The sequence below is a fragment of the Rhinolophus hipposideros genome (assembly GCF_964194185.1).
Source record: "Rhinolophus hipposideros genome assembly, chromosome: 4".
Lineage (NCBI taxonomy): Eukaryota > Metazoa > Chordata > Mammalia > Chiroptera > Rhinolophidae > Rhinolophus > Rhinolophus hipposideros.
In genome coordinates this window covers 33,152,493-33,224,581 of record NC_138050.1, presented here as the reverse complement: position 1 = coordinate 33,224,581, position 72,089 = coordinate 33,152,493, and the positions used below count along the sequence as shown (strand labels likewise).

General features: G+C 34.2%; 2 pseudogenes across 2 annotated transcripts; one reads left to right on the top strand and one right to left on the bottom strand.

The window, feature by feature from the left end:
• The first annotated feature begins 55,318 nt into the window (after positions 1 to 55,318).
• On the top strand, positions 55,319 to 55,905 carry LOC308496872 (large ribosomal subunit protein eL19-like; annotated as a pseudogene). The gene has a single exon. The product of its transcript is annotated as a large ribosomal subunit protein eL19-like (transcript).
• Positions 55,906 to 64,376: 8,471 nt separating this feature from the next.
• On the bottom strand, positions 64,377 to 64,880 carry LOC308496493 (translationally-controlled tumor protein-like; annotated as a pseudogene). The gene has a single exon. The product of its transcript is annotated as a translationally-controlled tumor protein-like (transcript).
• Positions 64,881 to 72,089: the final 7,209 nt, after the last annotated feature.

Below are 72,089 nucleotides of genomic sequence, written 5' to 3'. Positions count from 1 at the left end.
TCTGTGTGTGCACATTCCTGGTGTCTCTTTTTGGGTCTACATTCCTTCTGCTTATAAGGTCACCAGCTAGATTGGATTAGGGCCCATCTAAACAGACTCATTTTAACTTAATCACCTTTTAAAAGGCTCTTCAAGCACAATCACATTCTTAGGTATTAGGAGTCAGGACTTCAACATTCAAGTTTAGGGAATGCATACTTTGGCCCATAACAGAGGCCATAAGTCTGACTAGAAATCAGACATCACAGTGGATGCCAGCATGGGAAACAGAGCCTCCGCCTGTCTGTCTAGACTATGTCTTGTAAGCTCCATGGAGTAGAGCTACCATGAGAATGAAAGCATTTTGAGATGCTAAATTCACTGGAAAAAAAAAAACTGAAATGACTATGATCGCCCTGAATTAAGTAAGATTGATTTCTACCATCTGAAAAACATAGTTATTATGTGCAGCTCTAAGAAAACAAAACCAAAAAAGTAGCTTTTCCCTGGCTTGTGTCTGTGACTTGGATTATACCTGATACATCCATACCTCTTACAGTGCTTTGCCATATCATGATACTGGGCTAAAATAACTGAAAGAGACTTAGGCTAATTTAAGAAGAAGCAATGCATTAAAAAGTTTTAGGGAGCTCATAGAATTAATAGATGGCTGCCAGAGAAGAGATAGGAATACCAAGAACCAAGGAGCTCCAGAAAGGCAAGAAGCAGAGAGACAGGAGGCTAAGAACAATGGTTTAGTCTGGGTGAATGACTTCTAGCCATTCTCCTAGTCCTCGCATCACTTGCTCCCAATACAAAAGTGTGTGCTTATTTCCTGTGAGGTACTGAAATTAGGAGAGAAACATCTGGCCCTTTGGCTTTGTACTGGAAGACAATCTCTTGCAATTTTCTTCAGTTCAAAGCTAGATCCAATAGGCCAAGTTTATTGCTCAATAAGAAATAGGGATGCTATTTTAGAGGAAGAGCAGGAGCTAAGAAACCAAAATATGACATCACCCACCATGCTGGCACATTAAAATCACCAAATATAACAGTTGTTGCTTTTTCTCTAATAAATATTATTGAGTACTATCAATTCCAAAAATTCCCCAGGGAAGTAGGGAAAGGGAAGGTCAGTGTAGTCCAAGCTACTATGATTGGATAGAGTTTAATGAAGGATGTTACAGGTGAGCAGATCCTGAAGTCACAGAATTTGATTAACTAGAAAATGAGATACAGCCTATTCTAGGGAGGAATAGTATGATCACAGGTAGGTGGAGGGAAGGGAGCATGACTGGTGCTGAGTGAATATGGTTGCCTGAACTGACTGAGGGCCCCTTCTGGAAGGTTGTGACAGACCAGCTTGGATACTTCTCGAGGGTGCTGCATATAGAAACTTTTTTGTTTTCAAAAGGAAAGGTTGATTTATCAGGTAAAAGGAAGCCATTGCAGGTTCTTGAGCAGAGATTTCCCAGTGGTCCCACATCTCCTTTGCTTGAAGTTTAGGGCAGAACAGCAGAAGTTGTTCAGGGACCTGGGAACTTTGTCATCAATTTTCCTTTTAGCTACTGTTAAGTGGTTCTCCTATACCTAATATTTCCTTTCCTTTGGAAATTTTGTTAGTGCTCTTCTTTCTTCATATTTTTTCCTTCCAAGTTAAAGAAAAAAAAATCACATCTGCTGTTTATTTCTGTTTTTAAAACAATTTGAAAAAAGTTTTATTCCATCATAGCATAGAAAATAAACTTTTGAAAAATTTTTCCTGATGCAAGCTAGTTTTGATTCAGAGCTGGCAAGTGTTTTTGATACCAAACAGAAACAGTACAAACATGAGCAAGGTAGCTGGGATAACTTTTGGTACTCTAAGGTTTGCACAAAACATCGATTTGTGAAATCCATGTTGATGTAAGTGTATTTCTGTGCAAATTTCTTATCTTAGCTTACATCAAGCATTTATTTTCCTACATGCCTTACTTTATGGAATGTTTTGCAGAATTTATTTTTCTCTAAAGTCTTGGATGCATTTGGCTGATTCTTTTTCTATGTGAAGGTCAACAAAGATCCATGAACTTTTTTTTTTTTTCTTGAGAGAGATTTGAATTGAAAATAACAGCAACAAAAGTAGCTTCAATTATTGCCATAACTCCTGCCCTTTGCCTTTCATTTCCCCTTCATAGTATCTTACATGCATCTTAGTAAGGTATTGAACTGGAGTACTGAGCAGGCAGGAAACTACTGAGCAGGCAGGGAACTACTGGAGCAGAAAGCATGGAATGGGTTGGGAATGAACGATGCCTCCAATGAAGAAAGTAGCACTACATCCATACCCTTTTGCAATGTGAGGCTGATGCTTCTACCATTAGGAGCTGGGGGTTATTGCTGAACTCCTTGATATGAGGCTGGCCTTCTGATTGATTTTGATCAGTAGAATGTGGTGGAAGAGCTATGTGGAGGAGACTGAGGTTCCTTCCCCAAACAACCAACACCACATATTGCCAGACAAGTGAAGGGAGCCATAATGGATTCCTCAGCTTCTCAAGGCCCCAGATGACCACAGCTGCATGACTGAACCCTAGTTAGACCAGCAGCATGGCTGCCCAGATTGCCAGTGCATAGAATTATGGGAAATCATAAATTGTCACTGTTATGTGTAACAATTGGAGAGGAATTTTGTAGCAGGAGCAATAAATAACTGACACACATGCTTTTATTTAACAAAAAGTTTTCTATTATCTTAATTCTTACTTCAGGATATAAATATATTTATATCCTATATATATATATCCTGAACTAAGAATTAAGATAATGTATATATATTATCTTTATATATAGACATATTATTTTAATATATATATGTATTAAGATAATATATATAAGAATTACGATTATATACATATGTTCCTTTTAATTGTCTCCTATGTACTATGTATCATAGTTAATAGCATGTCAGAGATAAAGCCACTGTCTCTATAGACAGTAGTGTTCGCTCAGGTCATTGTACCTATACAGGGTGATCAAGATTCAATGTTTTAGCCTGGATTTTGTATATCACACTTACAGAACCGATTCACATTATTCAATCTATCTGACAAAAATTGACTATTCAGAATGCTAATTTCTTAAAATAAAATTAATACTACAAAGAGGTTAACATTAATCATCCCTTTTAAGCAGAAAATTCTGATCTCTGAATGGTAATCTGAATGAAAACCCAAAGTAATTCAAGAAGTATAGATGATCATTTTCGATGGTATTCTAGTATTACAGCATCCTGATGCCTCTTCTCCATGATAAACCATAGAATCCGATAGTTCACCCCAGCAGATAGGACCCTCCCAGTCTGGGTAGTGCTGGAAACAGTACAAAACCCTAGCTCTTGAATTGTGCTTTTTAAGACTCCACCTGAGCTAAGACCCCAGATCACATCACCTTGACACTGCTGCAGTGTGATCTCATTTTTTTCCTGGCTGTGCCCTATTAAGAGAGATTTGAAAAAAAAAAAATTGCTAGTAGCACATTTATCAACACATGTTTTTGCTTAAGTTACCCCAATCTTTTCCCCAAATTTTGTAGCATGTCACTATATTCCTCTAATGTTCCAAGTAAATTTCCCACAAATCTCTGAGCCACTTTTATATCTTTGACGCATCTTTAAATTTGATTTAATTATTTACATTCTTTCTGAATACTTGCAAACCAAGACCTTATTTATTAGGAGCTCAAGGTCATTAATAGTAATACTTTAACACATTGTTGTTATATAATAAGCTAAGTTACCATTTTAAAAGAGATATGGCTGTAAACGATTCCTCTGTACTGATTTCATAGCTCTCTTGTGCAATACAGAATTACTGGATATATTTACCTCCTTGGAGAACTGATATTTAAGATACCAAATTAAGCTTTGTTCCTCAAAATTAATGCCTTTGCTTATTTTTGCACATTCTCAATTTTTTACAATTCTTATAGTCCTATCAATAAAACCATCCCACCAACTCTCCTCTCACTCCCCACCAAAACAAAAATAAATAAATGAAGTAACCAGTTGAAATGAGGAAGGCATGATGGCAGTTTAGCAAAATTTTTATCAAGCAGTGTACTAGTAAATTTCTTACTTAAATAATGTGCCAGATTTCTTAAAAACTTCAAATGTAATTTATACAAGTAGTATGAAAAATAAAGGTTCTTGATCACCCTTTCACCTTCATAATTTTATTTACATTTTATTTTATTTTTTATTAGTTTCAGGTGTACAAAACAATGTAATAGTTAGACATTTATCATTTATACCCCTCATAAAGTGATACCCCTCTGACATCTCATTAAGCCCCGTTACATTTCCACTGTCTCTATTCCTTATGCTTGTAATCCTTTTCATATATATATATATATGTATATATATATATATATATATATATATATATATATGAAAATATATGTATATTCTACCCCTGGTGTTGAGAAATACGTCTAATATCCATCATGGAAGCTGAAATAGGCCACCCCATATTTTCTTTCTCTTTGATCTTTTTGTGAACAGGAATATCATGGTATTTTTTTTTAAGAAATGGGTATATAGAAATGACATTTTTAGCATGTCTTACCTGGCCTTCATTTATAGCTATTATGTATAATGTCTGTTATGATTAGTTTTTTTAACGTGCCGGCCTATTTTAATATACTGACTTGTCTATGAGCTACTTGGGTATTGAGTCTTATTAACTATGTCATTATAACTCCAATAATAACACTAACATGGCTAATAATAGCAATATATAAGTAGATCCTATTCATTCCATTTTTACTTTGTTCTAGGTATGATGCTAGATATTTCTTATGCATATTTCATTTAACCCTTATAACCATTATGCGAAGCAGCTATTATCCATATTTTACAGATGATAGAAAAGAGTTTCATACAATTAACTTGTTCAAAGTCATGTTTGCTAAAGAAATGTTCTGTCAGTGAATATGCATTCTGTGGTTTTTATAAGTAACAGTAGCAGTGGGAGTGGCAGCACCATGCTCTCTCCTTTCCCTGCTCTCCATTACATTGTTTGCATCGTAAGGTCCTCTTGCTCATATTCTATCTGAGCACTCATGAAGTGGTCATTCATTATTAATACAATGCTAAGGAATAAACACAGAGGGTTAGTATGATCCATGACTTTAGCCCCTTTCTTAGAAGATAACATCTGTAAGTCAGGGGCTTTCTACATATGGGAAACCATCAAGTGCAGAAGTATTATACAGAGGTTTTACTGTACTTTGTAATAATTTACAACATTTGCTCGAGTGCATATCCTACATGGAAGAGCAATTGCACAGGTAATAAACTACATATCTGAGAACACAGAATACATAACATCCAGCCTTTTCATGCACACTTGGTTTCTCTTGATTTATTAATAACTTTCTTATATTTGAGTGATTTTTCTTAGTATGCATTGCTTTATATATGTGTGTGTGTGTGTGTGTGTGTGTGTGTGTGTATCACTATGGCATGACCTAAGCCAAACAGTTGCTATATTAAAATTGTCTCATGATACTTCTTAATCTTACATTTGCTAGCATATAAGAGGTTCTGTGTTATAGCCTACAATATATTTAAGCAATAGAGAAGAAAGATGAAAGCAGAAACATACAAAAAGGACATTGAAAATCTGATTAAGAAGTGAAAATGTAGGGACACAGGTACCAATTTATTCTCCTCTCTTGTGACTAGTTATAAGCACACCATGTAATTTTTTAAGCAGAAAATAACACTTCTACAAAGCTGTTCTCAACATTATATCAAATACCATACAAATCTGAATACAATAGTTCTTCAAATGACAGGTGATAAATTATAACACAACATGTAAAACATTTTTTAAAGTTATGTAAAATACAACTGGCTGAGGGACCAAATTCACTAGCATTCTCAGTTTATAAGCTAACTTGTTTATCTTTGTAGTTTAATTACATGAAGTTGTTTTCACCAATCAATGTGAATAAATTCTCATCTCAGTTTGACATTAAATCTGTTTTTAATTGTGTTTGTTCTTAGAAGCTTCTTCACTGGGTGAAAGTAAGAAATGGTGAAGGCTCTACGTAACTGAGACCACGTTAACATATGATTTTGAATAAATTATAAGTGCTGATTCACTTTCACTGCTTAACAATTTGATTTGTTACAGTTAGTCCTATAGGTGAGATAGCCAGGTATGTTTTTAATAATTCATGTGAATGGAAAAACTAGTATTTCACATTTATAAGCATCAAATACATACAATTTGTTGACTCTTTTTAACTTACATATAGTGCTCTTAATTCTCAAAATGACATGCTGAGGAATAAATATGGTTACTCTCCTTTTACAGATGTGGAAAAAAATGGCCAGAATAGTTCAGTGAATTGCCAAAAATATCAGTGAATAAACATTGTAACTGGGATTTCAACCCAAGTCTGGGTTTGAAGTCCATTCCCTTTCTAATATATCATTCTACTTCCTGATTTATAGTAAATTGGAACAACCAAGTCTTTTTATTTAAAATGTTATCTAATATATGATTTTGGTCCTTAATAAATTATGAAACAATTAATCACTATCCGTTAATAGTCATAGTCTGAAGAGAGAGTTAAACCAACAAAAAAAACTCTTTTCTATCATTGCTAGTACCCACATGGATGTAATAGGTCAAAAAACTATGCAACTAATTTCTCAAAACTCGTCAGATATTTCAGAATATCTTATGACTTGTATACAGTTGAGCCCTTCTATTGCAGAGCTAGTAATACCTGCTATAGGAAAGGATTGTTTGGTCATCTGAAAGCTCAAAATGGACAATTTAAGTCTTTCTTATACTAGGATATAATATGTGATTAAAACTCTAGCAAAACAAAGCATAAGTATCGCAGAGTAATGTATGACAAGAGAATTTCCTCCTGGCATTCTTTAGAGGAAATTGAAAGTCAGGAAAAACTAACACTAGACAAGAGAAGTAATATTCCATATGTAATCATATTTCAATGTTCAGCTTTGTACAATGATCTCTCTCTGTGTAATTCAAAAAATACATTTTTTTATGTAATCAAGAATTGTTTTAGTAACACAGTTTTGTAATAGGGTTGTTTTCTTTAAAGATTTCTGTCTGTTTTTGATACATACAAATATGACGGTAAATAACAGAATTATTGCCAAGAATTAGAATTTCTTTAGTGTTCAAATTTTCATCACACTGTGCCCAGTCTTAGAAACGAGAGGCTATTCCTTATGTACAATGGGGACCACCTTCTTCTTTAAGAGGAAATAGGTTTAACAAGTAGATTCTTTAAGGTCTGTCCAAATATACAATTTTATGTTTTTATTCCTCCAGTAGTAAAAGTTGGTTTGTTCATTGGGAGACTGTAGGGACACACCTGTCCAGGTGTTCTTGTAGGGAGAATAGAAGGGCAGTGAGGAGTGGGCCCTTGGAGGTCTGTATTTACTCCTACAATAGCCACTAAAGGAAAAATAGCCTTTGAATAATTTGGACTCTGATTCTCAGTATTTTTTTATAATCTGTGATATGGGAGTTGGAAAACTGACACTGGGGAAGTAAAAAAAAGAGAGAGAAGAATTAGTTGGTATAGGTTTGTGTATATCTGGATAACAGCATCCACTGTTAACAGATAACTGCAGCCAAATCAGAGCATCTGCAACTGTAACGAAGCAGAAGCTGTCTGGTTTAAAGGAATGTACACCTGAGATTCTGTCCCTACTCTGACACTGACCATCCCAAGCAAAGCCATTACCTTCTTTGGAACTAAGGTGCCTCACGTGTAGAAGTGTGTGCAGTAGATAACAGCAAATGCTAGTCTTTTTTATTTTATTTTATTTATTTTATTTTATTTTATTATTTTATTTTATATTTTATTTTATTTTATTTATTTTATTTATTTTATTTTATTTTATATTTTATTTATTTTATTTTATTTTATATTTTATTTTATTTTATTTTATTTTAATTTAATTTTATTTTATTTTATTTTATTTTTGATTCTTAAAAACACTGCACCCCTTGCAAAAGAGTTGGAGTTCAAATTTCAAGGAGATGGAAGCACAGATGACACCAAAAATAATCTGGACTAAAATTATACCAGCCTGATTGAAATCCTCCAGAGAAAAGACGTTTTGTTTTCCATCCTTTTAAAATCTTTTCTCTTATTAAAGCTCTTAGTATAAAGTTAACAGAACTTTCTATTTCAGAGAGAAAAAGGCATAGCCTTTTGTTGGGAATTTTATCAAATGAGCTTTTGTAAACTCTGTAAATTGAGAATGTGGGTGTTCGAATTTATGAGTTAGTACTTGATTTCTTTAGTAAAATTGGTTTAAAAAAATACTTTTACTAAAAAAAAAAAAATGTTTGTAAAACTGGCTTAGAAATGTAGTTGTTTTATATAGAAAGCCAACCTCTATATCCTCTTGAACAGTGAAGGGGGTTTATTGGCTCACAATGAAAAAGTCCAAAGATACATGGACTTTAGTCAAAGTATGAGCAGGGCTGTCTCCATGTTTCTTGATTTCTTGGCATCTCCATGTCTTGCTTGTCATCTTTAAGATGCGGTCCTTTTTTGAATTAATTTTGGGACAGGGTAATTATTATGCTAAGCAAAATAAGTCAGACAGAAAAAGTCAAGAACTATATGACTTCACTGACATGTGGTATATAAAAATGAAAACAACAAAGGAACAAGACAAACAAACAAAGAAACAAAAACTCATAGACATACACAATAGTTGAATGGTTACCAGAGGGTAAGGGGGTAGAGGGATGGTAGATGAGGGTAAAAGGGATCAAATATGTAGTGATGGAAGGAGCACTGACTCTGGGTGGTGAACACACAATGTGATATATAGATGATGTATTACAGAATTGTACACCTGAAACCTATGTAACTTTACTAACCATTATCACCCCAATAAACTTTAATTAAAAAAAAAAATTCCATTTTGTGGTCTTATGATGACTGTCAGCGTTTTCTGCACATCCAATGTGAGAAAATAACCACTGTCCTTGATTAGTGAACAACTGTCCTCAGTTGTTCTCACTGGCCCATCTGAAGGTGCTAAACTTTGAACCAATTTGTGTAGCCACAGTACTGCCTGATCTTTGTTTAGGACTGAGTTAGATAATGAATAACAAAATAATGGTGAACTGATCTTCATGGTCAAAAGTAGAGAGAAACCAGGTTATGCCTTGGACCTGGAGATAAAGTAAATCACACCCAAATTTCCTGACTGCTACAGAAAACAAGCGGAAGTGTGGTAGGGTTGAATGTAGGTTGTAAGATAACCACAGTAACACACTGCAGGATTCCACCATGTTAGGAAACACTATCAAGGGTAGTCAGTTTCCTCATAGGAAACGTGGAAAGCAAACATGAACTCCATGCCTTCACAGAATTAGAGTGATAGAAGGAAATTTAAAGACAGCCTAATCTAATCACACTTTGCAGATGGAGAAACTGAGATTTAAAAAGTTTAGAGAGTTTGACCAAGGGAATATAGCAGAACTGGAGGTAGACTCCACATCACTGACACTAGTCCAACATCCTTTCTAATACCCATTATTCACTTATTTTTTCATTCAATATATAGTGAGCACTGCAGTCTCCAGTGTTGCCTATTGAAAAGTGCCTGGCTTCACAGCTCACTTCTTGTGCCACGTCCACTGTGAAGAACTTGGTAGTCTCCTGTCAAAGATTCCTTCTCCATATTATGCACTCTCATAGCATTTTAAGCCCTTCTCTATCACCGTCCATTTTTTACTAGAATCTTATAATCTTTTTCTTTCCTCATCTCTCCCACTGGGGTGTAATTTCCTTGAGCATAAAGCCATGATATGTCCATTTCTATATGTTTCAGATGTTGTCTATAATTTCAGGCATAGTCTACATATTTACATTTGAACATATGGATGAATGAGAAAATAAATAATTTAGGGCAATGTTTTGGTTCAGGAAATGGTGATTTGAGAATTTCTTAGGAGTAGACAATTTGCAGCCTTCACAATTCATCAGAATCATGTTCATTGCCCCTTAGCACTAGCTGGAATTTAACAAGGCTTGCTTGCTGAACTGACCTTTGGACTCAGGCAAAATGTTCGGGTGATTGAAGTTTGCCTTCTTCCCTTCTGCACAGTTCTTTTCAGCATCACTTTCCTACTGAAGAAGCCCATATGTGCATAGATAGCAGCACCACATGTAGTTTTTCCCAGTCCTGTGAGCTGTAAATTGTTCTTTTCTATTCCAGCAGACTCTTCAAGGAATCATTTGAGATAAATTTATTCTAACTTTATGTTCCTAACACTCTCAGTGGTATTTGATTTTTATAGGCACCCTTGAGGTAGATTTAAGAAATATAAATGAAATGTTGAGTTTGAAATAGCATGATAAAGTAATGGTATGACATTTAAGCACAAGATGGTCTTCTTTTTACTTTCTCTACTTGATTTCCATTTCTACTTGCCCATACATAAGCCAGTCTAGCCTTACCATGTATTGTTCATTTCACAATATACTTTGAGATTATATCAGAATGGGAAAAGAGCAGGGATTGAAATAATGTGGCAAACTTCTTTACAATGGCATGTACTTCATTGGGCCCACTGGGACTCCAGTGTTCCTTGACAAATGCAAAATTGATGATATATTTGTTATAGGAGAAGCTGAAACAACTCCAGCCTAAGTGTCACTGGCTCAAAGTCGTACCAAAAGTACTGCAGACCCTCATATGTGAGATGGAACCTATGTTTATTAAGAGACCACACATTGAAAATTTTAGGGGACTGCATCTGTCCAGAGAGAGATATATTGAGACATATTGAGATGGACCCTCTCTTTCTGTCAATATTATATTATGATTGATTTGAATAGGATAGTAAATCTTGAATTGCAAATGAGATAGCAACAATTTAGCAGTTTATCTTTGCTGTCATGGTACCACATATCACAAAGAGCACCATTTAGATTAAATGAAAATGGTCTCTAAAAGCAATCTTACTGTACCATTAGAATTTATATATGTGGAATAAGAACACATTATTTCATGAATAGACAGTCTACTCTGTAGGAAAAAAGAAATGACTGATTTTTTTTACACCCACCTTTCCTTTAGATTGTTTTTACTTTCCTTTTTTTAATTTTTTTTTATTTAATTTTGCCAGAAAAAAACATGGATTGATTTCCTAATATATGTTTAAACAGCATAGGTTTGGATATAACAATAATACCAGGAATAAAAATGAGGAGTTAAATGAAATGCTTATAGTGGCAAACACAATAAAAATGTGCGGATTCAAGTTGCCTTTAATTCTATGTTTTCAGTCCTTTGGATATTTGTAAACTTTTTGGCTTTAGAATTCAACTTCTCCACATTTAATCTAAATGATAAGGTATTTCTTTTGGAAAGATCTAAAATAATAATAATAATAATAATAATAATAATAATCATCCTTTCAGCTATTTGTGAATTATGAAGCAATAGGTGTCCACTAACTAAAATGACTGAACACAACTATTTCAAATCTGGTATTTGGCTAAGCCTCCAAAGAAATAGCTGCATTTCAAGGAACAAATACAAGGAAGTACACAAAATGTAATAGCTTTTTCTAAGTGCCTCGTTGGCATTTACTGAAGTTTGATTCAAGGTTACAAAAGACATTGTCATTGCTTGTGTGAGTTGTGATTTAATTCTGAACACAAATTTTAAGAATTTATTATTCTTATGGAATGGCGGTTTGGGATTTGAAGAAATGTGGAATCATTGATACATTTTTTACATCATCCAAATTTGTACTGCAGATGACCAAGTATGCTTGAAACAGAATGGAATTCTTTCTTACAACATTCAAGAATCCCCATTTGTTTTCCTCCTTTCTCCTCTTATACTTTGAATATGGGGAGAACCCACTCCACCTTATCATTTTTCTGATGGAAATAAAAATAAGACAACTCATACCATTTTTATTTTTCCCATTTAAACTTTACGTGGAGCAAACTTAACCAACACATAATGATATATTAGCACCTCATTTATCTTTTGCTGTCAGAGGCTGTTTTCAACAAAAACAAAATTTTAAGAAAACTAAAATTTATCCATTTGCGTTGAAACGCTACACTTTTTATTTGAATGTTTTTTTATCCTAAAATACCTTACACATTTATTTCTTATCCTTCTCAAAAAAAGGGATTAGATATCTATAACCCATTAAAATTTTAGTGTCTCAAAATTATTTATTGCTACTCTTAATTAATGTAATCTACTAAAATATAGTAATGTTGTAGATCATATAAATATATAAAGTTGTTTGACCCTACATTAGAAGACTAGATTTTCACTGTTCCATTTCAGTGGCTCTTGAGTAATTTATAATTATTTGCTCTTATAATTAATGGTTTGAGTGTTTGTGTTGTTTTGTTTGTTTTTATCTCTTTTTATGATATTCTCTCTTATCTCTCAGTTTTAAACTGCCATTTTTTGTTGTTGTGGTTGTTGCTTGTTTTTATGTGGTTGTTGTAGTGGTCATTCACTTCGCCTAAAACATTACTTCTGATTTCCTTTGATATGGAAAATGGAATAACTCAGTTTTAAAAAGTTAAGTCCTTTAAAATATGAATCTCATCATGTCACTTTTCTGCTCAAAACCTACAGTGACTTCCCATTTCATACAATGTAATGGTCTGCCAACACCTCCACCACCTGTCCACTCATCCACATTCCCATTTCCTTTTGCTCTAGCCCTTGTTCACCGTACTTAAGCCTACTGTGTGATTTGCCGTCCTGGAAGCCACGAAGTTTGCTCCCACCTTAAGGCTTTGTCATCCATGTTTCCCTCTTCCTGAAATACTCTCCCCTCAAATATCCCCCTGGCTCACTTGCTCACATCTTTAACTCTTTGCTTAAATTTCACTTTCACAATATTTTCTAACCTGACCTGCTTCCCTATTTAAAATTTCAACTCTCTACACTGTCATATACGATTTTTTTAATGTTCCTGCTCTGCCCTATTTTTTCCTATAGTATTTATCACTTTAAAACCTAAAATAGACTTTATTACACACACACACACACACACACACACACACATTTCTTCTTGGTGGAAGCCAAGTTCCAGGAGGCAAAGATATTGGTCTGTTTTATTCACTGATGAAGAAAAGAGAGTAGAACAGCATGTAGCACAGCCACATCAAGTGATATGTTTTAAATTAAATAAGTGCATTTCAAATTGAGTCAAATACTTTAAAAATCAATATCTGAAAGTGCTGATTATCAATGTTTCTAAATTTTAATTAAAAATATTTTATCATTTGTTGTGACTGCTCAAATTCCTTCTGTGCTAACTTAAAGATTCTTTGCTTTGGATCAATGAGATTTAAAGATACTTGCTCTTCAGATAGAAAACATGTTACTATTAAAAGAAAGTCAAGCTCTTTGATCCAAGATAGACTTAATCCTATATGATAAACTCTAAATTTTGGATAAAGCACAATAATAGAAGAATGATTACATTCATTTATTCTTTGTTGTCTTTATGGTTTTACCTAATTATTAAGGTAAAATTGCTTATTTAGAAATAAAATGTAGACTTCTCCAAGGTTACCACCTCATAATCTCCTCATTAAAATGACCCCTTTATAACACCTCAGTAGTTATAGATTCCTTCACATTTATTCTGATATTTTCATTACTCTGTTCTAAATTGGTTTTAAATCCCTAGGAAAACAGAAATTTCCGTTATGAAATACAAACACTTATTTATATTATCTTTATCAAACTTGTTAAAAATAGAGGTGATATAGGTGAGTTGTGTCATTTCTGACAAATATGTGGAAGGAAGATATCCATACAATGTTTTAAAAAAATCTTCAATGTTAGCCCAGGGCAAATGTCTGAGCCTAATTAACGCAAATAAAGAAAACTAATATATACATGATACAAAGAAAAATAAAAGATATAGATATATGCCTTAATTTTAAGGTGGTTTTTTTTTTCTCAATGTAATTTACTGAGTTACAATACAAACTAAGTTTCTGATACAAGGAGCTGAACCTTATGAGTTCAATGCTTTAAAAAAGTTAATGTGGAACATGAAGACTAATAGAATAAAAGATTATTTTTCTTGTTTGAGTTCAGCACATATCTGCATTTGATTCAATAGAGCTAAAAAATATTTTCCAATGTCTAGGACTAAGCTTTGTGAGATGGGATGAGATAAAGTAAATATTATATTAATTTAATTAAAATTATTAATGTTTAGCTAAAATTACATTTGACAGCAATTGTTCTTGAACTAATCTTTTTATAGTGGTGATTATTATCTTTGTAATTAGTTAGGAGAAAGACTAAGCTGTTGTAAATAACAGACCTCCAAGCAAAGTGGATTAAATATAATATATATTTGTTTCTAGGCCACGATGGCAGTGTATTTCCTTTAGGTCATTAAAGGTCCAGGTTCCTTTAAAGGTTCCAGGTTCCATTTTGTTGTTCTTCCATCTCTTAAGATACTGAACTCATCTAAAAGATTGAGGCTTGATTACTGACTGCCTCATGCTCATTCTAGCTAAGGGAATGAGGTGGGGTTCGTTGTGGTTGGTAATTCAATGTCTAAGGAGAGCAGTTTGACTTAACTTGGGACTAGGTTAGACTTCTTACAAATCACTTCCCCGTACATTCAATAAGCCTAAGTTTCATCATATTGGAACACTTATTCCAACAGAGACTGCAAAATTTAGACTATCTCTATGACCATGTACACGGGACAAAGAAAAGAATTCAGTTTGGAGTTACAACACATGTATAATTCTGACTGGGCTTCTCACACCTATGTTTTTCTCTGGTAGTAGTGTGATGCCATCAACTTATATCTGAAGATTTAGTCCCAGATTGATCTTTCCTATTAGCAGGAAGGACATAGGGAAACTTAAAACGTGTTTACTTAATTCACATTGAAGTGATTCCATCTAGTCCAACCATGACCTTAGGCCTATTGCTTGTGCTAGTTCATATTTCTGTTAATCAATCTCTTCTATGCCAGTTTTTCAATAATTCTTATAGCCTATGTACCCAACTTGTCCATTTTTTTTCTATCTGTAATAACTGGATTCCTATTTATGGACTCCAAATTTTAGAGTGCAGCTCCTTAATGACAGCCTGAGCTCCAGGCCTGTCTTTCTTGATCTCTGCCAGTTGTAGCTGGAGCAGTCCCTCCTGTATCTTGGACTCTGTGCCCTGGAGTTGACTTGTAACCTACCTATCCTTTTTCCCCTGTCGACTGATTTATTAGTTTTGAGCCATTTTAAGACCCTCTATTCTGTAATTGCTGTTACTAAAGTAAATACTTCTAACCTTGCTCCACTTAAGAAATCATAGGCCTTTGCCTGAATATAATCATTAGAAATGTTTGGAATTCAGTTCCGGTTTCCTCTGGTCAGGATATTCCTCATGCTACTTGAGTTCTCATTATATCATCTTCCTGAACTACTGTTTTATAAAATATCCCATCAGAATAATTACAGGGTAGAAATAGGCTCACGTAATTGACCCATAAGGAAAGATATCACTTTTATCCTGCCCATGATAAAATAAACATGTAGATCCTCCCTTAGCAAAATGTAAATAAATACAACTATGATCAAAAGTATCCCTATCTGAAATATTTTAAAATCAATGGTCGTGTGCTTTCTCTCTATATAAACTTGTTTGCAAATTTTCTTACGAGTAGAATCACAAACTCCTCATTATAGATGGTGCTTAGTGTGCAGCTTAACACTCTTCTTGCCTAGACAAGGTACAGAGTCCTGTTCACATGCTTTACAAAAACTTATTATTATATTTATATCCTCTTGTACTCTCAGTCAGGACCCTGCCAAGTGTGTTAGCTGTTCTTTCTATTGTAGGTTTCAGGCTGTGATGCTTGTTTTCAGTATTCCACAACAAAATGTATACTGGCATATAAAGTACGATTAATAGATATTTTATGGTTGCAACAAGACACAATGGAAAGTATTGAGAAATGATATTCTGTCCATTTGCTTCTGGATTTTGATGTATGGGTTAGCCATGCAGAAATGTCAAGTAATTCTTCCCCAATTCCCTCCTCACTGAAGTGAAAACTCCAAAGCTTCAGAGTGCACTTTTGCTTTGTTCTTCCACTCTTTTGGAGGAGAAAACTTGAACTATATACTTGGTCATGTTCATTAAACTGTAGAAAACCTCCAGATACTATCAGGCAATCTCTGCCATAGCAAATAGTGTAAGCCCTACTGTCAATATGCAAACTATTTTTCAAGTCTCATGAGAAAGATTTCCACAGATGATAGGGATTATTTTGGTGGCATAGGTACATTAAAATATTACACAGAGAAGTCTTGACTGGTTCCACATTTGAAAACTCAAATCAATTCACATTTTTCAATATGAATGTTCTGGGAATTCAGGCTGCTTTCTTCCACCTAAAATTGAACAGTGGACAAGAACTGGAATGATGGAGTTATTTTGGTGCTACTTGAGCAGCTGTTAAGGGTTTAGGTTCATTTGGATTTGAATTATTGCTCAACTAGCATACTACTCTCTATTTAACTGGCTGCCTGTCATATAGTGTGTGCCCCAAAGTACTATAATAAATGGTATGGAAATTAGATTGCCTGATAAGTGTGCCCAGATTTCCTCACGTAGGCCAAATATTCAATCAGACATATATTTATTTTGTGCTCTAGAGTGAGTATAAAGCTTCTGTGATTATCCCAGAAAATCTTGCCTGCTTAAGAAAATATAATTTCTATTGGAAAATATGGTATGCACCCATGAGAAAATAAATTCTAAGCCTTGTTTTACCATGAGGTCACAGAATATTTACTGAATGCCCTGATATTAATTGGAAATGGGTTGGATTTATGTGGTATTTGGGTTTGTGCTCCTGTGCCCTGTCTGATGTGAACACAGGTGATCTGTGTCTCCTCCAGGCAATGGTCTTCTTCTATTCCATTAAACAGTTTTTCAGGTGTTTTATCCTGATCATGATCTGTGACTTCAAGGCAGGAATTATCAGGGAGACAACCAGCATTTAACTCGCTTCTTATATCTAGTCTTCCTCAGGTAAAAGAATAAAACACATTTGCCACAACAGACCAATATTCAATGGAAAAAAACAGTTTCCTTTCCTTGCAAAGGGGATTTTTACGATCTCATAAATTGGGTGCTATCTAACTTTTGAGTGATAATTAATGTAATGAAGTAAATTCAAGGTTCGTATGTCGCCCTCATGATTCATTCATTAATAGCATTGGTGGTATCCCTCTGACACTGTAGAAAACCAAATATTTTTAAGTATGGCCATCTTTTAGACAATGTTTTCACCAAGATGCTTTCTGATATTTTATTTACTTGGTCTCTACTGAAATAATTTTTAAAAATTGTTAACCGTACAGTTTCAGTTGGGTTCGGCATTTACAATATGGATTACTTTGAAAAAGGTAAAAAGGACACCTTGGCTGAAAACCTGCTCTTTTAACGATCAGGACAGATCTTTAGAGTGTAGAAATCATATTCACATGAAGTCTATGTCCTTCTCATCAAATATTCTTTATTGGCTTCACCTTCTTTGTCCTGTCACTATCAAGTCTCTTGGAATTTGCCAAAATCTACAGTAGACTGAGGGATAACAAAGGTGGGAGTTATGATTGAAAATTAAAACAGGTAGAGGAATATATTAACTAAGAAGGAAGAAGAAATAACTAAATAAATGAGTCATGAATAATGATATCATATTTTATGTCTATGTTTTGCTTTCTCAGAGTTTTTATACTTTGTAATCAGTTGTTTGCCTTATGATTTTATTTGACAATAATCAGAAAACTGGCATACTAGGTGGTATCTTCTTTTCCCATCATTAGCTTTAATTTTTACTATGGATATTTGAGTCATTCATTTCTAATCTAGAACTTTAGTTGGATATTAAGAAATATGATTGCAATGGATAATTTTTGGTAAATTATGTTACGGATTGATATTTGATTGATTCCAAGCATACGATATGTTCTTATGTTCGGCCAACAAAATGTATATAAATAAATTAGTGAAGCCTCATGATATCAAACTTTATGTTTGAGGGCAACTTTTCAATTAAATTAAGACATAACCAAATTAAATTTCTTCTTTCTTCCTCCCTTTAACTCTCTATGCGTTCCTTTATTTTCTCCTTTGATTTTTTTTTCTCTTTTTCTATCTCTAGTTGTTTGTCTCAACTTAAATTTTCTTGTAATTCCCCAAATCATATTTTGTTATTGATTTTGTTCAATTTAACATTGTTTTCTCTGAATTGAATTACTTTACACAAGGCATATTTAGATATTATTCTATTATTTTAATAGATCAAATTATTTTTATTTTGATAACTATTCTGTGATAAAAGCTGAAATGTCAAACAAGTCATTTACATATGTTGCAATGTTTTTAGTGTATACTCAAGATAAATATAGCTTTTGTAATTGCTAAAAATAACATTGCAAATCTTACTGTGTAATACCGATGTTCTTAAACTCTATATACATTCATTGGTAATTTTCATAAATCTGTTTATTTTCAAGCTTACTCAGTATTTTTCCACTTGATGGGACATATTTAGGATTTCTGTAACAGAGGGGTTGAACGTAAAGATGATTATTGAGAAAAAGTGGAGGAAGACCAAATCCTCACTTAGCAACTTGAAAAACCAATAGACTGTTTATATGTCAACTTTAATTTCACATAGAACTCAAATAACCACCATTTGAACACCACTGAGGTATGACAAGACAACATTAAACTGCCATAAGTTTCCATTACATTTCTCATTAAATCACCCATAAAATGTTGGGGTAGAAATTGACACTCAAATTGTTTATCTTAAGATGGCTATAGTTGACTAAACTTTCCATTCACTATCAACATTGCTATTTTGGATGAAAAAATTATCCAAGGGACTGTTGAAAATTTTTAAAAGGGAGGGGGAACAAAAGGTTGCTCCCTAAATACTCTGAATGAGATATATCTAGAAGTTAAGATCTGGTAGGAATATGGTCTTAAGCCAGCCATAATAAACTTCTGGGAACCATTAGAAGCCAGTAGGAAAACAAGATCTACTTTTCAGATGAAACACCATCTTCCAAAATTGATACATATTGACTTTTTATGACAATAGCTAACAGACATTTTTGGTTTACTACTCAATATCTCAACATCTCTTCCATTCCTCCATGGTAACTAGAATTCCACACACACATCCTCCTTTATTTTCCCAGTTGCCCAGCCTCAGGAAATGGCACCCTATTCACAGCTCATGAACACATTCTTTTTGGTCAAAGCCAATTATTGTAATTCTTTTCTTTTTGTCAGTGACTCCAATAAGGGTTGACACATAACACACTAACTCACTTCTGGCTAATGAAACTTGAGAACTAATTTAAGAAAGACAGGAGTGAGGGCTTCTAGAAAATGTTTTCTCAGGCATAAGAAGAAGATACCAAAAAAGATGTCCCTTTATACCTTATGTCTGGATGTGATCCCTGGAGTTGCTTCAGCCATCTTGTCATCAGAATGAAAATGAGAAAAATATAAGGAAGAAGACAGAGTCAAAGAATTACAGAGAAATGAAGAGCATTCTGACAATAAAGTGCCAGGGATGACATGCCTCTGGGTGCATTGTTGTGTGAGCTAATACATTATAATTACACTATTTAAGTTTATTTGAAGTGTTTTTTCTATTTCTTTTAGTCAAATATTTTCTTTCCTGTAAAACTACTTCTTTTTAATTAAATCACCAGGCTTGTTCATGGATTTTCTGTTTAGTAAGCTTCAGTTTTATATAAACACTGTTATTTTTTATTACATTAAATCAACTAAAGCCAAGAAAACATTTCTAATTTAGGTTGGCATGCTGCTAATCTTTCCTCACATTAATCCATCTCTTTCACTACACCAGAGTGATTTTCACAAATCTAATCATAACACTCTTGCTTAAAAGGTATCTAATTGTATTCTACCATGTAAATGGGGGCAGACAACTCCTTAGTATATCTTTTTATTTCTGTTTAGTTTTTTTAGTTTTCAATTATACTTGATATTCAATATTATTTTATATTAGTTTCACGTGTACAGAAGCACAGTGGTTAGACATTTATATAATTTATGAAGTGATCACCCTGATAAATTGATTATCCACCTGGCACCATACATAATTAATCCAATATTATTGATATACTCCCTACGCTGTACTTTACATCCCCATTACTATTTTGTAACTACCAATTTATACTTCCTAATTCCTTCCCATTTTCCTCCCAGAACCCCAACCCCATTCCCATCTGGCAACCATCAGTTCATTCTCTGTATCTATGAGTCTGTTTCTGTTTTGTTTGTTCATTTACTTTGTTCCTTATTCCACATATAAGTGAGATCATATGGTATTTCTCTTCCTCTGTCTAACTTATTTTACTTACCATAATACGCTTTAGGTCCATTCATGTTATTGTAGATGGTAAGATTTCATTCTTTTTTATGGCCACATGATAGTCCATTGTAGACATGGACCACATCTTCTTTCTCCAGTTATCTATTTTTATTTTTTTCATATTAGTTTTATGTGTACAAAACACTGTAATGGTTAGACATTTATCATGTATACCCCTCACAAAGTGATAACCCCCTATCCCAATCTACCACCCCTCTGACATCGCATACAACCATTACATTTCCACTGTCTCTATTCCATATTCTGTACTCCGCTTCTTGTGAATATATATATATTTAAAGTTGACATTCATTATTATTCAGCTTCAGCTTCAGGTGTACAGCACAGTGATCAGGATGCTGTAGAGGCCTTAGTACATCTTTGTAAAACATGGTCTCCCACATATTATTTCTGCTGTGATTCCAATCACTATATTTGAGGTTTTATTGTGCCAGAGCGTCAGGTTATATGATCCACCAAATACTGCCAGAGTCCTCATTTCCCCAAACTCCAGTCCCATGGACTACTTGGTGTTAGTTTATGAAAACATGCAGAATAACAAGGAAACAATCTATTAATCTAAAGATATAGTTAATGATATCAGATGCTACTGAGACCAATGTACGTGTCTGATATTCAAATATGCCTTACAATGTTTAAATTTAACTTCTTATAAAACAATGTGCTGCTGTAGTTCCTTATAACTTTTAAAATTTGTGTTTTGACAACATTCCAAATAAATGGGATAAGTACAAATCTTCATGTCTTTTCAAAGTGGTCTCCACACTACAACTATCTGAAGCTAACATTTTAGGCAGGTTTCATAATGATAGCTACCACTTATTTATTGTTCGTTATGAGGGGCTAGGCAACTCACTCACACACACACACACACACACACACACACACACACACACAACGGGCACACATACACACCTGGAAAAACATATGCTGATATGCTAAAAATTCATTAGGAAATGGAAACACAAGACTATGTTTATTGATCGTTATTTTGTGCTGTCATTTGCAATGGCAGCAACCGTCAAAGCAGCATCAGATCACGTTTTCCAAACGGAATGCAGAGCTTTATGCCTCTCTAAAACTTCATTATGTTTCTCATGAAACAATTTGCCTAATGTAGAATTTAGAATTCTAACGTATGTAATCCAGAGAATTTTGAAGGCAGTTATTGATTTGAGCAATATAAAGGCTCTTTGGCTCTGTTGTCTTTTTTGTACATATTTTCTTATTGCATCAGCTCAATTAGAGCTGAGTAAGTAGCAGAACGCCCTTTAATTCTGAAAATTTTTCCATGTGTTGTTTTTATTCTTGGTTCCAACGAAAATCCGTTCTGCATAACAGCAAAGAATGATGGCTGGCACTGGCGTTCTTCTTAGGACCATGAAGGTGTTAGAGAAAAGTTTTCAAAGAGGGGTAATGCAGTGGGCATTTCCAAGAATGAATGGTCACCTGCATGTATAGTTAGCCCTGTACCACAACAAAGGATAAGAGGTAGTTCTTGCTCTGCTCTTCATTCTTATCTCTAAATCAGAGATTTAATCTTGCTGAAATACATATACACCTTACAATTTTTCACATTCACATCGGTATTTTCCCTTTCTACTTTGTGTCTCTGCATACAAATCAGCCACAGAACAAATCTGGGGAGAGTAGCTTTTTTTTTTTTTTTTTTTTTTTTTTAATTCTTCAGGAGTAATGCATAAGATAGAGTTGTTCCATCAAGGCTTGAATACATGGGTTCAAGATCGTAAGTAATACGTGCCCAGAAAGGCAAAGACAGAAAACAAGGATCAATAGATTTATCCTGGGATCAATGGTAACTCTATGCGATCCTTTATTCAGTGAAATTTGAGGATTTCTGAGGCATTTGTCTACTTCTTAAAAAGCATAAAACAAGCTAATTATCTCTGCCTGCACAAAATGACTATGTGGGTTTGAAAGGATTCTAACCAATAAAAATAGTAAGTCTGCCCCTTAGAACAGGTATTCTTCAGAATGCTAATAGTATATGGAAGGGAAGAGGATTTATTTGCATTGTTTTGGGGAATTCTGGTTCAAACAGAGTAAACACAATTCCTACAGGACTGCAGATCTTTTAACAGATTTCTAAAACATAGCATATTATAAAAACTTTCTAAATTAAATATGAGGTCATACAATTAAGTTTGCGAACTTTCCCCATGTAAACACACAGTTGATTGACTGTATATGGTGGAACTGGTACTCCACAGAGAACTCTTTAGGAAAACCTTAGGGAGTGCTAGTATCTTGGCCCCTTTAAGGAAGGGATTCTGCTACACAGGCACATGTGTTTTTAGATTCCTTACCTAAGAATTGATTGTCTGAATTCCTGGTGCGTAATTGTGGTTTAACCAGTTCTTTGTGTATGGGGCAGGGGAATCTAGAAATTTGAATTTCTCTATTTTCATTTTACTTCATCCTAGAGAAAGGCATTCATTCTCATAATGTGAACGTTTACTCCTATTTTAATTTTTCTTAGTTCTATATCTCAAACTATGAACTACCCCTGAAATTTAATCATTTATCTCCAGCAGCCTATTTGGCTATTCAATAGGATAGATATATCTTAAATCATACTTAAATTTCCCCCTTAACGGATTGTATAACTGGTCTCCTAAAATACCACTACAGCAGTAACAATAGTTAGTATTAATATTTTGTCCTGACTACTTCACATGGACCATCTTTGTTAATAAACAAGAAATCTCACAATAAACCTAACATGTAAGTGCTGTTATTATTCCATTTCATAGTTGAGGTAAAAGAATTTCATAAAAATGATGTGGTTTGCTCGATGTTTTTCAATAATGAACTATTGAGACAAGATATGAACTCAGTAGCTTTTTCTTAAAAACCCACATGTTTAATTACTATTATCTAATCTCAATATTTACTATTTCTGTCTATAACGATAGAGTTCTCCTAATAATAGAGGTTTACTCAACATTTTTGAACTCTCAATTCCAAATGTAAATTCCATTCAGTCATTTAGCTGGTGGTCTTCCTTAACTATGTTTCTCACATTTAGTCCATTCTTTTTGTTCCTATGACCAATAACATTGCTTCCTCCTAGCTTATAGTAAAATCATATTACTAATCTCTTAGGTTCCAGTGTCTGCTATTCCAAGACCATTTGCATACAGTGGTACACACATCGCTTTCACCATGTCACCTGTTACTCAAATATCTTTAATGTCCTTTCTTCTTAAAGACAAGTTCCATAACTCACAGCGGTATTAGAGAACTTTTTTTTAAAGACTTTATTGGGGAACAGTGTTTACTTCCAGGACTTTTTTTTTTCCAAGTCAAGTTGTTGTTTTTTCAGTCTTAGTTGTGGAGGATGCAGCTCAGTTCCAGGTCCAGTTGCCGTTGCTAGTTGCAGGGTGCACACCATCCCTTGTGGGATGTCAAACAGGCAACTTTGTGGTTGAGAGGACGCGCTCCAACAAACTGAGACATCCAAACTGAGACATTCAGGAGATCAGCGGCAGCTCAGCTCAAGGTGCCATATTCAATCTTAGTTGCAGGGGGCAGAGCCCACCATCCCTTGCGGGACTCGAGGAATTGTACTGACAATCTTGTGGTTGAGAGCCCACTGGCCCATGTGGGAATCGAACCGGCAGCCTTCGGAGTTAGGAGCATGGAGCTCTAACCTCCTGAGCCACCGGGCCGGCCCCCTAGAGAACTTTTAACATTTTTTCTTATTCTTCTTATAAACTGATCTTCCACTCCAACATAGAAACCTGGTAATCGTGGCCTCAATGGAGCTGACAAAGTCCTGTCTTGGGTTTTCACTGAAATAATCCTGTCCTTGCAGAATGGACTATCTCTTACCTTCACTATCCCATTTCTGCTTGTGCGTTATAAATGCATGAGGATTCTGTTATAAATTACTGCATTAAAAATGTCAAGATTATTTGGTAAGACACAATTTTGGGAAATCATTCAAATCCCTTATCCAGACCTGCTTTATCCTTCAATACACTTTGCTAACACAGCAGTTTATTTATTGTCCTTTAAGGAGATTGGTCCTGCCGTACAAGGTTCTCTTGCCCACATAATAAACAAGCTTTTGGCAGATGTTATTTTTTTTTCTTGCTGTACTTTGGGTTCAGCAGTTTGAGATAAGCCATTTAGTTGATTATGGAGGAAGAAGAGAGCTATAATAAACTCCTTAAACTTCCCTTTTTAATTTATTTGATGTATAGAAATTCTAAGGGAAAAGTGACCTCTCCTGCTCTCCCTTCAAAATTAGAAATTATCTGATTAAATAGTTTTGGGAAATTACTTCGACATCCATACTTTCAATTAAAACTTTCACTAAAAAAAAAAAAAAAAGTGAAGAGAACAAGTAAATAGTTTTGAGAATATTTTAAATATTCTTTATCCCAGATACACTCTACTTTAAAAACAGCTTCAGACTTGGCTCGAGATAATTTGGGGCCTTAGAGCAAAACTGAGCTTAATAATTTTAAAATATCAATATTTTCCGTTCATTTCCATGTCCTCAATTTATCTAGGAATATTGAAGTTGAGTTGGCAAACACATTAGCAATGTATATAATGCTTTCTCCTTTGTAAATACAGTGATAGTGTTTTTCTACAGTCCTTTCAGATGTGTCTATGAGCATAAAGGGATGTGGAGAATTGAAAGCATTATGATAATTAATTTGATTAATTACCTCATTATGGCTTTAATTTTCTATCTCCCTCTGTGAGTGGAGCATAGCCTAAATATAAGTTTTCTGAAATATTCTGGGTATCAAATTGCATGCAGATTATTTTTTAAGAAAATGTTTAAAATCTCGTGAATCATATCACCTAGTCAAGTATGTATCTGTGGAAAAAAATGATGAATATTCATTTAAAATCAGTTTGCATCTTTGAATCAATCCTAGAATGTTTTATTTTATATTGAATCAAATGGCAAAAAGCCTATTTTTATTTTCTCCTATGTGAACAGATATATACTGAGAATCTCCACTCACTGTGAGTTCACAATTCAGCCTAACATACCACTTAAAATGATCTGCAATTTGATTCTTAAATTTATAAGTGTCGGGCTCATGAATTGGACCTGAAAGCAAATGTTGCACAGGGGTTTCAAAGTCTGGATGTAAAACACCAGACAATTTGTATATGGGCGTAGTTACCTGCTTCTATTACACTGCGTATACTCTTGAGAGAGTTTAGTCTAAAATGAAAGAAAATACTCCAATCTTTTTTTAGCTATTAACTTGTAGACCTTTTGCTATAGCATGATTTATTGCTATCCTCACATGCAATTCAACATCAATGTACTTTGAGTTGAGAAGTAGTCTGAGGTCTATAATAGTTTTTATTTTTAAATTGGAGCACAACAGCTGGTTCACTATCATCATCATGAGAGGAGACCATAGGTTTTAGGTAGTGAGACTTCACTTAACTGAACAATCAACGCCCTTCTTCCCTTTGTTTCTTCTCTGACATTGAGTCGCATCAAATCTAAAATACCGATTTCTTAATAAACCTTTACAAAAAGGGAAAATTATGTTGATGCAACACATTTGTAATCACTACACTCTCTAGTCCCAATTTCCCATAAGATGAATGACCCACCCAGCGAGCTGAGCCGAAATGAGAAGGTAGCATTCCCATGTCCTTTCAATGCCTGCATTCCAGTGACATAGAGGCTGAAGGCGGCTCAGATGCAGGTTTAATCATGTAAAGTGTTTTACAATATACAAATGGGAATTTGAAACTGGGAAGTACATATTTAGGTTTGTAAAAGGAAACCACCTATGATTTCAGGACAAAAAACAGACAGAAATGGAATTGCTAATGTCAACAAAGTGAAATAGAAAATTGGGGGATTGAAAGCTAACAAAAATAGTGTTGCTTCATTTTAAGCTTTTCTCTTAATTATCAAATTAATTACCTCAATTTTTCATTGGAATTCATGTATGGATCTGCCAGACTACCAAGATCATATTTCTAATTGCTATAATAGACATAGCCCTGTTAAAAGATGAGGCTATGTTATTAAACTTTAGAATTGGTGTGTCTAAATTTGGCTTAAAAAAAAAAACATTGAAATTAATATTATCTCATAAACTTGCATGTATACATGTATCTGGATGTCTTATAATAAATTCCATATATTCAGAATTAATTGTCTTACTCCATAAAGACAGCATGTTGTATAATTTGCCTAATTGCTCATCATCCCTATTTTAACTTCCTTCTGGGCAAACAGCCAGGTTATTTCCCAGCCTCCCTTGGTTGGGAGACAGGAGCATGTGACTGAATTCTGATAAATGAAATGTGGGCAGTATGATTTACAGCACTTCCAACTCTATATGTTATCTTGGCTCCTGAAACTCTGAGTGTACTTCTGAGTATCTCTCTCAGATATCTCAGAGCAGGGACCATAAAAGAGCCATGCTTGCATATTTTTTATGCCTAGCATATGTGTATTTTGTGCTGGAAAACAAAAATGTGTGTTTTCTTTATAAATTTAAGAATGAATTATATGTATAGTAATTATATGTTCTAGCTTGCCCAGAACTTACTAATTTTACACATTTTGTACTGGCATAAATATTAATGCAGTCCCCTTTCACTTTAAAAAATGTCCCAGTTTATAATAATCAAGTAATCACCCTACCTTTCCTGCATAAACCACTCCTCAGGATTCATACAAATAAGGGTTGCTTTTATTTATAGACATAATCTCACCAATTAGTGAAGAAAACCTGATAAAATGATATTACCACTTTGCAACACCTAATATAATAATGGATTTAGACAGTGGTCATCAATGGCTGCTGATATCACATCAGAGAACCACCTGAATGAATGCCTCCAGATGGAAACTCCCAACACTTACAAACCTTCTTGCAAAAATACCAAACCCAAATTTGATTAAGCCTCTGGATTTAAGCAACAATTTACAGGAAATACAGGGAACAAAGGACATGATAAATGACATCACGGGGAGATATTCTGAGAAATCCTGTTGGTGGAAAGTTCTACAAGACAAAAAAGAAACCAGTCTTTCAAAAACAAATAAATCACAAGGAGAAAGAAAAGAAATGAATAGGGAAACCTAAAGATCAAAAGAGACAAGAAATGTATCAAGCAGCTGCAACATGTGGATCTGATCTAAAACCTGATTCAAACAAATGAATTTAAATATGAGATACATTAAAAATGCCTGCTTATTTAAATATATTAAAGAATTGATCTTATTTTTAGTTACATACTGAACTATTTACAAATGAAATGATATAATGTTGGGAAAATGTTTCATAACAATCCAGGAGGCAGGGGATGGGAGAGGTGGTGTAGATGAAATAAGATTGTTTATGGTTTGATAATTGCTGAAGTTGCTAATATATAAAACAATTTTATTGTATGATTTTCTCTATTCTGTCTATTTCAATTCTTCTAAAATACGATATTTTAAAAGGATGTGTGTGTGTGTGTGTGTGTGTGTGTGCGCGCGCGCGTGCGCGCGCGCTGCTGGGCACTCACTTCTTCCCTTTCTGATTTTCCACGCTCCTGACTTTCAGGAGACACGATCTTGTTATGAATTGTTGTTTTTTTTCTTTTATCATGTGAGGAGAGATCAGAGAGATCATTCTTTTGGGGCCTTCATTCTTACTATTTTAGCTTTGATTTCAGACACCAGCCTGTCCTTCATGTCCGTTTAGTGAAGATTCTAGAGTGAGGAACGAACGTGTGCTTCTCATTCTTTGTGAAAGTAAGTGGGTCTAAATTATAAATGGGAAAATAACTGGCATTGAAGAGAAAAAATACTAAATTCAAAAGTGAAAAATATAGCTTAGATATAAATAAACTTTTAGTTGAAGAAATGAACAAAATGCAACAGACTCAAAATAGGAACCGGGATATATGTGATATCTCAATTGTATAAACACCATCGAATGTCTCAGGACCAAAATCCAACATTTATTAGGTAGGTGGCCATTGAGAAGTCTTTGAACAACTCTTGAGTCTTATTCTGTTCATTTGTAAAATAAGGCGTTAGAACGCCTATGTAATAAACTTGTCTTTTAAAAATGGACTATATGTAAAAGTATCTGGTACGTGGTAGGAAGAATTGTTCTGAATTTTATGGGCTATTGAGTACCATTCAATAAGATATTCATTAACATGAGTAGAAGGAAAAACATTTAGAAATAATCATATAAATTTTAAATACATACACTATTATTCTACCAACTATTTATCAAGTAGCTACCATGGACTAGGCATTTTTCTTAGTGCTGAGGAAGCAGTAAACAAAATAATATTGTCCATCTTCATAAAGCTTACATTTTGGCAATAATAACTAAAATCATAGGTAATACATGGTTAGAACATTTTTCAGTATATAGTTTTAAAATTAAGTTGCTAATTTATAATATGCTTTAAAATTTTAGCTATCATCTAAGTGGTTCCTTTGACCACTGCCCCTGCACACACACACATACACACACACACACACACACACACACACACACACACCACTAAGAATGAAACTTCACTCAACTCTCTCCTGAGTAGAGACTGATAGTGAAATTCAGGTTAATTTAAGAACCATTATACTCATCAATATTCTGTGAGACTAACAATAGTAGTCAATCTGTTTTCTAAGAACATGGCAATACACATTCAAGCACTTACCAAGCCATGCTGAGAGCAGGTGGTTGCAATCTGCAGCAGTTTACTTAACTACTTTTCTCCATTTTGCAAGCTTTGCTTTCTCAAGTTCAATGACGCTGCACCTGACATCTCATCAGTATGCAAAGACATGTGTGCCTGCCTACAGTAAACATAAATCCCTCTTTAAAAAAAAAAAGTGAGACCACCACAATACAGCACTTTTTTTTGTAGAATTTGTCACTCATTATTTCAAGGGTTGTGTTTTATGTTTTCTGGGGGTAAAAATTGTTTTGTTTTTAAATTTGTCATTTATCCCAACGGCGAAGATGCACAGATGTGAGGGTTTAAATGACAGTGACTGACCTGCCCACCAACAGTGAATTCTCACTAGAAAATTCAGGCTATTGCCAGTGTTTGCCAGCTTGATTGCTCTAGCCAACATTAATTCGTGACCTCTCAGATGCTTAGCATGCCATATGGAGATCCTCCCCATTTTTCTCTAAGAGCTAGTACTGGGAAATCTTATTATACTTGTGACTAAATATGCGTATAGCATACCCAGACTGGCACATGTAATTGATGTGATTTATTTTAATTGTTTGAAAAATAGTTTGTTAGATAGGTTCCAGTCAGTTCCAGGCCACAGGATCCACACAGCACTAACATTCTATAGCACCTTGGCACCTCTTTCTGAGCAGTGACACAACATTGTTTAGTTAGGGTAGTGTTTCCACCAGTGCCGGATTACAATACTTTTCTAAAGGAATTTTGAGCCTCTTATCCAAATCTAAACAATCTTAATTTTCATAAGAGGACTTGGGAGTTAGCAATTTCACAATTATTGATGAGGCAGTTTAAACACCAACCTAGAGGATATAGGGCCAAAGGTAATTAATAAATTGTGCATACGTGTGAATGTACTATGTGGGGAATCAGAACTGGCCAAGCCATGAGAGGCACTGGATTATAATGGTGAACAAAAACGGCATTTCGGATTCCAAAGTGCTTACAAATCAAGTACAGTGGGTGGGATGGGGCACAGTGGGTATAGCCTTATGATGGAAAGTTACAGCAAACATTTGGGAAAGACTGGTGAAGAAGTTGAGTGAGATAAACCATAGATGACAAGTCAATGGTTGAGATTATAATCAGTTGCGTCCCAAAGTTCATGACCTGATATTTTATGACTCTCTTCTCAGTCTGGGAAAGAAAAGAATATAAAAGATGCCTTATTTAGGCAGGATTATACAAAGTTTTACATAAAATAGTTGTATCTGAGCTCATAGCTGAGCAATCTTTCCAAACATAATTATACTATCATCAAAACATTGACTTCCAATTTGAAACTCCAAGAGGAATAATATAAATAGAATTACTTGAAATCCCAAGAAGGAATATATACATAGAATGTTTCATCCTCACATAATCATTTTATATTTTTCATTTGTAAGTTTCTCTATGTATTTCTGGAATAGTGACCTCTTTATCTAACCAACTGGATATACATGTAATGTTAAATTTCCTTAATCTTTAAAAAAATATTTTTGAATTCCCACCTTTGTTCTCTAAATATTTTATTTTCAAAGATGAAAGCTCTTTCTCAAAAATTAACATTCATAAATCAGCGATTTATAAAACATTAAAAAAACACTTTTTATATAAGACTAAAAAAACATTCAGTGAATGACAGATGATCAAAGAATAATGGACATTTGCATATTCTTCTTAATGATATCTATTAGGTTGGTGCAAAAGTAATTGTGGTTTTTGCACTTATTTTTAACCTTTTAAACCGCAATTACTTTTGCACCAACCTAATATATGTGAACAACTAATAGCTTCTTTAAAGAAGAAAAATTTAATATCCACAATGTATATACTTCTCATCCCTTTTGGCCTTGCATTTCACAAGAACTGCTCTTGAACTTACACACGTGGTTGATCTCTAAAAGGGAAGGGTTTCTGAAATCAATATTTATGGATTTTTACATTAGTGATTAGTGTTAATAAATGCAGTCTAGATTAATATGTTCACAGAATGTCCCATAGTTTCTTTAGAATCAACAAAAAAAAAAACATTTCACACAAAACCAGTCAGTGTTATGCTCTTTGAATTCACAAACACAAAGAAAGAAAAATCCGTAATAAAACAACTTCAGAAGTAGGGATGATCAATATTTTTTCCCAGCTTTATTGAGATGTAATTGACATACATATTGCATAAATTTAAGGTATACAATCTGTTGATTTGATACATTTACATACTGTTAAAATAAGTACTTCCATAGCTAGCTAACATTGGCATCACATCACATAATTACCATTTTTTTCTTGTGGTGAGAACACTTAAGATTTACTCGCTTAGCAATTTTAGAGCACATCGTAGTATTATTAGCTATAATCACCATACCGTAGGTACTCAGAAGTTGTTAATCTTATAACTGGAATTTGTAGCCTTTGTCCAGTATCACCCCATCCCCCCGAACCCCTAGTAACCACCACTTTACTCTCCATTTATCTGAGTTCAGCTTCTTAGATTTCACATATAAGTGAGATCATACAGTATATGTCTTTCTCTGACTTATTTTACTCAGCATAAAGCCCTCGAGTTTCACATACTCATTTAATAGTCCATCTTCTTTATCTATTCATCCACTTAGGTTGTTTCCTTATCTTGGCAATTGTGAATAACGCCACAATGAACATGGGGATGCACATATCTCTTTGAGATGCTGTTTTCATTTCCTGTGGATGTATAGCCATGGGATTGTGGATCATAATGGTTGTTCTATTTTTAAGCTATTGAGGATCACCCATACTGTTTTCCATAATAGATGCTCCAATATACATTCTCACCAACAGTGCACCAGGGTTCCTTTTTCTCCTTATCCTCACCAACACTTATTTCTTTTCTTTTGATACTAGCCATTCTAATAGTTGTGAGTTGATTTCTCAGAGTGGTTTAATTTGCATTTGCCTGATGATTAGAGATGTCAAGCACCTTTTTATTTACCTGTTTGCTATCTGTATGTTTTGTTTGGAAATATGTCAATTCGGTTCCTCCACCCAGTCCTTAACAGGGTTGTTTGTTTTTTTGCTATTGAGTTGTATGAATTCTTTATACCTTTTAAATATTAATCCATTTTCCACTATATGGTTAGCAAATATTTTACCCCATTCTATACATTGTTTTTCATTACGTTGTGTTTTTTTGTTTGTTTGTTTTGTTTTGTTTTTTCAGTTTGATGCAGTCACACTTAATTTATTTTTGCTTTTGTTGCTTGTGATTTTGCTGTTATTATCCAGGAAATTGCTCCCAAAAAGAATGTCAAGGGAAATTTTTATATGATTCTTCTAAGAGTTTTATGATTTCATGGCTTTAACTAATTTTGAGTTTATTTTTGTTAATGGTTAAGATAGGTGTCCATTTCATTCTACTGCGTGTGGCTATCCATTTACCCCTCACCATTTATTGAAAACTGTCCTTTCCCCACTGAGTATTCTTGGCTCCTTTGTCAAATATTAGTTGATTGTATATGCAAGGATTTATTTCTGGCATCTTGATTATCATCCATTTGCTATGTGTCTATTTTTATGTCAATACCATACTGTTTCGATTACTATCGTTTTATTGCACAGTGGGAATACAGGAAGGGTGATACCTCTGGCTTTGTTCTTCTTTCTCAGGAATGCTTTGGCTACTCCGGATCTTTTGCAGCTCCAAATAAATTTTAGGATTGTTTGATCTACTTCCGTGAAAAATGGCATTGGAATTTTGATAGTGATTGCATTGAATCTGTAAATGGCTTTGGGTAATATGTACATTTTAACAATATTAATTTTTCCAATCCATGGACATGAAATATCTTTCCATTTGTTTGTGTCTTTAATGAAGACACAAACATTTCTTTCATCATAATCTTATAGTTTTAGTGTATAGATCTTTCACCTCCTTGGTTAAATGTATTTCTACATATTTTATTGTCTTTGATACTATTGTGAATGACATTGTTTTCTTTATTTCTTTTTCATATATTTTGTTGTTAGTATACAGAAACAACTGTTTTCTGTACGTTTATTTTATAATTTAATTCATTGATTAGTTCTAGCAATTTTTTGGTGGAGATTTTAGGTTTTTTTTAATAGACATACATCATCTACAAACAAAGATAATTTGAGTTCTTCCCTTCTTTGTATACCTTTTATTTTTGTCTTACCTGATTACTCTGGCTAGGTCTTCCAGTACTATGTTGAATATGTTAAAAATGGACATCATATTCTTATTTCTCATCTTAGAGGAAAAGCTCCCAACCTTTGAATATGATACTAGCTGTGGATTTGTCATGTATAGACTTATCGTGTTATGTTCCTTCTATTTACAATTTGTTGTGTGTTTTTATCGTGAAAGGATGCTGTATTTTACTAAATGCTTTTCTACATATACTGAGATGATCGTAAGATTTTTAGTTTTTATTCTATTAATGTAGAGTTTTACAATTATAGATTTGCATATGTGGAACCATCCTTGCATCTCAGGGATAAATTCTATTTGCTTATGGTGTATGATTATTTTAATATGATCATACTGTCTAATTTTGTAACATTTTATTGAGAATTTTTTCATCTATAAGTCATCAGAGATATTCCAATCTCATTTTTCACATTATTCTTAGTAATGTTTTAGTGATGAGTAACGACTAATGGGATATCTATTTACTTATATGAATGTTATATTTTAAGAAATTTAAATAACATTCTTACTTGCAAATCATTCTTTTTTTAAGGAACCAGATTCAAATGAAATTTTTAAGACTATTATTAGGTTGGTGCAAAAGTATTTGTGGCTTTTGCAATTATTTTTAACCTTTTAAACCACAATTACTTTTGCACCAAGCTTTTAGTTTATTGTTATTAGTAAGTATAATGGTATTGTACTTATTTTTTATATTATACAAACAACATTGTACAAAATAATATAACTGAGTTTGGATTTCAGGTATGAGTTAATAGACTTTCAATATTTGACTTCATCTGGTGTACATGAAAATGGATGAATTCACATTTTCTGCTTGATGTTTTTCAGATAGCTGAATGGCAGTTTCTATGTGGCATTCTCATTTGGATTGGCCCTAAGTAGTAGATAATTCCCACTTAACATTTGTCTAATGAGACTCATCCATAATAAAAAGTGTTCTATGATCTAGGAACCATTACATATCTAAGAAATATTCCTATAACAAAAAGAGCAAAGCCTGTTTTTGTCAAAATATTTTATTTTTTTCCAAGTGTAATCTTTTAAACAAGATGAAAACATCCATCAAGATTTTTTCTTTTCTTTTCTTTTCGGTTTTTTTTTTAGGATTGACCCACAGAATGCTTTTTCTTGAAAATTCCAAACTGATTTTCTAAGATTATTCTCTCTAAATCCTACATATGTGAGTCCGATAATGTGGGTGAAGAACAGATGACATCAATGAAAGTGTAAATCAGAAAAACAAACAAATCAAAATTTAGGAGGCACTTTATGTTCTTAAAAACTAAATTCATAATTTGATGCCTCCAATTCTAAATTCCTTAATATTTAGGATATATGAAGAGGCATAAAATTCCAAATAAAACTAAATTAAGTGCTTAAATCTCTATTTTAATAACCAAAATTCTCCCAATTTACAAGTTTTTGTTTTTCTGTTTGTTTGTTTTGAGAGAGATGTCATGGGAATTTTTTTTTATTTCTTTGTTTATAAATTTGTTTTTAGGCCCAATATCTTAGCAACATCACCTTTCCATTGATTAAGTTTATTTTACTGCACGTATAAATGGTATAAAACATTGTTCTAAAAATGTGTTATTATGATTGTATGAAACCTAACCATATCAGAATTGGAGATAAGGTGAATCACAAATTGGTATTTTTGTCATTTGTTGTTTGTTTTGATTGGATCTCACACTTTTCAGTATCATACATAATTTTGACTTTAGTACCATGTAAAAATTTATGGCTTTTCACAGCATATAGAAGAAATTTTGACAATTATTCAATCAATGTGGGTTCTAGTTCTGATTCTGTTGCTAACCAGATGGCTAAACTTTAATATATTTCTTAAACTTTCTTGGCACTTAGCTTACTCATCTGATATATGCAGGCTTAGAGCAAGCCCATAATGCTGTATAAATTTTATTCTGCTTTGAAATGCATGATAAATGCTATTCTTCTGTGGCTCACACTTCCAAGTGATTCCTAAGAATGTGCTGGATTCCTACGATAATTATTTACTGTTTGACCATTTGCAAGTTAGTTAGTACCTCTGAACTTCAATTTGCTCATTGGTAAATGAGAATATCATTAACTATAGTAAGAAAAATATAGAATATCATTAACTATAGTAAGAAAAACAAGTTTGCAGGGTCTATCATCGAAGAAATATTTTTCACATGTTTGTTATTATAATATTAGGACCAAATCTTATATAATTATACTGTGTTTAAATACTTATATGTAGTTATTTCTATTGTCATTATTATTATTCATGTTAACTCCACTAACATCTTTCCCCTCAAAAAGTATATTGGCATGCAGTACTTTTTAGGAATAATTTTGTATCTATTAACATTTTGTAATGAGGTGTATTATCTGAACTTCAAAGCTATTCATGCCATTCAGGTTGCAAAACACTGAAATAGATGATTGCAAAATATTCTTTATGTGCTGTAATTCTGTGTTCTAGAACCATGTCTTTATTAGTTAACCAGTGCTACTACAACAAAATACCACCGCTTAGTGGCTTAAAAAAACAGAAACTTATTTTCTCACAGTTCTGGAGTCTAGAAGTCCAAGATCAAGGTACAAGCAGAGTAGCCTTCTTAGGCTACTCTCCTTGACTTACAGACAGCCCCTTCTCTCTGATCTCACATGCCTTTTTCTCTGTGTGTGCCTGCTCTTCTGGTGCCTCTTCCTTTTCTTAAAAGGACATCAGTCTTATCTGATTATGGACCATGGACCCACCCTCATGACTCATTTAACCTAACTTATCTCTGAAAAGTCCTGTCTATACATACAGTCACATTGAGAGTTAGGACTTCAGCATGTAAAGGTTGGGGAAACAATTCAGTCCATCAGTCTCATAGGGACATGCCTTCCTTACCCAGCACTGGAGGCTCATCACAGCATTGTGTGGGGTATATTAGCTCTATGTAATGGCTTGTTGGATCATGCAAGAGAAGGACAAAGCCTGGAGTACAAATAGCATGCATTACTTCATCATCGCTACATCATTTCAAAAATTGTGTAGGGAAAACTCACTGTTCACACAGAACAATTCTGTGAGCAGCCATGTGGGATTTGTCCGATATGGCCTGATTCTCTCACATCAGCTGGGTGTCCTACAATTTAATTAAATTTTGCCAATAACCAGAGTGAGCTCAGATCCCATAGGTTAAGTGCTCAGTCCCACAGACTTCCACCACATCAGATGCCAATCACAAGTAGTAAGCTCCTCGGTCAACTACAACTTTCGTCAGACTTGGCTACAAATCAGAGGTTCCCACAACCCCCTCCATGGGTTTGATAATTAGCTAGAGTAGTTCAAAGACCCAGGAAAGCAATTTACTTCCTAGTGCCAATTTATTACAAAGAGTCTTTTAAAGACTATAATTGAGCTGTCAGATAAAGATATACGTAAGGTGAGTTCTGAAAGGTTATGGAGTTGAAGAATATCTGTCTGTGTGGGTTGGGGCGTGCCATACTCCCACCATGTGGATGTGTTCATCAATCCAGAAGCTCTCTAATCTCTGTAGTTGGGGAATTTTATAGAGGCTGCATCACATAGGCATGATCAATTATTAACTCCATTTCCAATCAACTCACCACTCACCACTGCCATGTTTCTCCGAAAGTAAGACTGGGTCTTATATTAATTTTTGCTCCAAAAGATGCGTTAGGATTTATGATCAGGGGATGTCATCCTGAAAAATCATGCTAGGGCTTATTTTCCGGTTAGGTCTTATTTTCGGGGAAACACAGAATCCAGAGAATGAGGATGGGGCTTAATGTACTAAACTTCTAATCATGATTTGGTCTTTCTGGAGACCAGCTCGTAGTTAGGAGCCCACAAAGAATTGATATTCCTATCACCCAGGAAATTCCAAGGGTTTAAGAGTTCTGTGTCAACAATCTAGAATAAATTATTCTCCTAACACCCCTATTTACAAGGATTTTAGGAGCTTTATATCAGGAACCCGTGATATATATATATATATACACACACACACATATATATATATACATATGTATATATATACATATATACATATATATGTATATATGTATTATATTGTGTATTATGTATATTGTATGTTATATATATGTGTGTGTGTATATTATATACTATATATATTATATAATATATGTAGTGTTATTTCTCAGAAATTAGTTTTAAAAATACTTAAAAGTGGTGTTGTCCAGACTACATTTCCATCAGAATGGCAGAATACATAGCTTAGGAGCCTGAGGCACTCATGGGCTCTTCTGTCAGGGAGTAGGAGAAGCAGCTTTCTTGGTGATTGATCCTATTGCACGAGAACTCTCGTGTCGTATGCACACTTAAAAACAAAACATTCAGCCGAGACACCTTCCTATTGAAACTATTGTATAATATGATGTATTATATCCATTATGACAAACATCTATGAGCTACCTGTATACTAGGTAAAATATGAGACCTAAATTTTAACTAATGGCATGAATCTTTTTACTCCAGTGATCCAAACTATTCCATGTATTTTGTTTATTCTATTCTTTGTGTTATCAAAAAGTTCTACTTTTCAGGCTTATCACTTTTCACTGGGAATGTAACAGTAAAAGGGACCCCCAAACTTCCAGAGCTTGCTTATGTTAGCAATATTTTAAAAGGGATACTCTGACTTCAAGTTACCTCATTACTCCTTCACCACAAATCGTGTAATCAATGCATATGGTGGATGGGCCATGCTCATTGACTGGAAACCAGATAAACTCCCTGGTTGTGCACTGAAAAAATAAAATTGTAGTCAACAAAGTTAAAGTGTTCAGTAGGCCATACTTTGAATGGAATTCGAGCAATGCTATGATAGTGGAGAACACAAAATGCAGACACCATAACAATTAAAGTTAAACTAAGCCAGGATTTATTTGCATTTTTTAATGGGCTTAGGGGAGGAGGCAGGTGATATCACAGTGTTTACACCAAAACACATGAGCTGAATGAGCTAAAAGAAATAGTTGGATTATCCATGTGTCAGCATTCTAATCCTATCACACTTGTCAGCACTATAATTTCCAGCATATCACTTAGTTTTAGATACAGTAGACAGCCAGAATGTTTGTTTTCTTCTGATGAGCCATATGACTCAAAGAAAAGACTTAGAAATAGAATACTTCGAAAAACAAGGGAGTGTTGCAAATTATAGTGGTTTTGTTCACAGCTGTATAAATGTGTTTATTTATTTTTTCTGTAAAACAGTTAGACATTGAGCCATATTTCCTAGGGCCCAAATTCCTGAAATAGTAATTTTCCACTCTTCTCTGGTCGCTTGAAACCAAGCAGCTTCCAAGTTTTCCTAATGCCAATGAAATAAATTTGAAAATGAGAGTCTTTTTTAACTTCTACCATTTGATTAAAATTTTCAAATGCAACAAAATTAGGCTCCATATCTTACACATACATATGCTTAGTTTCAACCCTGTATGTGTGTCCTTATATAGTATTTAAGAAATTACTTCAGAAAATACCTATGCCTCAGAGTCCAGACTCATATTTTCATCACTGACTGAGTAGATATTCTGAAATGTCTTTCTGGCTTAAAACATACAGATACTAGATAAATTACAACCATATATGTTTAAATGCATTGCAGAGTTTACAAGAAGGTGATGGAGACCCCAAGGGCCTCGTACCCTGTATGCTCTCCAAAAGAGTAAACTGATAAGAGAGTTGTAAATAAATATAGGGACTGGGTTTCCTCTGAATGCAGAGGACTTTGGCAGGAGGAGCAGAGAGCTGTGATGGGAATGGGACACTACAACTTAGGCCTTGCAGAGAGGAGAATTGAAATCTGAGAATACTATATCAATCTGGGACACCTCAAAGTGTCATGACCTCAGTATAAGTTTTAGGGTGACAATTGTCTTTTTTTAAATAAATAGAATTAGTCCATAAACAGTTTATTTTTGTCGGCTCCAGGTGAGAATAAAAAAGATGATACTAATTTTTCTCTGAGAATTGCTAAGCCTTTTCTCATGAGGGTCTGCGGTTTGAATTTATATTATCTGCACCATCAGGGAATTCTCATCTGTAAAAATTAACAAAGTTCTCGCAGTAGGTAGCACCTAGTTGTTTCTGTCAGGAATAATGGAATATCTTTTTAATGAATATCATCCTTAATCTAGAATATTTTAAATAAAAATTAATTAACTTATTCATTTAGTTATCTACCAATTATTTAGTATGATTATTTCTACTTTTTACATGGTGTGCTCAGTATATTTTAGTGAATTTAGTAATTGGTATATATTGGTTTAAGTCTACCATCATTTGTTTTCTATTTTTCTTGCCTTTGCTCTTTGTTCTCTTCCCAACTTTCTGCTTTATTTGGGATGAAGGAAGCATTCTTTGGTGTTCATTTTTATCTATCCAGTTATCTTTTAGCTATACCTCTGTTCATTTGTGTGTGTGAAAGAGAGAGAGAGAGAGAGAGAGAGAGAGAGAGAGAGAGAGAGAGAGAGAAAGAGGGAGAGAGAGAGAATGTGAGTCTATGTGTGTGTTGTGTGTTCAACATATTACAATTTAAATGTTATAATAATATTTCAACAATATCCCATAATAATAATGAAAAACACACATGTTAAGTAAACAAATAAGATGAATTAAAAATTAATAAATACAGTTTTTTTCCAATTTTATTGAGAATAATTTATATACATCACTGTATCGGGTTAAGGTGTACGGCATGATGATTTAAGTTACATATATTTTGATACAAACAGTTTTATCTCTTTCTCATCTCACACACACACACACTCACACACACACACAGACACACTCAGAGAACCCATTTTTAATACCTTTTTTAGTGTGCATTTTATATGTATATATAAAATTTTATCCTGTCACATATATATATATATATATATATATATATATATATATATATGTATATATATATATACATATATATGTGTGTGTGTGACAGGATAAAATTTTTTGAAATTTAAAAAACAATAAATGCTTTTATTTTAAAGGGTTTATTCCAGTCCCCTAATTTTATCTTCAATATTCACTTATTTTCAAGTTTTTAAATTATATGTTTAAGTAGGCAAGATTTACTATACTTTCTATTTATTTCTCTAAATCTTGCATATAGCACATAAGTAGTACTAAAAGTTAGGTAAAATTATAAATATGTTAAATGCTGACCCTGTGCAAGCTGTTACTGAAGGTATATCTCTCTTTGGTAATATAAAAACTTGGGCAATTTTGACAAACAGGTTTTGAGTATTGAGTACTCTGTGTGTAATTTTGTTGGGTTTTTTTGCATGAGATTTTTTTTTTTTTTACTAACACAAACCATAAACATTTTATATAAGCAAATGTTTATGTCCAAATCAAATAAACCTTAAAATTAACTTTATGAGTATAAAAACAACATTTAATAAGACTTTAGTTAAATTTTATATTAACTAAAGATGCTTTCTCAGATTCCTTTAATTAGCAATCTTGCCTCAGGTATTTAAGTTTTGAATAATTTACCAGAAAACAAAAAGGAAGAGCTATATAGGAATTCATTTATGGTGTCAAGTGAAGCATGCCTGTTGTTGAAAGTAGAGCATGAAAATCCTTTCAATCCTTTAACTTCCCCTTTTTAAAGTCGTATCATAATTATGACTTACAAGAACTGTTCCTCTAAGATCTTTGTTTGACCAATGTTTTAAAATTTTATTGTTCTTTAAAGGTTGCTGTATTTTAACACTTACTCATATTTTATTATTGGTGCCGTACATTATCTTATGCATAGTGAAATGTTTACCTATAACCTTGTTTTTTGCTCATTTACCACATCCTGTTTTGTTCAATTATCTCTCAGGCAAAGCTATAATTTATCAATTAAAAATTAAAAGTAAGTTACATGTGCTCGTTATAAGACTATGCCAGTAAACTGATGACCCACACTACTATAAAATGAGACTAATGGTATCTATACCAATAAAATGAATCTTTTGTCCTTTAGTGTTGTGCAACATATTATTTATACATATACTTTCAAAACATCTGTACCAACATGTTTTTAGACAGATGGAATGCATACAAAGGCACATATATTATAAAACATCCCCATATATTTATAACCTTGTTTGGCAGGAGATCTCCAAGGGCCATCTTCATGAAAGATAATTTGGGAAAGCACCATGAGATAGACAGATACCTAACCAGTACAGGAGGTAATGTGTAAATGATAAGAATGACCAAAGTAGATAAACCCTTCCAATAACTGCTGTCTGTTTGAAAAACATTTTAGGCACTGAAGTTTAATTTTCACCAACTCAACCAGTAAAATATGTAATACAAAGAGAATTCTTGATCGTACCATAATACTCCATAAAGACAACTAGACAACCTTCCCAGTGTGGAGCCTCATTATCAAAATCAAATGTATTGTCATCATTCTTTATCATATTTATCATATTTTATAATGTATAACGATAATTCAAAGTACTTATGAAGGGCCATGTCTAACTTTGGTTCTATTCAGTGTGGATCGTCTAATTTTCCATCTTCTCTAAAAGATCCATTTTAATTATATAACTAATGATTTTAAAATTCTATTTTCTTTCTAGTTTTCTTTTTAGCTAACTAACTTTCAGTTCTATCATCGCTTATACTTAAGTATCCCTATGACAAATCACAAGTATGGTCTCAGATTTTGCTCTCTTATCTCCAGAAAGAAAAGTTGGGAAGGGTTCCAATGGGTCTTCTCCATTTCAGGTTCTAATATTTAGAATCTGTGATGTTTAAATTATAGCATATGAATCATTACCCTGCACTAACACAAATAATTAATTTGGTGAGAAGCCTCTCAATAATGAAGTCTTCTTTCAGGCTAAGGTGTTTTCTCGGAAAAAGCCATTTCTGTACAAGTAGCCCTTCTGCAAGACAAGTGCGTCCAGAGAGCTGTGCAAGAAAACAGTTTCTTGTTTCATAGAATCATCACCTACAACAGAGAAAGGGAGGGGGGGCAAGGTACTTAGAATGGAAAAAGTTTTCTTTCATATACAAATAGCACTGTATTTAGCAGTGCAGACAAATTGCAGACTTCTCTAAAAGCAGAGTGACAAGAAGATGCTTCTCTTTATAGCAATCGGTGAGTGTGGCTCACCCAAGGTTTTACAGTGCAAAGGAGAGAATGTGCAAAGCGGCAAGCATCTGCCAATAATGCACTGCAGATAGTCTTTCTTCACTGGTTCTTAACAATTTTTGTTAACATATACTCTGTAAAAATAACAGAAATTAAGGTTCGCATTTAGCGATCCAAGACATTCTAATATATGCTATAAATATTCAGATAAAGCATGCCATCATGTTCTTTGGATTAATCTATGGATTACTCTGCAAATATACTGAGCTCAAAGTTGTAAAATACTTTTGGAAATAAAGGGGTTTATAACATCTGTAATATATTCTTATACCATATCCCCTCATTCCTCATGTGTGAAATTTTCATGCATCTGGAATCCTTGATTTCAAATGGACTTGTGGAAGGAGCTGGAGATGCCTATCTTCCTTACAGAAATGCCAGCTCCTTAAGGAAAGGATGGTGGAAAATAAAACCAATCTCTTGACTTTACATAAAATGTGTACGCCTAAATAGTCAAGAAAGTCCAGTCAGCACTTAGGTTTCCTGAACTGCTTTGTAAAACCCAAAGGAGTGCCTGAGAAGAGGGTGAATTGGAGGGGCCATTGAACACAGAGCATTTTTCCAATTACAGGAACACCTGCACTGTATGGCTTTATGCTGATCTGTTGTGAGCATTTTATAGAGTGTTTAATAGTCCTTCAATTCCTCATTCTGCAATCCAAAATTGGCTGGGGGTTGTTGCTGGCATGCTAAGACCTATTGGAGACTTCTCACTGGGGTTAATATGATACGCTACCCTCGATCTAGAATGTTTGGCCTGGTAGAGTCTCAAATGCCACCCATAGACACTCTAATTAACAGACTCAGTGCTCTGGCTTCTGGAAAATAAAAAAATAAAAAAAGTATTGTTTTCTTTCAGTTAATGAGAAGGATTGTTGAAAAAAAAAAACAAAACCCATGACTCAGCTCTTCACCAGAGAAACTATTTACATGGGCAAGAAAGGCTGCTGCAGGCTTGTAAAAATCCTGCTGCAGGTTTTTTTTTTTTCCTTTTTGAAACTGTAATTCAGGTAGAGTTATGCATTTTCAAACATCTTTTCAACATCTATTGCTTAAAATAAACATGTGTGCTGCTGCCAAAGGATCCGAACAATAATTACCTTAATTGTTTCTGTTTATCCTTGGAGAAATGCACAGTATTGGAACTGCAACATGAGAGTTGTTGGGCTTTTTTAAACACTCCCTTTCTGTATAGTTAGTAAACAGTAAGGAATTAATATAAAGTTTATCTGTATTTATGTGGTGGTTTTCAAAAATGACACTTTTATTTAAGTGCAGCTCCAGCATTTCTTCAATCCTGCCAACTGTATTTTTAAAATCTCCTTTGGAGTAAAACATTAATGAAATAGCATAGTTTGCTTTTCTAAGACAAAACTACAATTGGAATCTTTTCCAGCATTACTGTTGCTGTTATTTAAAATTTTTAACTCAGAATGATCTGTTAGTAGGAAGATGAAACACACACACACATAACAAAAAATAACTGAGACCGTTTCTTTTTATGTCATCAAGGAAAGACACATAAACTAACCGTTCTTATGTTTTGTAGGACAAGGTGAGTACGAAGCTTCATGCCTTAGTGTTTTTGAGTTTTATATTATACAAAATATTCCAGCACTGAAGTTGGTGCCTTCTTTTAATTTTGACTCGATTAATTTTTCTGTAACTTCTGTTATATCACATATTTTTTCTTCAGCAATACTTAAATTCACTGAAAATAGCTAAATTTAATAACCTCTCTTCAGTGATTGTTTTAAAAATCACATAGCAGAAAAGAATAAAGATATCTGTCATTATGCCAGTAAGCCACCAGGGTTATGTTAAGGCGAAGGAATGCAAAGTACTAGTAATCAAAAATCTTGTCCAGGAACATCAATCAATCCTAAGGGTAATTAAATATTACTTTTAGAGTCAAAGTAATAAAAAGCCTCATAGTAGCATTGGCTGTATCATTAATGTTGCTGTACAACTAAGAGTAAAATTCCTTCTTGTGTCTCAGTTCTTCGTCAACAATATAGAAGTAAAAATGTGTCCCCCACTCTGTAAGGAATATTGTCAGCCCGACTCTTTCACCTTGAATCAGATTCTGTTTATATATGAAGGTGGTCTGAAGGTAAAATAGGCTCTTGGGGAACACTATTAACTCTTACAGGCCATTTCAGTGAATATATTAAGGTAGTAATTTATTTGTTGGCCTTTTAACTGTGGATGGTGGGGGAGTCTAACATCTTCTCAGGTTATAGTAACAACTTTGGAGCTTAACTGATGCCTAATATATTAATTGCTGTAAATGGTGTTCCTTTCTTACTACAGAATGTCAGATCTGTAAAAGTTTGACCAACTTGGCAGTTTATATAAACTTTCAAGTATGTATTCTGTAAAAAGTTTTGAATTTACCAATGTTCTCTCTCTCTCTGTCTCTCTGTCTCTCTGTCTCTCTGTCTCTCTGTCTCTCTCTCTCTCTCTCTCTCTATCTCTCTCTCCCTCCCTCCCTCCCCCCCCATCTTTTTTCCAACAACATAGAAAGAGGTCAAGTAAGAAATAGGTTATATCTAAAACTGATGAGAATAGGATTGCTAATAAAACCTAAGGACACCTTTGTGATGTTAACAACATTTGTTAGATTATATCCATCATTTAATCTGAAGCAGCGTTCTCTCTCTTCATATTTTTTTCTTAAGCAATTAAAACTGCATTGGTTTTTAATTTAGCTCATGCTACAATTGAATATATTAAGGTTAAATCTATGTTCTTTGCAATGATTATAATTTTGTGGAAAGTGTCTTGTATAAAAGGAATTATTTTAAATCCTATTCGCTAATGAGTTTTCCCTCATTTTTGTTCATTTATAGATGGAATTAAATCTTTAGTCAGAAGGGAAAAGAAAAACATGCTGTCATTGTCATATAGCAAAATGAGGACCCTCAGAGACCCCTGCAGGAATGTAGTTTCTATCTGCCAGGAAAACAGGAGCTAAAATGTTTGTTCCTTCCTGGGGGCATCATCAGTCAGTGAGGCTTTGTTTTGGAAATGCCTGTAGGTGGAAACAGCTAATGGCAAGCCCAGCACAGTGTTACACACCTACTCAGCATTCAGCAAATGTTTGTTGATTACACAGACTAATTGGAGGTACTGTCACTCAAAGTACTCTTTAAGTGATTTCTGATGATCCACTGGCTAAATCACTACCAAAAAAAAAAAAAAATGGTGTGGTAGTAATACTTCCACCAATAGGCAGGCCTTAAAATCAGCCCAGTGCGTTAATCTCCAGGCCAGTCAGATTCTCTTCCTGATGGTGACTGAAACTGCCTTTAGTGCAAGTAGATACTGAATTATTTCAGGACCACCTTTAATTAGGACTTCATTTGTAAAGGCACTGCAGGAAGCTAGGCTGACTTCATAAAAAATCTTTGATCCTTAGCACCCTGGAAGATAAAGTCAGGTTAAGGCAGTTTCCCTCACTATGATAACCAAAAGAGAAATATTTATTACATTTGGGAGCTTGTCCATTTGGACATTTCATGATCATGTAGCCCATGCATGCATTCAGTGGTGAAATAAGGCTCTGTTTTGGGGAACCTCTTAAGGAGATCCTGGTTTGGGCAGAAAGGGCATATACATTCTGCAATATTGGTCACAATCTTGGTTTTTACAGTGTCTGACTCTATTATATTGCAGATGTTGGGTCATTGTGCAAATGGGTTGAGAGAATACTGACTTCCAATAAAAGCCCTGCTACAATTTCATCCTCACTTGTGCAATGGCTGAGCAAGGAGACAATAGATAATTCTTTAACGATGAAACCTGATGAAAGTCATCCAGGAAAACAGCAGGATTGGAGACAGGTGAACACCTAGAAATGTATTTAAAATTGTTTCCCTTTTATAAGATTGATTTTTGAAGAACAGGGAGAGACACAGAAATCCAGGGAGGAAAAATGAGAGTCATTTCGAAGAGAAGAAGCAGCACAAATAAAAGTCAGATTTGGTGAGATGAAGTCCATGCTTTGAGAAATGACAATTTCACTCTACAGTCCTGAAATACTGCTTGATAACATTTGAATTTAAACAGTACACTTAGTGATATAAATGGATTTGAAAACACAAATACTGTCCCTAAATACTCATAAAGTATTTGCTAGAGATCCACAAGCAGCATAGAAGCCCTTCAATACACAGGAAATGTGGGCTCAGCTACACTTACTTTTTTCAGTTCCAAGACAACTTGATGTTCTTTCAGATTTGATATCACTGGGTTAACCAAGTAGACTAGAAATATTGCTGACATGCACACAATACATACGAGTCTGGTCTGTTCTTATGAACTTGGTATAAACTGGACTAACGAAAGGTGATTTTGGAAGAAGCGTTTTGCGAGTTTCCAATTTTGAAGCTATTATCTCTGTACTGCAAGGGGTAACACAAATGAAAATCTGAAACTGGAGGACATAAGAGAAGAGAATGAGTTTCTTGGAAATACTCTACAGATATTTCACTAGGTCCTAGGAAGATAAAGCTAAGAAAATAAATTACTTTTTATATGCAATATATTTAGTTGGAGCCCTGGGGTCAAGAATAGGCTCATGGTGAATAGATACTTTGAGACAACTCAGAGGTCCCCAGGCTTTAAAAATCCTTGATATTGCACCTAACCTTTAGAACTTTTCAAAGCATACTGCAAGTTGCTTCTTTGAAAATTCCCATTTGAAAATAAAGTCTAAAATTACAGAAAAAAATATGACTCAGTGTCCGTGTCCAAATTATATATATGTGGTCTTTGAAGAAGGGATGCCCTGGGAAAGGAGTGCTGACTAAGGGCTAGACTTAAAAATAGGCTTTTCTGTTAAGTTGGAGGATGTGCCCTTTTACACTGAGGTGTATCAATATGACTTTTCAGTTTCATTCTTTCTTTTTTTTTTTTTTTGTCGTGGTAGATGTTTGTGTTTTTTTTAAATTAGTTCAGGTGCACAAGACAAAGTAATACTTAGACGTTTATCATTTATATCCCTCACACTGTGTAAACCCCCCTTCCCCACCCACTATCCCTCTGACATTGCACACAGCCATTACATTTCCACTGTCTCCATTCCTAATGCTGTACTCCACTTCTTATAAGTATATACATACATATGTATACATATATCCATATGTGTATATATATAAAATGATAGTTGGCATTTATTATTGTTCAGCTTCAGGTGTACAGTGCAGTGATCAGGCATCTACATCATCCCTGAGGTGGTCTCCCAAATGGGACACATGTCCATCGGATACCCTACAAAATCTTTACAACATTATTGATTACATTCCCCAAATTAATTTTCAAAACCCTGAGGCCATCTTGTGGTTACCGACAGTTTTCTAATCCCCTCACCTTCCCCCTTATCCCCACACCCCTGCCCATCTAGCAACCCTCAGTTTTTCCTCTATGTTTCCAAAACTGTTTCTGATTAGTTCATTCACTTATTTTTTTCATTAGATTCCACATAAAAGTGAGATTATATGGTATTTGTCTTTCTCTGTCTGACTTATTTCACTTAACATAATGTTCTCTAGATCCATCCATGTTTTTGCAAATGATAAGATTTCTTTCTTCTTTATGGCTGCGTAATACTCCATTGTATAAATGTACCACAGTTTCTTAATCCAGTCATCTACCGATGGGCATTTCGGTTGTTTCCATATCTTGGCTATTGTGTAAAGTGCTGAAATAAACATAGGAGTGCATACAGACTTTTGAATTGGGGTTTTGGATTTCTCCGGGTAGATGCCTAGGAGTGGAATTGCTGGATCATAAGGTAGTTCCATTTTCCGATTTTTGAGCTACCTCCATACTGTTTTCCACTGTGGCTGCACCAATCTGCAATTCCACCAACAGTGCACAAGGGTTCCCTTTTCTCCACATCCGCGCCAGCACTTGTTTTTTGATTTATTAATGATAGCCATTTTGACTGGGGTAAGATGGTATCTCATTGTGGTTTTTATTTGCTTTCTCTGATTTATTTCTGGACTCTCTATTTTGTTCCATTGATCTATGTGTCTTTTTTTATGCCAGTACCATGCTGTTTTTATTGCTGTAGCCTTGTAGTATAATTTGATGTCAGGCATTGTTATACGTCCCACTTTGCTCTTATTTCTCAAGATTACTGAGGCTATCCGGGGTCTTTTATGGTCCCATATAAATTTTACGATTATATGTTCTATTTCTGTGAAAAACATCATTGGTAGTTTGATAGGGATTGCGTTGAATATGTATATTGCCTTAGGCAGTATGGACATTTTAACTATGTTAATTCTTCCTATCCATGAACATGATATGTGTTTCCATCTATTTGTATCTTCTTTCATTTCTTTCTTCAGTGTCTTATAATTTTCTGAGTACAGATCTTTTACTTCTTTGGTTAAATTTATTCCCAGGTATTTTATAGTCTTTGGAGCAATTGTAAATGGGATTGCTTTTTTAATTTCTCCTTCTGATGTTTTATTATTGGTATATACAAATGCAACTGATTTCTGAATATTAATTTTGTATCCTGCTACTTTACTAAATTCATCAGTCGGCTCTAATAGTTTCTTGGTTGAGTCTTTAGGGGTCTCTATATATAGTATCATGTCATCTGCATATAATGACAAATTTACTTCCTCCTTACCGATTTGAATGCCTTTTATTTCTTTTTCTTGTCTTATTTCTGTAGCTAGAACTTCCAGCACTATGTTGAATAGAAGTGGAGGAAGTGGGAAACCTTGCCTTGTTCCTGATGTTACGGGGAATGGTTTTAGCTTTTCCCTATTGAGTATGATGTTAGCTGTGGGTTTATAATATATGGTCTTTATTATGTTGAGATATGATCCCTCTATTCCCACTTTCTTAAGGGTTTTTATCATAAATGGCTGCTGGATTTTATCAAATGCTTTTTCTGCATCTATTGATATGATCATGTGATTTTTATTTTTCATTTTGTTAATGTGGTGTATCACATTAATTGATTTGCGGATGTTGAACCACTCTTGCATACCAGAGATGAGTACCACTTGATCATGGTGTATGATCTTTTTAATGTATTGCTGAATTCTGTTTGCTAATATTTTGTTGAGGATTTTTGCATCTATGCTCATTAGCAATATCGACCTGTAGTTTTCTTTTTTTGTGGTGTCTTTGTCTGATTTTGGGATCAGGGTGATAGTGACTTCATAAAAAGTGTTTGGGAGTCTTCCCTCCTTCTGGATTTTTTGGAAGAGCTTTAGGAGAATAGGTGATAATTCTTTTTTGAACGTTTTGTAAAATTCACCTGTAAAGCCATCTGGTCCAGGGCTTTTGTTTGTTGGGAGATTGTTGATTACTGATTCAATTTCCCTGGTGGTATCAGTCTATTCAGGTTTTCTGTTTCTTCTTGAGTTAGCCTTGGAAGGTTATACGCCTCTAGAAAATTGTCCATTTCTTCCAGATTGTCAATTTGTTGGCATATAGTTGCCCATAGTAATTTCTTAAAATTTTTTGTATTTCTGTGGTGTCTGTTGTCACTTCTCCTGTTTCATTTCTGATTTTATTAATTTGGGTCCTCTCTCTCTTTTTTTAATGAGTCTGGCTAAAGATTTGTCAATTTTGTTTATTTTCTCTAAGAACCAACTCTTGGATTCATTGATCTTTTGTATTGTTTTTCTGGTTTCTATTTCATTTATTTCCGCTCTGATCTTTATTATCTCCTTCCTTGTTCTCCCTTCGGGCTTATTTTGCTGTTCTTTTTCCAGATCCCTTAAGTGTGAAGATAAACTGTTGATTAGTATTGTTTCTCGTTTTTTTAGGTAGGCCTGCACTGCTATGAATTTCCCTCTTAGGACTGCTTTCGCGGCATCCCATCGATTTTGGGTCATCATGTTTTCATTTTTGTTTGTCTCCAGATATCTTTTGATTTCTTCCTCGATCTCCTGCTTGACCCATTCATTATTTAGTAACATGTTATTCAGCCTCCATGAATTTGTGTGTCTTTCAGTTTATTTCCTGTAGTTCATTTCTAATTTCATAGCACTGTGGTCAGAGAAAACAATTGGTATGATTTCAATTTTCTTAAATTTATCAAGACATGTTTTGAGGCCTAACATATGGTCTATCTTGGAAAATGTTCCATGTGCGCTTGAGAAGAACGTGTATTCTGCAACATTGGAGTGAACTGCTCTGAAAATATCGATTAAATCCAAATGGTCCAATGTATCATTTAAGGCTGTTGTTTCCATATTGATTTTCTGTCTGGAAGACCTGCTCCTTGTTGTCAGAAATGTGTTGAAGTCTCCTACTATGAAAGTGTTACTGTGGATCTCTGTCTTTATGTCAGTCAATATCTGTTTTATATATTTAGGTGCTCCTATGTTGGGTGCATAAATGTTTACTAGGGTTATGTCCTCTTGTCGGATCGATCCCTTTATTACTATATAGTGCCCATCTTTGTCTTTTAATATGTTCTTCATTTTAAAGTCTATTTTGTCAGGTATATGTATTGCAACTCCAGCTTTATTCTCGCTTTCATTTTCATGAAATATGTTACTCCAACCCTTCACTTTCATCCTGTGTGTGTCTTTTGATCTGAAATGAGTCTCTCGTATACAGCATATATAAGGGTCTTGCTTCCTTATCCACTCAGCCACCCTATGTCTCTTGATTGGAGCATTTAATCCGTTTACATTTAAAGTGATTATTGATAGGTATATAGTTATTACAATTTTTTTTAATTTAGAGTTAGATTGTTTTCATCTTTTTTCTATTTACAGAAGTCCTTTTAGTATTTCTTGCAATGCTGGCTTGGTGGTAATAAATTTCTTTCGCTTATTCTTTTCTGGGAAGCCCTTTATGTCTCCATCAACTTTAAATGATAGCCTTGCTGGATAAAGCAATCTAGGTCGTAGGCCTTTGTTTTCCATCACTTTGAGTATCTCCTGCCACTCCCTCCTGGTCTTCAATGTTTTTGTAGAAAAGTTATTTGATAGTCTTATGGGAGCTCCCTTGTACGCAACCCGCTGTCTTTCTGTTGCTGCTTTTAGGATTCTCTCTTTGTCTTTAAGCTTTGCCATTTTAACTATAATGTGTCTTGGTGTGGACCTGTTTGAGTTTATCCTGGTTGGAACTCACTGCACTTCCTGGGCTTGTATGTTGGTTTCCTTCATCAGGTTAGGGAAGTTTTCAGACATTATTGCTTCAAATATGTTCTCAATCCCTTGCTTCCTCTCTTCACCTTCTGGTATTCCTATGATGCTCATTTTGTTGCGCTTGATGTTATCCCAGAAGTCTCTTAAACCATCTTCATTGTTTTTTATTCTTTCTTCTTTCTGTTGTTCTGTTTGGGTGATCTCTGCTAACTTGTCTTCTAAGTCACTGATTCGATCCTCTGCTTCTTATAACCTGCTGTTAATTCCTTCAAGTGAGTTCTTTATTTCAGTAATTGTGTTCTTTAGTTCTAACTGGTTGTTCATTATGATTTCTACATCCTTCTTTATGTTGTCTCTAAGCTCCTTACACATTCTTATCATCAGTGTTCTAAAGTCTGTCTCTGATAGGTTAGTTACCTCTGCTTCATTTAGTTCCAGTTGTGGAAGTTTCTTCTGTTCTTTTATTTGGGACATGTTTCTTTGTTTCCCCATTCTGTCTGACTCTCTGTGGTTGCTTTGATGTATTAGGTAGATCCCCTAGAGTTCTTAGTTCTTGCTGGGTTATCTTATGTAGTATGTGTCCTTTATATTTGACTTGCACTACTTCGTTCTTCTCCTCTGTGTGTGCTCCAAAGTTGACTTGTGTTGTGTATATTGTCCTATTAAAGAAGATCTTTAATTGCTTTTCACATGTGAGTAGGTGGGGTTAACTCCTAGGCTAACTAGTTGTGAGACTTGGCTCTGCCCACCGCAGTGTGACCTGCTGCATGAGGGTTGACCACTTAAATGTGGTTTGGCCTCTATGGGCTCTTGTTCCTGTAGAGAATTCCCTCTGGGTGTGTCACCTCGGGGTAGGTCAAACCCGAAAGTACTCTGGTTTGGTCTGGAGTTGGCCTCTGGATATGTTGAATCTTGTTCCTCTTAAGCTGTGCCCTGGTAGGACAATTTCAGAACAAATCAAATCACCAAGCACAACAACAACAAAAAGAAAAAATCAAATACATTCACATGTAAAAACAACTGACAACCCCCACTCAACACAGGCAAAGATATCAAAGATATAAAGACAAAACAAAACAAAACAAAACAAAACAAAACAAAAAGCAGCGCCAGTGTTGGCTTAAGCCCACCAAGTAATCTCCAGGTTGTCCTCTGCTGTACCAAAGAGTCCCCTGCGTATTGTGCAGGCAGAGCTGGTCACCTGGTTCCCAGAGTGATGTTGGGACTACAGATTTAGATGCGTGGGACTGAGGGGTATGGATGGTAGTTTCTATAAAGTCAGTGCAGTTTCTTCCCTTGCCTGCACATATGCACACTGAGTGTAGCACCACCAGCCCTGTGTCCAGTTCTCCTGAGTCTTAGGACACTTTTTCTGTGTGTGTGTGTGTGTGTGTGTGTGTGTGTGTGTGTGTGTGTGTGTGGTGGGTGGGAGATTTCTGAGCTGCTGAAAGCCTGGAACTGCGTCTGCTGCTTACTGCTAATCCTTGGGAGCACCTCTGCAGTTGTAATTGCCCTGCCCTAGGAAGGCCAGAAAGGGTGGGAGCTGGGGATGGAGGGGTCTTCTCTCTCCCAGCCCAGCCATTTCACACTCTTCCCACAGGCCAGAAAAGGTGGTGGCTGGGTGTGGAGGAGTCTCTTCTTTCCTAGCCCAGCAAAAATCACACTCTTTCCAGACTCTTCCCTGGGTCAGAGCTGCATGCCAGTTTTCCCAGATCCTGAGCCCTAAGGCTCCTCTGTAATCTGACACTACTCCTCAGTTGAGGGGCCAGTTTAAGTCTCTCGAAGGGCAGGGATAGGATTGGAATGGGGGAGGGGCCCAAGTATGGAGGTTGTGTCCTTTGTCCAGCCTATGGCCCAACTGGATATCTCAGCTGAGGTTACTGCCTCAAATGCTGGATATGCTGCCTCCTCAATGGGAGAGATCAGCTGTTGGATGCAGGGAAAGAGCCCACCTCCTGGCTTTTGTGTTCTCTGTTCTGTCCTGGGATCCCCTGCGTCTCTGCAGCTGCGGATGCTGGCTGTGTTTCCACCACTGCAGATGCGGGCCACATCTCCACTAAGCTCCCTTCCCTTTTCCCCTGCTCGTACAATTTGCCCACCTTCAAATAATCCTTGCACGTCTCTTAGCTGTTCTGCGTGATGAGCAGAGAGTACTTTGATATAGATGTCCCGTTTGTGATGAGATCCAGAAGAGAACTCAAAAAGTGCGCCCGCTGTCACCATTCCTATGACGTCACTCTGACTTTTCATTTTCTAATCATTGCCTCATATGTTCTGTCTGCATATATTTATTTTCTAAATGCAAACTTACATTGCAGAAATTCTCAGTTTAAAACTTTGTTTTGTCAAATCAAAATTTTTTCTCCCAGAGGACAGATGTTAGGTGAGTTTCAGTACTCTTGAGAAACACTTAAAAACCTCAACTTATATGTACTTTAAGCAAGTGAATGACCAATGGTGATTTATGAAGTAAGAGAGCCAAAATGAGTCTAATCTAACCTCCTTACCAAGTGAGAAAATAGAGATTTACACATTTATTCCAACTTATTTAGCTTGGGGATTTACAGAACTTTAACTTCAGCTCCCCCTACTCCCATTTAGTTTCAAAACTAGGAAGTCCATTTATGGCTTATGTGGCTTTCTTTGTTATATTTCATTACAGAAAATATGTAATGGAATTATTGATAAATTTTCTGAAAGGTGACATGATTTCCTTTTCTTTTTTCAAATCTTTTTTATTTCATTTTATTTTATTTTTTATAAGGAGGGCACAGCTCACAGTGGCCCATGTGGGGATTGAACCGGCAACCTTGATGTTATTAGCACCATGTTCTAACCAACAGAGCTAACTTGCCACCCCTCTTTTTTCAAATCTTAAAGCATGCATTTGACTTTTAAAACCATTACTAAATGTCTGTAATTATAGAAATCTCAATTCTCATTCACCCCAGATTATCCAATGTATTGTGAAACTACAATTTGGGGACATGTAGTTAGTGGTGAAATTCTGTGTTCCAGGAGCTTTTCAAGACTCAGCTGAGACATAAGGAATGTAAACATTCTTTAAAAAACAAATAGCGATAAGCAACCCAAGTGTCCATCAAGGAATAAATTGATAAACAAGATATGATATATACATGCAATGGAATATTATTCAGCCTTAAAAAGGAAGGGAATTCTGATATTATGGATGAACCAACAATGCATGATCCTTGACACACTAAGTGAAATAAGTAAGTCATAAAAAGACAAATACTGTGTTATTTCACTTATATAAGGTACCTAGATTAGTCAAATTCATAGAGACAGAAAGTGGAACGGAGGTTGCCATGGGTTGGAGGGAGGGAGAAATAAAAAAATTTGGTTTCGCAAGATAAAAATATTTCTGGAGATTGGTTGTGCAGCAGAATGAATGTACTTAATACCACTGAAGTGTACACGTAAAAATAGTTAAGATGGTAAATTTTATATTAAGTGCACTCTATCACAATTAGGAAAGCTTTAAAAGCAAATAAATATGAGAAACAAGGAACAAATACCTTTCCCTCCACAGCCATGAATATGCTCAGACTTCAGAAAAGGCTTGCCTCCAGGGTCTTCTGCTGTGGCAAAAAGAAGGTCTGGTTGGACCCCATTAGCAGATTTGGAAGCTGATCAAAGATGAGCTGATCATCTGGAAGCCTGTGATCATCCATTTCCAAGGTCAATGCCAGAAAACCACGTTGGTCTGCAGGAAGGATAAGCATATGGGCATACTCGTAGGTAAGCGAAAGAGTACTGCCAATGCTCAAATGCCTGAGACAGTAACCTGGATGAGAATGCTCCACCAACTGCTCAGGTGATAACGTGAATCTAAGAAGACTCACCACCACATGTGCAACCCGTATCTGAAAGTGAAGGGTAATGTGTTCAGAAAGAAGCCCATTCACATCGAACACATTCACAAGCTGAAGGCCGACAAGGCTTGCAAGAAGCTTCTTGCTAACCAGGCTGAGACTCATAGGTCTAAGACCAAGGAAGCATGCAATCATTGTGAAGAGCGACTCCAGGCCAAGAAGGAAGAAATAATAAAACTCTGTCCAAAGAAGAGTCCAAGAAATAAAGCTCCACCTCTCTTACCTGTACGTAGTGACCTGGACTGAAACTCAGCTCTCGTCGCCATTCTTCAGTGCATAGATCAATCATTCAATAAAAAAAAGCCTTCATCTGCAAAAAAAAAAAAAAAAAAAGAAAGAAAAAAAAGAAAAAGTGAAAATTAAGTCTGATTGTGAGAATGGAAGGAAAATTTTATTGGATTTTGCTTGATTTGGTTTTCTAGGAAAAATAGTGAGGAAAGCTGCCAGCTGGAAAGAAAGTAGAGAAACCAGAGCTAATAATAGTACAATGATATTTATTTATTTGTTTGTTTGTTTGTTTTATTATTTATGAAGATAGAATTGCAGTTTGAATGTGTGAAGAGTCAGCACAACACCCAAATTTAAGCCCAAAGCCTGTTAAAACTGTCTGTGTCTGAATCCTGACTTAGCTATTTAATGGTGTGTGCTCTGAAGCATGTTAACGAATCTCACACTACTTAGATTTCTCGCATTAACATGTGGGTAATCATACTGCTTATACCAAAGAGTTGCTGTGAGGACTTAAAAAATTAAACTGTGTACTGCACATAGAAGCATTTAAAACCTGACATTTAATAAATATAATTCAGTATGTATTAAATTTAAAAACCTAAGATAAATAAAAAATGAAAAAAAATAAATTACCAGTTGATTTCTTTATAGAGCCTAATCTATGTTGTGAATTACTTGTAGAAATAATAATTATAAAAATAATGCTTTTGTGTAATTGCAACAACATATTACGTTTTTTCAAGATGATTTTAGTCCATGTTGTCATCTAAAATCTCTCTCCTAACGTATAACCTCAACAAAGATTTAAAATGTTTTTTGCGTTTTCTTCTTTTTTTTTTAATGACAATACTGAATAATGTTTCACATTGAAATAAAAAGAATAAAGAAATAAGAAATTCACATTATTTTCAGGAATACTGGGCTGAGGAAGAATAATTACATTTGTATTGTTAGGTAATGAATGCTGGAATCACAGTGGTGACTGAATGATTTATTGCTTAGATGTGCTCACATTTTTTTTTATGCTTTAGAATCAAATATCAACAAGTGGTTTAGATTGGATACTGATGATACTGTGTACAATAATCTATTAAAATGATTCAAGTGATGTGAATAGCGATATTGCATGTTACATTTAAGATGAATTCACTGTTAGAGTTTGGCAATTCATTTTGAACAATGTGTTACAGACGTGTCTTCAGCAATACATAAAGAAATAGGACAGAATTACTAGTTAAATTTAGTTGAATCACTTGTATAATCAATATTAGTACAAAGAAGATGTAATAGCAAGAAAAAGAAAATTCCCTAAGGTTGCATGTGAAACATCTCTCACATACGATGAAATAAATCCCAGAGAAACCAGAGTAAAATCCTTGAGATAAAGCCCAATCAAAATAAATAAATAAATAATACTAAAAGTCATTCCGTGGAGCTTATCATTAAAATCTTAGAATCTAGCGTATGTTGAGACTATTATTACTGTCATAATTAATATTAAAATGTTATTTGGATACTACTCCAAAATGTAATTTTACACATTGGCCTTGTGCACCTAAGTAAGGATCCCAAAATAATGCAGATCACTGTATTCATCATCTTTGATCTCTAATTTCTAATCCAAACAAAATAAAACAAAACCACCAGCAACAACAAAAATCCCATTTAAGTGAGGCTAGTTCTAATTTTTTGTTGCCATATAAGATGCGTTAGAAGAGATATTGTTAGATTCTCTCTGAACAAATAGTCCACTCTACATCATGTTCATCACCTGTGCGCACACACACACAAAAGAAAGAGAATATGTACATTTTCAAAACCATTAAAGCACTCTGCAAAAGCTATCAGATAGTTACCAACTAGGTGCATTGGAAATAGAACATCATTGTGTAACACTATTTACAGCTTTACGTTAATATTTAAAGAGGTAGAGGTATCTTTGAAATCTGCTCTAGTTCTAACTATTCCTTCAACGTGGACATTTTTTTAAAACAGATTTAGAAAGGGTACTTACTAATTAAGTAACTATGTGGCATACACAACATGTTCCTTATATAATGAAAGCAGTCCTGGTCAAATAACAAAATAACTCTCCTCCTAAGAAGTGGAGGGGTATATGTATATAAGTATACATATAAATATGTATTTCATATATATTTTCATATATATTCCATATATACGAAAATATATTTGAAAACCATGATTAAGAAAGTTTCTTCAAAATATTTTTGCCTGTATATATGGTAAAACATTTTTTACTCATAGAATTTCCTTAGGTTCCAGAAAATATAGTGATAAGAATCATAAAAATGGGATTGATGGTACATAAATATTTTAAAGTTATTTTCAACTAAACACACTAAGAATCCTTGACAGTGATTAGTCATCTAGCTATGCCTAACTATGTTGTATATATGCCATATGTTTACATAAACATGTATCCAGAACTTCCTTTAATTTCTGTTTTTTCAAGCTTTGCTGACTACAAAATTTATTATTAAAAATTAACTTTTCGATTGTCACCCCATAAATAAATAAATAAATAAATAAATAAATAAACTTTTCATGAATTTACATCTCTTTAAAACCATTTTTGTTATTCACAAGAGAACAAACCAAATGTTCATTGTGTATAGTTATGATCAACTAACTACTATATAACAAATATTTCTCAAAATACGTAATGGTCCTGGATAGGATAGGATAGGATAGGATAGGATAGGATAGGATAGGATAGGATAGAACAGAACTTCTGTAACAATAGAAGCCAATTTCTTACTCATGTACCTACAGTGGACAGGTGGACACACCAGTGGGATGATTTATCTCCTCTAAATCACTAGGGATATTGGTTTTAAAAGATTCTGTTATTGTCTCCATTCCAGTTTTTCATAGGGGTGAAGAATATGGCAAATATACATGAGAATTTTGAGGATTAGGCTCAAATATCACTTATTACTTCTAATCACGTTCTATTCCAAACTCATTTCCATGACACCATCCAACTTCCAGGCACACTTGAAAATAAGTGCAGTTGGGTCCCTAAGTGGATGAGGAAACAAAGTTTGAGGTCAGTTAACAGCTTTCATTAACTATGTAACGTTATTCAGTGAGTCTATGAACAACTCTTAGAGGGCTAAAATCTTCTTAAAATTATAGACACCTTAATTGGGAGAAGAATAATGGCTTTAATATTTTTTTATCCATACACATACAAATATATACATATATATTTGTAATTGATTGTTATTTGAAAGCCAAGTGGAATGAATTTGAGAAACACATTAAAGTTACTGGCTTCTATAATAATACAGAGCAGAAAGTAATACCCTTGAAAAACACTGATGAAAATTAACATTGTTAACACCAGAAAGGAAACAGTCACAGTATGAAACCTTCTTATAAATCAAGGACATCTTCACATAACTCAAGATTAAGTTCAAAAGAAAAGCAGCTTGGAATTTCCAGTCTTTATTCTTGGACAAACATGTAATGTTCTGGGTGTGGCTGATTGTTCAGAGATGGATGAGTTGTGAACGTGTGGGATAGCTTTGGGGAAAGCTTCCTGATCTGCTTTCTGCTGTCAAGAGTTCATGATGAGAAGTATAATGTCATGATAGATGAGATATGGAGCTCTCACACTATCAAGTGGTATATCTAAGGGAAACTTTTGACTTTTTTCAAAGCGTTATAATATTTTAGAGAATACTGAATTATGAGGATGGTACAATAGCTCTTTCTCCCAACTCCAGTATGCATTGCACATTGCTTCCAAGCCAATTGGGAAACATTACTTTTATCCTGTCATTCTCTTGCTAAAAGATCTCAGCGGTTCCTCATTTATACAAAATTCCTGTCAGTGTACTTAAGGTTCTTTATAATGCGAACTACCCTATTTAATGTACTTATCTCCCACTCTCCACCTATTAAAGCCTTCACTTCAGCTAATCATTTACCAGCCTTCAAGAGAGATTTATACATTCTCTTTGCCCATACTTTTTAGATACCATGAACATTTAGCCCATTTTTCTTTGCCTATAAAACACCTTAATTATGTTTCAAGATGGATCAATTCTGAATTTCTCCATGAGAAACAGAATCCAGAGTGAGTTTTATATCCAGAAGCCTCTCACATTAATTTTTCACCTGACTTATTCATTCCTGAACTGTTAACAACATGTTTGATTTTTCTATGGCTCTTCATCATTTCAGAAGCTAAAAAAAAAAAATCTAAGAGAAAGGGATATTTTAATCTATATTTTCGGCCTGCGTGTGGTACATACTACAATTGTGTTCAGTGTTTAATAAGCATGTGCTGATTGGTCTACAGATATATTTAAACCCACAAAGGATAATTCTTGGCAATGAAAAAGTGGTTTATCTGGGAGGAGACAGAGAATCCTAATGAACCAACTCTTCCCCTAGTAACCAGTGAGGTTGAAAACATGGCTATCCAACAGATGGACTTCACACACCAGCATACAAAGGCAACCATTACAAAAATGAGATACTTTTTGAAGGAACATCTATGCATATAGCCAAAATACAAAGCACATTGAAACAGACATCATGAAGAAAAACAAAAACAAACCTGAACGTGGATGGCTTCCTTCTTCTTATTTCATAGTTTAACATTGATTTTACTTTGGATCACAATGACAGCAGGAAGTTGAGGGAGTGATAGTTATCTCTTTGAGCATCTAACATTTATAACTTGACCCTGAATCCTAGACAAGAGAGAGTAGACTTTCATGGCCATTTCCTAAATTCATTGTTGTTTCTTTTTTTATGACATGAGCATTTATAGATGCAGTATATGCATTCCTTTTCAGCAAATTTCCAAGTAGGGAGAATGGTGATAATCTTACTAAATTGTGAACTAGGGGATCGGCTGCAGTTTCTGTTTTATATGGATTTGACAGGAATGCATTTTGTCTAAAAAGCTATTTGACCTTTTCAGTAGCTCTGATAGGAAGGATGGAAAAAGAAAAGGGAGGGAGAAAAAGAAAGGAAAGAAAGGAAGGACGACGGAAGGAAGGAAGGAAAGAAGGAAGGATGGAAGGAAGGAAGGAAGGAAAAAAGGAAGGAGGGAAGGAAGGAAGGAAGGAAGGAAGGAAGGAAGGAAGGAAAGAAGGAAGGAAGGAAGGAAGGAAGGAAGGAAGGAAGGAAGGAAGGAAGGAAGGAAGGAAGAAAGAAAGGAAGGAAAGAAGAAAAGAGGGAAGGTAAGGAAGGGAAGGAAGGGAGGAAGGAAGGAGTGAGGAAGGAAAGAGAAGAAAAAAACAAAAGAAATCTTAAAACATATATTTTTCTCTATTTCAACATGGAACAAATTAATAATGTTAAAATTCATATTTAAGATTTATTGCTTCATTTGTAGAAGCTGGAAACTACAACATAAGGGGGTGTTATAATAAATGAAAAGATGTTAGGAATAAAGTTTAAAAATAAATTCTATTGTTAATATTTCCTATGTACCCCTTGAATTTTTATAGTTAAATAGTAAACTTTGAAAAAGATGTTAAGAAAATTCCTATAAGTGACAGAGGTAGATATCCATTGAGGTTTTTCAATCACTGTGCTTGTCAAATTTGGGGATCAAAGGAAATATGATTTAGTATTCTGTGGTTATATCCTTCCTCTGGGCAGGGGATTCAATAGTAAGTAAAACAGAGCTGCAGATTTCCTTCAGATTCCCAAAGTATTCAATGTGGTAATTTCTGAAAATTTAAAACTTATTTATGTTCTTCTAAGAATACTGGACGGTAGACGTAAATGTTCAATTTGCAGGGAGAAAGGATAAATGAGGGTTCCAAGTCTGGTGTACCGATACTTAGGTAGAATTTTTGAGCTGGCAAACAGAATATGTGGGAGTCAGTATGAAGAGCTCAGTGGCCACACAGGATTATCACACCCATCTTTACCCCCAAATCACACTGCAGACGAATCACCGTGTGTGCAGAGACTAGAGAGGCCTCTGCATTTTCCTTTACTTAGGTACACATTTTAGTATGTTTTATATTTGGGGAGGACAACAGTGTTGTCAAATGACCCCCGGGTGGGATATATACTCATATTGTCATAGATAAACCATTGAAAATATGAAACAAATATTTTTGTGAGATTGCCTCCACCTTCCACCAGGGCTGGGTTTCTCTTTTATATGTTATTCCCTGGATTCTAAAAGAGCTAATCTGTTGTCCCAGGGATGCCTGAGGCAACTCTTCTTATTCATAATATTAGCAATTAATTCTAACCTTAAACACATACAATGTACATTTTTAGCCAGGATAGTACTAACTGGTATTTGGCTTCTTACACTTTTTTTACAATGTACGAAAGCTGTAGAAGGAGTATGACTGAAGGCAATGGGAAAATACACAGAGCAAACTATGCAATCCAAACTTCAATTTATGCAGTCTATTCTGAAACATGACATGTTTAAGCCTAGGGGCCTGTCTGCATTGATATTTTTATAGAATGAAAACACTGCTCTTGTATTATGTCTTTATCATGGATCATTGTATTCGTCTTAGGTTGAGGGCATGGCCCCTGCTTTACACATAAACTTAAGTTCATGCCAATGAAGCACTTCAAAGGATCTGGGAGTGAGAAAGCTCTCAAACTGTTCTTACTAATGACATTTGTTTAGTTAAGAAATTTGGAGAAAATATTTCTAAGGTTGAGTGATGCATAGCTTTGTACTCAATCAACGATAATGTGTTCACTAAATTAATTTAGATAATATTGCAAAAAGTAAAAGTACACATTTAGGAATAATTAGGTTATATATTTCCTTATATATTTGCTTTCTAAGCTCTTAGAAATAAAATATATCATTAGTGTAAAGTATAATTATAATTAAATATATTTTAATAAAAGATTATTCACGTCTCCATTTTTGTATTAGATTTTACAACGCAATGTCTTTTTCTAATAAAGTTCTAATGTAATAAAGTCGATGTGGTAGAATATTATTTTTTAAAATGAGAACACTGCCCAGTATATTTATTGTTTGAACCAGGACTTTTTATTTTATTTTTTTAATTTTTCAATTACAGTTGACATTCAATATTATATTAGTTTTATAAAACTTAAGAAGTGATTTCCCCCAGTAAATGTAGTAACCACCTGACACCATACATAGCTATTACAATATTATTGACTACATTCCTATCCTATATTTTATATCCCCATGACTATTCTGGAACTACCAATTTGTACTTTTTAATCCCTTCACCTTTTTTATCCAGCCCCCTTACCTCCCTCCCTTTTGGCAGCCGTAAGTGTGTTCTCTGTATATATGAATTTCTGTTTTCTTTGTTCATTGACTTTAATTTTTAGATTTCATATATAAGAGAAATCATATAGTATTTGTCTTTCTCTGTCTGACTTATTTCACTAAGCATAATCCCTCCAGGTCCATCCACATTGTCGCAAATGTTAAGATTTCATTCTGTTTAATGGCCAAGTAATATTCCAGTGTTTATATGTACCACTTCTTTATCCAATCATCTATCAATGAACACTTAGGTTGCTTCTATATCTTGGCTATTGTAAATAACACTGCAATGATCATAGAAGTCCATATATATTTTTGAATTAGTGTTTTGGATTTCCTTGGATAAATACCCAGAAGTGGAATTGCTGGATCATAAGTAGTTATATTTTTAATTTTTTGAGGAACCTCCATACTGTTTTCCACAGTGGCTGCACCAATTTGCAATCATACCAACAGTGCACAAGGATTCCTTTTTCTGCACGTCCTCACCTCCACCAAACTTATTTGTTGATTTATTGTTGATAACAATTCTGAGAGGTATGAGGTGATTTTAATTTTCATTGTGGTTTTAATTTTCATTTCTCTGATGATTACCGACATTGAGCATCTTTTCATATGTCTATTGGCTATCTGTATGTCCCCTTTGGAAAAACTTCTATTCAGGTCCTCTGCCCGATGTTTTTTTTCCCAACTGTATTAGTCTCTTTTTATTATTTTGGTAATCTCTTCCAGAGTTAACTACTTCCATTTGTAGGTGATGAAATGTCTGAGGAATCCACCTCAAATGTGGGCTGTGCTGTGAGCATGGTCTTTCCCTTCACTTCAACTCCAAATTAAGACTTGGTATCCTTATTTTTTTTATATTCCAGTCCCAGAAGTAGTTTTCACTGTAGAAGTTGTCTGAAAACAGCCTTGCACTTACACTGTCTAATAAATAATCTCTAGCTTCTCCAGGAACACTACACAGGATGGATTTAAAGATGTATTAAGCTAAGAGGCATTGTCTCAAATGACTTTAAATGCATTTTATGTTTAGACACACTCCATTGTTTCTTAAAAACAATGTCTCTGCTGCAAATAAATCAATGTTGGAATAAACAAAGAGCTCAAGGTGGCATCCGTTCCATCTGTCCTAGTGGTGGTGTGTAGATGAAAAGCAGCAGCCAGTTATGATGATGACTGGGGATGGGTCAAATGGCCAACTTTGTTAACATTTTTCCATTTCCAAACCATCCTTACAGAAAATCATATATGGGGTCACATCTTCCTCAGGGTACTCCAGCAGAGAAAACATGCCATCTGGATTCATGTTTTCACCAATAAAGAATTGGTAGATTTTGAAATTAGCAAGGATGTGCTTGATTAGCTCTGCAGTCCCTGTTATAAAAGGTTTTACTATTTTCAGTCTCTGTTCTTCATTTCCCTTTGATTGATTTCATTTAATCGTTGATGTACTTCTTGCAAGCTTCTTTTGTGAAGCTGGTTTTCTACAAATAATGGTTCATGGCAACACTCACACCAGTGATTACTGGTGCTTTCCGGTACCTTCAGCAGAGGCATTTCCACCAATGAGTGAGTCATCAGTGTTATCCTCTGTCCTACTGACCACCTTCCCCTCCACCTCCAGGCATAGTACGACCACGATCTCCCTGATCTTGTAACTGTCAAAGAACGTTTCATTATGGCTGGTGAGGTCCCAGTAGATGATCATGATGGTCGCTGGAACAAGACAAGGGGAGCCCTGGCTTTGCAGGAGCTCTGAGTGAGCGTGATGCAGTCAGGGCAATGCTTAGGGGGACAGGGGAGCAGGCAAAAAAGGCTCTGCTCATTTTTTAATCAATGTTTGTCTTTTTGGTGTTAAGTTGCATTCATTCCTTATATATTTTACATATTAAACCCTCCTCAGAGGTATCATTGGCGAATATCTTCTCCCATTCAGTAGCTTATTCTTTTATTTTGTTGATGGTTTCCTTTGCTGCGCAAAACATTTTAATTTAATGTAGTCTCATTTATTTATTATTTCTTTTGCTTCCCTTGCCTAAGAAAACATCCAAAAAACTATTACTGGGAGCAATGTCTGTGAGTTTGCTGCCTATGTTTTCTTATAGGAGTTTTATGGGTTTTGGTCTTATATTTAAGTCTTTAATCCATTTTGAGTTTATTCTTTTATACGGTGTAAGAAAGTTGTCTGTATTTATTTATTTATTTATTTATTTATTTATTTATTTATTTATTTATTTATTTTTGCATATATATGTCCAGTTTTCTCAGCACCATTCACTGAAATGGCTTTCTTTACCCCATTGTATATTCTTGCCTCTTTTGTCATAGATTAATTGGGTTTGTTACTAGACTCTCTATTCTATTTCATTAATCTATGTGTGTGTGTTTCTTTTGTTTTTTTTTTCTTTTTATGCAAGTACAATGCTGTTTTAATTACTATGGCTTTGTAGTATAGTTTGGTATCAGGTAGTGTGGTACCTCCAGCTTTGTTCTTTCTCCAGATTACTATGACTATTCAGATTTTTTTGTGGTTCCATGTAAATTTTAGGATTGTTTGTTTTGGTTCTGTGACAAATGCCATTGGTATTTTGATAGGGATTGCATTGACTCAATAGATTGTTTTGGGTAGTATGGATATTTTAACAATGTTAATTTTTCCTATCCTTGAGCACAGTATACTATATGCTTCGTTTATATGTATCTTCTTCAATCTCTTTCTCCAATGTGTTATAATTTTCTGAGTATAGGTATTTTACCTCCTTGGTTAAATTTATTCCTAGGTTATTTATTTATTATTAATTAATTAATTAATTTATGCAATTTGACCCAGGACTCTTGAAGTATAAATATTTTGGGGTTATTTCTGGCTACATCAGTCATTCATTCCATCCATAATTTTAATCCTCTCACCTGCAGTGAAATATTTATATTTAGTCCTTAAGTGCTTATTGTAATATAGGTAAAATTCAGGCATTCACAGTAATTGATTAGCTATAGGTTGTATACAATGAATATTTTAATGAATTTTCCATTACGGGATTTGACAGGATATCTAAATATAGGGTATTAATCTTTCCTTTTCTATAAATATATTATAATAACATTTTTCCTGTGACAGATGTCAAACATTGTTCTAACCATAATCATTAGCATTGTTCCATTAAGAAAATATATTAAATAAATCATGTTTCAGAGAAGTGAATAAATTAACTGAAAATGATAGTGTGACCTATTCACAGTCTTTTGTAGGCATGCCTATCAAACATGTTTCATGTCAGGAAAATATTTTAAGGCCCAGTATTAAGATAGAAACACAGGGCAAGACATAATTATATCAAATGGGAAGAAGTTAGCCTCTGTCATAAAATACATTACCTCAATTTACAACTAGGCCTTAATAATGTTTGACAATCATTTTGTGTTTCTAATCTCAATTTTTCCACTTTCCAAAACTATTTCCTGCCTTTATATTTTATTTTATTAACAAATACTTATAGAGGAATGCTATGGAACATATGTTGTTCAAAACAATTTATAAACCTGCCTCTCCCATTTGAAAATTACAATATTGAGAAACATGTAACATGCCCAGTTTATTTAAATAGTCATGGTAATGTAAATTTAGAAAAAAAAAACTGTAGGTATTAAGGTGTATTAATTTGAGGGAAGGGGAAAATAAAAGCAGCTCAATTTTTTTATGCCTAGAGAACAAAATACACAGAGCATATCTAAGGACAAGGCATTGGGTCATGGAAATAGTACACATAGATATCTGAAATAGTAAAATATATTTTAAAATATACTAGAGGTTCTTAATTTTAATATAGTCTGCTTTTGAATAACTCACACTATAGTAAGTTACACACTTACATCATTATAATAACTTTTCCATACAAAATTTTATGTATCAGCTAAGAAGTGGATATTTTGTATTATCGTGTGTTGGTGTAGCCACCAATGACCAATACAGGTTTGTCTGTAACATTATTTATTGTTGAATTTGTAGAAATATTAAAGTATTAGACTGTACTTTTATAACTATGTAGAAGTTAATAAAAATATTATTGCTGGGAAAAAAGCAGAAGTGTCACAAACTTCATAAAATTGAGAGGAGTTATAAATCCATAGGTAAACTAAGAACAGAGAATCTTTAGCCTTAATGAGTTATTTATTGGACTCAAGCCAGTTGACTCTACCTTGACTATTTACAGAGAAAGGGACAAAATTAAAACTATTGATGAAAGCAATAAACCAGCCAAGCTTTGTCTGAGGGAAGTAGGTAATTAAGGATTTGGTAATATTAGCTCTTCAGGAATTAAACCCTGACTTGCGCATATTTTAATTTAGTTTATGATTCTGAGATGCATATCTTAAGTTAAACTTTTATGGAGAAATAACATCGGGAAAAGTTTACAAATTGTAAGTACATAGATTGATAATTTTTAATGAACACAACTATGTACTATGTAATCCCCACCCTAGACAAGAAACAGAACATGACTGGCACCCCCAAAACCTGCTTTGCTTCTCTTCACCTCCATCCTTCCCAAAAGTTTCTACTAGCACGAATAATTGTGCCTATTTTGAATTTTACATATGTGGCATCGTACAGTACATATTTTCCTCTTTTCTTCCTTTCTTGTTTCCTTCCTTCCTATTTTCCTCTGTATTTCTTTTCCTTTTTGCAGTTGACATCTTTTGTTTAATACCATGTTTGTGAGATTTAGCCATCTCATTGCATACTGTAAAAGTTTATTCATTTTTATTGCTATATAGTATCATGTTATATAAATATGCTGTAATTTATTTTTCTCTTGTAATCAAGAAACATTGCCCTGTTTTCAATTTGGGCAATTTCATATAAAGCAGCTAACTAACAACAATGTTGTACATGTCTTTTGGGCTCATATATACATATCAATGTTGGACATATATGTGGGAGTGGAATTCCAAGGCATAGGGTGTACATATTTTGAAAGGTAGCTGACAATAATCAAGCAGTTTCTAAAGTAGATTTATAAATTTATACACTCATCCTTGCTTCATATTTGTACCAACACTTGGATTGGATGCTTTTTAATTTTGATCATTCTGGTGAGTATGTAGAAGTACCTATCTTGGTTTTAATGTACATTTATGCAATTACTAAAGGCCTGGAATATTTTTTCTTGTGTATGTTGCCCTTTTGGATAGCTTCATTCAGAAAAGCCTATTCAAATTTATTCATGTACTTCTATCAGTATTCTTTCTCTTACTGAATTGTAGGAGTTATTTTTGTTTCTGAATACAGCCTTCTGTAAGTTATATGTGTTGAAATATTTTTTCTAAGTCTGTAGCTGGCCATTCCATTCTCAATTCTCCTTGCTCTCAGGCTTGTTAAACAATGCTGTGTTTCAATGATCATACCATTGGTTGCTTTTCTCCTGGTTATTTTCAACAGAATAGGTGTTTTTGATATTTAGAGGTTCTTAAGTATTATAATACAGTTTAAATTGTAATATTTTTTTTATGGGTAACTCTTATGCATTTTGAATAGAAAATTTTTTCTACCTCAAAGTCATAAATATATTTTTCTATATTATTTTTTAGAATTATTTTTTTCTACTTCTGTAACAAGTGCTATTGGAATTCTGATAGAGATTACACTGAATGTGTAGATCACTTTGGGTAGTATGGACATGAAATTTTTTTGTGCTATATGATTTCAATCTACAGTGAAGTTGCTTTTTCCACATGTTATAAAATAAGAGTTATTTCCTGTTTGTTTTTTAAGTGTACCCACTTGACATGGAACCTTTTATTGAAATAGTTTTCCTATTTGCACTCACTGCTCTGCAATTCCACTTTCATTGCATGCCAAATGTGTATTTATATATAAATTTATTTCTAAATTCATTATTCTAATCCATTAGCTTACTTGTCTCTCCAGACTATGTAGCTTTAAAACAAGTCTTACTGTTGGGTAGGGAAAGTCCTTTCTTCAAATTTCCTCAAAATTGCCTTATCTAGTTTTGATTTTCTAGAAACTTAAGAATTCCTGTCTTATTTCCACAAGAAATCCTCTGGTATTTGATTGAGATTTTATTGAATCCATAAAATATATCAGGGAGAATAAACCCCTGGTCTGCAGGATTCTTAATGACAATGACACTATTCCTATGAAGTAGAATCTTGCCAGATCTGAGCAGCTGATTAATTGCTATGCTACATCCTTGTTCAGGTAAGGCTAGCACACCATTCAGAGAGGTATACCAAAAACTTATGTCTTTAAATGTTGAGTATTTACAGATACATGAAACACTCCACTTTCTTGAGCCATACTCGATATCATCAAGGCCACATTATCATTTGGCAATGGTGGAAGTGATGTGAGCAGGTGGGCCCATCTCTACAAATTATCCAGTGCCTCAGATATCTGATTTCATCACATATACATTGACTAGAATTTGGAATATATAAAAGGATTAAGACTTGACTGAAATAAATATTGGATATATTTTAAACTGAATTGGAGAAGCTTTTCAGATAATATAAAACAAGAGAAGTTATTGAAAATTACTTACAGTGAAGGGGGTCATGAGGTAAACACAAATAAGTGATCTGAAAATTTTAAAATAAGAAAAAACAAACAATAGTCTTCTAATAGTTAATAATAATTATTTAAAAATTCTAAAATTAAAGCTAAAATATACAAAGTCATCTTAAGGAAAGAGAATGAATAGCTCCTGATGAGGAAAACATCACTTTCCTCTCTACCCTGAATATGGAATGAAAAGCCACAATTGCCTCTTTTAAGTAAAGAAAAAATTTCCCCCAAACACAAGATGCTGGTACTGCTTTCAATATGTGGTTACATCTGATAACCAACTAATTTATCTTACTTCTTTACGTGGGTAATGACTCCATTTGTAGAAAACACCACTCAGAACAATCCAGACCTATGAATATACTGGATAAGCCTGTCATGTACAAGGTGATACAGTGATAAACTTTTTGGGAAAATTAGTTATAACCTACTAAACCTCTTAGACTTCACATCACTGTGGTCTTTGGTTGTAACAAATATGTAAGCTCTTTCAATAATTCTTTTTGTATTCCTTGTATTTATTCTTTTCTGACTCAAATGTCAATTACTGTCCTTTTTCCCAAAACTTTCTACTAATCACTCTGGAATCCTCAGTCTCCCTACTGAATGTTTCCTCTATCTCTTTGCATTAGGCGCAAAATGTATGTGTCTAATTCAGCCACTCCTCACATAACTCATTGTTAGGATATGCATATGTATGTTTCATGCTCAAGCCACTTCCAGGCCATTGTTTTTCCATATTCCTCAAAATATCTTTTTGAATGTATCTTCTTGTCACTTGCTCTCATTCACTAAAGAACTCTCTTGTATCACATTCTTTCTGTGTTTCATGTTTTGCCAATAGCTGGTAGTCATAAGCTACATAGATAACTTATCTAATATTAGTCTCCTGTTCTGTTTTGGCTTTTTTTTTTTTTTTGCCTTCTAAACTATGATGATCTTGGAACACATTTTCTCTCTGCCATGGAATTGACAGCTGTATTTTCTCCCAAATATCAGTGATTGCCTGTCTTTAATTCTTTCTTTAGCAAGTGTATGCTATTAAATTCCTTCAACCATTATCCTCAAACTATTTTTTTTACCTGCTTATTCTATAAATTGGATTAAAACACCTTCTTACCTAGACAAATCTATTCCTACTACTCTCATCCTCCCTGTTTAGCTATACTACAGAGTAATACTGGAGAAAATTTCACAATGGCACCAATTTGTTCTATGACAAATTACAATACCCAGCATCAAACACATCTTCATTCTACTTTGACAAATGTTCCTATTTCTCTAATTAGATTTTTCTTCCTTTATGCACAATAGCTATGTCCAACATTTTTCATCCTCTTAAAAATGTCCATACCACAATGAAACTCTTCTTTAATATATGTAATAAATATATATACATATATTAAATATAAATGTATATACGTATATTAAATATATTAAATATATTTAATATATTAAATATTATATATATATATATATATGCTAACAAACATGGAATTCTGGAGTTTTGTTTAAAGCTAGGGTGCAATAAGTTGTAAGAGAAGATCACCCCCACCCTAAAATTAGAGAAAGCTGTATAATCTATAAAATTAGAATTTACTGTTCATCACAGCATGTAGCAAATTTCACAAGATACCCAGCTAAACCGAATTCCAAAGAATGGCAAGCTCATTCAGGAGGAGTTTTAGAAACTATGTAGTGTTTCATATCACATTTGGTAGATGATGGGAGGAAGAAACAACCACCATTAAAGCAGGCAAGAAGAAAAAAGCCTAAATTCTCATAAATTCCTAAAGAATAGGACAGAATTTATATTTGAAGAGAACAAAGACTCCTTGTCAGAAACTATAAATGCTAGAAGACTACTGTGACATCTGAAAAGTAATGAGCGAAAAAAAAGTATTACTCAAAATTCTTTACCCAATGAAAAGTTCTTTCAGAAATAAAAGTGAAACAAACAAAGCTAAGGTAATCCATGGCCAGCAGACCTGAACTACAAGCCCATTAAAGAAAATGCTTCAGACAGCAAAAGTATACTACACAATGAAAATTTAGACTAACACAAAGAAATAAAAATCAGAAGAAGTAGAAAAATTGAGGGTAAATATAAAAAGATAATTGACTACTTACAGTAGAAATAAAAATGGGTTTTGGAACATATGTGAAAATAAAATGCATGACAAAAAGAGCACAAAGAATGGGATGGTGGAAATGAAAATACATTGCTGTAAGATTCTTATACTATTTATAAAATGGTATGTTATTTGAAGATGAACTGAGGTAAGTCAAAGATGCGTATTTTAAAAACCATAACAACAACTGAAAATATTT